General features: G+C 33.7%; 1 protein-coding gene and 1 pseudogene across 2 annotated transcripts; one reads left to right on the forward strand and one right to left on the reverse strand.

The window, feature by feature from the left end:
- Positions 1-6524: 6524 nt before the first annotated feature.
- LOC148071370 (sodium- and chloride-dependent GABA transporter 2-like) lies at positions 6525-26509 on the reverse strand (annotated as a pseudogene). The gene is made up of 10 exons (XR_015712915.1): positions 26262-26509; positions 25887-26013; positions 21187-21328; positions 20562-20695; positions 19382-19541; positions 19267-19338; positions 19104-19235; positions 18808-18942; positions 7052-7154; positions 6525-6982 (listed from the first exon to the last, which is right to left on the reverse strand). The product of XR_015712915.1 is annotated as a sodium- and chloride-dependent GABA transporter 2-like (transcript).
- A 2475-nt stretch (positions 26510-28984) lies between these two features.
- LOC148071371 (sodium- and chloride-dependent GABA transporter 2-like) lies at positions 28985-50248 on the forward strand. The gene is made up of 18 exons (XM_087801809.1): positions 28985-29006; positions 32327-32378; positions 32518-32598; positions 32754-32834; positions 38655-38845; positions 39762-39896; positions 40973-41113; positions 41185-41272; positions 41342-41474; positions 43564-43698; positions 44401-44504; positions 45524-45648; positions 45736-45848; positions 45908-46045; positions 46121-46223; positions 46306-46406; positions 47561-47731; positions 47803-50248. Exons 1-18 carry the CDS (start codon positions 28997-28999, stop codon positions 47911-47913), a joined length of 2013 nt encoding a protein of 670 aa, XP_087657935.1. The 5' UTR covers positions 28985-28996; the 3' UTR covers positions 47914-50248.
- The last annotated feature ends 21841 nt before the right edge of the window (positions 50249-72089 follow it).

The raw sequence follows: 72089 nt of genomic DNA on the forward strand, positions 1-72089 counted from the left end.
CCTTCTATAAAAATGTTGTCTCATTTCTTTACAAGTTTTTCTTCATTAAAACACAATTTTATACTAGCGTTTTCTTTTTTATTGTTTAGCCTGTATGATAAACTTCAAGTTTTGTTTTTTTATTTATTTTCTTTTTTCAAATATCATTGACTAAAATCCTAGTGGGAGAAAGTCAAGATGTCCTTGAGGGAAGTTAATCTTGTAAGTAGATTTGAAGGTGTTTCTTTTTTCACATGTAAAGCTTTAAAATAAAATGATTCAAACTCGCGCGTAAAGAAGAAGTTATGAACAAGTTCCGGTCTAAGTGTGTTAATGGGTTAGTGTGTTGCCGGGTAGCAACCGTTGAATAAGACTGTCTTTGAGATCTGACGTAACCCAAGGTGATTCTTGACCCTTATTATCTCCGATGCCCAGACTCCCCCTCCTTCCTTCAAGGTTTTTAATATCCTTTAAACTGTCGTATTTTAAATTCAATTTTACACTCAATTTTAAACTCAACAAATGGCTGCTCACGGTATCAATACATATATTTATTTAAAAAAATGTTCTCCCCTTCTTTACCTACGATTACGAGAAAGTTGTCTATGTTACCAGTGAAATACAGTCTGATGGTTATACCTTTAAATCCCATAATGCACTTTAGCTATTGAATCCTGTAGGAAAGAAACTTATGAAGTAACTTTGATGTTGTTATTTAGTAAAAAAAAACTAATTTTTGCTCATTAAAGCTAATTTCCGAGCACTTTGTTGTGTTCCAAACACTAGCAGTAAAAGTTTCTGATTCTATATTGTTTGATTGTGTGAAACAGAATCATAATCAGAAAACTTCCCTTGTATTGCTAGCGTTGTAAACACAAGATTCATAAAATAAAAAACAATAAATTCAATTAAAATAAGAGACATTAACTATGAAATGGCATATACATACTGAATTAAAAAATATAAAACTTGAAAAGCACATTTATGTATGTATGTTTACATATGAAGTCAATTTGATGTTTTCATTTGGAAGTATAGGAACATTTCCGGGTTAATCTTTTTTTTGTAATACTATGCACAATACTTAATATGATTGTATTATTGTATTTGTGTGTATCAGATAAGAAAACCTTTTATTCAAACAAGATTTTTTTGTTACAGAATATAAAAATGAAATGAAACAAAAATAGATTCAAAATTATTCAAAATGCAATAAATTAAAATAAAATAAGAGACATTGCCATAAAATGGCCTATGAATATCGATTAATAAAAATGATATGTATGTATGTTAATATAAAGTATATAAGATTTTATAAAGTCATAGCAGTATAAAAACATTTTTACATAAAATAGGACAGCATTATCTGTTTTATGTATAAAAATGTGAATTTCTACTGCTAAGACTTGTTACAATTTATGATGAATTTACATGATTCTCTTATCTTATCTTAAATACTCACAAATGCACACGATCTTTCTGTTTTTTTTTTATTTCGATACAACTTTAAAAAAAATATGTTGACCCTGGAATATTTACTCCACATATGTCTCCTCGAAATTATCTAAAATAATTTAGAGATTTCTCTTTCCTTCTTGTGCTTTTGAAGCATACATGACCATTAAAATCCAAACATTCCAGGTCAGTTTAACTGATTTACAAAAAGAAAGAGAGGGATAAAAGGAAAGAAACAGAGACAGTCCGGACAGTCTAATAAGTATAAGGTGTGAGTCTGAGGGCATCTGCTGGTTGGTTTAGGGATTACATTGATTAAATTAAGTAAGTAAGTAAGTAAGTAAGTAATATTTATTTATATAGCGCTTTTCGAGACCAGGGTCACAAAGCGCTTTAACAATCAAAACAATACTCAAAACAGTACATACTTCAAAGATCAAAGACAACACCGAGAACAACACAGGAGTTCGAGAAATTCAAGGAAAAGCCTGAACAAATAGAAACGTCTTAAGATGTTTCTTAAAGGAGTCAGTAGACTCCATCAAGCAAGTAAGTAACCAGTCGTTTGTAGCTATATGTTCATTTTCAAACGTGATTCTTCCAGGATATATCCTTCAGATCCTTCTTCTTCTCCAATTCCTTGAGCGTGCACAAACTAGTGAAACTGGCGAACGCTTTGCTGTTCAGGATTAAAGGTCCGCTCGGTAGATCTTTGGCAGGAGTGCAGAGGATTTTCACTCTCTGTGTGAAGAGAAAGAAAACACGATGTGAAGCACTATGGTCTTTTTTGTTCACGCATCAGTTTCAAAACTATTTATATTGTTAATCTTCTTGAACGTTTGCAGTGCAGCAGATTTGTTTCTGGCTCCCCCCACTGTTTGAACTGTGCCAATGCAACCGTCGTCGAGTTTCCTGAAAGTCTATATTTTTAATATAATTAAAAATTACGCAAAAATGAAAAATTCTGATGGTCATTTAATATAATAAATTATCTTTTATAATATAATAATAATATTCTAATGTAAATGTATTTGTCAGAAAATAGTTTAATTTAACTCAATTGTTGGTTTCTACAAAATGTATATGTTAAATAAAAAAAAAATTATTTAAATTACGCAGAAATGTATTTCTTTGAGATAATAATGGTCGTTTAAAACATTATATTTAATAATAATATAATAATATTCTAATGTGAATAAATTCTGTCAGAAAATTATTTAATTTAATTCAACTGTTAGTTTCCGGAAAATGTATATTTTAAATTTAATATTAAAATAACAAAAAAAAATTAATTAATTAATTTCGTTGATATAATGACGGTCGTTTTATACATTATATTTAATATTATAATAATATTATTGTAATGTAAATACATTTTGTCAGAAAATAATTAAATTTAATTCAATTTTTAGTTTCCGGAAAATGTATATTTTAAATTTAAATTTAGTAATAAAGTTACAGAAAAATGTAAGTAATTATGGTAGTTTAATAAATTATATTTAATAATATTAAAATAATAATTTAATATATATACATTTTATCAGAAAATTTTTCAATTGATTTCAATTGTTAGTTTCCAGAAAATGTATATTTTAAATTTAGTATTAAAATTACGTAAAAATGTATTTCTTATAAATAATGATGGTTGTTTAATAAATTATCTCTAATAATATTATAACAATATTAGATTAGCTTTGATAAAAAGCTTCCGGTGAGCCTTTGATCGGCTGCTTGAAACGTGAGCTCCTGCAATAATTGCCAAAAACAGTCGTTTTAACGACTACTTGTCCGGATATTATGCTCATATCACTTAAGATATGTCTCAAGCATCTCGGATCTATGATCGTGATGCTCTTTTCAACATCAGAGAGTCGATGGAGGACTTCACTCGCGACCGTTACCAACGTCCGGTGAACGTGTTTCCGGCTCCGCTTCTCATCGACTCGGACTCTGTGGAATATCGTTTGATCTCTCGAGTACCGGGCGATTTCCACAAGGGATCGAGTCGGGCTGGAGTACAGGTCAGGATGAGACGTGCAGTTGCGATCGCTCGGAACAACTCTGACGTCATCGAACGTCATCGGTGTTTGATCGACATCCCTCTCACTGTGTGTGACGACACATCAGTGCTGCCGTCTGTCCAGACCTCAACGAAAGGTGGTAAGATTTTTTCATTTCCTCTCTTTAATTCGACTTTTACAACCGAGTTGAACTTCAGTGACAGCTGGTACCCACGTGACCGCTGTTCGCTTCCAAAGATCCCGCTCTGCGCGCCTGTCAGTGACGCGGCGTCGTCAGTGACGTCATCGGTGCTGAATGTGGGACTTCTTAATGTTCGCTCCATTACTAATAAATCCTTTATTCTTAATGATCTTTTCACAAGAGTTAATTTGGATTTATTATGTCTTTCTGAGACTTGGCAGAGAGAGGAAGAGTTTATTCATCTGAACGAACTCTGTCCAGTAGGGAGCGCTGTTCTGGGGAAGCCTCGCCTCTCTGGTCGTGGAGGAGGTCTTGCTACTGTTTTTAGGGAGAGTTGTTCTTGCAAAGTGATTCAGACACAGGAATTCACTTCTTTTGAGTCTCAGATGATCTTGGTTGGTTCTACAAGACCTTTCTATTGTGTGTCAATCTACCGTCCGCCTGGTCCTGCGGCGATGTTCTTGAAAGACTTTAGTGACTTCTTATCTTCCATTATTCAGATGGAATCTGTTCTTATTCTTGGAGACTTTAATCTTTATGTTGATGACGTCACATCTTGTTCTGCTAAAGAACTTTTAACTTTAACTGAAGCCTTTAATTTTGAGCAACATGTTTCTGAACCCACTCATCAAAAAGGCCACATTTTAGACTTAGTTTTTACTCTTGGCCTGAACATTTCTAATGTATCTGTACATGATGTCCATCTGAGTGATCATTCTCTTGTCTTGTTCAACCTGGACTTCATCCCTGAACCTAAGCCTTTGAAAGTTAGGTCTCAGAGGCGTGTCATCTCAGCCGATACTGCAGACAGTTTTTCTGCTATGTTTGACCGTCTTTCCTTTGATGACTGTCCAGATGTGGACAGTTTGAGTCACTGTTTTACTGATCATTGTGTTGAAATACTAGATCAAGTGGCACCTGTTAAATCGAACTTGAAAATTCAGAAAAAACGGTGCCCTTGGACAAATGAAGATCTCCTGAGTCTGAAGAGACTTTGTCGAAAGACTGAGCGTCTCTGGAAGTCTACTAAACTTGAGGTGCACAGACTTCACCTCAGGGATCTGTTGACTTCTTACAATGAGATGGTAGAAACTGCTAGATCTGATTACATCAGAAAACTGGTAGCAGCAAATAGGAAAAACCCCAAAGTTTTGTTTGACACGATTAATTCTCTCGTGTCTCCTGCTCCTCAAATCACGCCGGTCTTCTGTGAAGCTGACAGCAATGCATTGTTGAGATTTTTCATTGACAAAATTAAATTGATCAAAGAGAAAATCTCTCCCCCTTTGTTGGGAACCCCTACTGTCTCTGAGCCCATCTCCTCCTCTTGGTCATCCTTCTCTGCTGTATCTTTGGGTGATATTTCAGCACTAGTGAACAAGATGAAACCCTCCTCTTGCTCAGATGACGTCCTTCCTTGTAGGCTTTTTATCAAAGTATTTGATGTAATTGGCCCCTGGGTTACCAATATGGTGAACCTCTCCCTTTCCACAGGGGTTTTTCCCAATGCATTTAAACATGCCATTGTGGAGCCTCTGCTCAAAAAACCAGGCTTAGACCCAACTGACCTCAGTCATTTCAGGCCTATTTCTAAGCTCCCTTTCTTGTCCAAGATCTTGGAGAAGGTGGTGTCCGAGCAGCTGTCTTTGTTCTTGGATCAGAGCGACATCCATGAGAAGTTTCAGTCTGGCTTCCGTAAACATCACTCTACGGAGACAGCTTTACTGAAAGTGTCCAGTGACATCATGATGTCGGCTGACTCTGGTAAATTCACTGTTCTGGTTCTCTTGGATCTGTCGTCAGCCTTTGACACAGTTGATCACCAGATCCTGCTGAGAAGACTAAGGGATGAAGTGGGACTGTCTGGGTCTGTGTTAGAATGGTTCTCATCTTACCTTTCTGGGCGCAGTTTTAGTGTATCTGCCAATCAAATGAGGTCTGAATCGGCAGATCTGTTGTGTGGAGTCCCTCAAGGTTCTGTTCTGGGTCCTTTATTGTTTTTGCTGTACTTGATTCCCCTTGGTAAAATCATTCAGAGATTTCCAGATGTTTCTTATCACATTTTTGCTGATGACATCCAGCTCTACTGCTCTTTTGACCCAACTGAGCCCCAAAGGCTGAACAGCTTAGTCAATTGTTTGCTAGAAATCAAACAATGGCTGAGTGAAAACACTTTACAGCTTAATGTGGACAAAACTGAAACTCTGGTGATTGCTCCTGATGATACGATTCCAGGGTTGAGTCAGTACTTGGGTGACTTAGGTCAGTCTGTCAAACTGAGCCTGAGAAACCTGGGTGTTGTATTTGATAAAGACATGTCTCTTGTTCAACACTGTAGAAAACTGACCAGAAACTGTTTCCTTCAACTGAGAAAAATCTCTAAACTTAGGAAAATGCTGTCACAACATGATCTGGAGCTTGTAATCCATGCGTTTGTTTCTTCTCGTCTGGACTATTGTAACAGTTTGTTTTCATGTCTTAACAAGAAGGAGCTGTCTCGCCTGCAGTTGATTCAGAACTCTGCAGCGAGAATTCTGACCCGCTCTAGTAGAAGAACTCACATTTCTCCGGTCCTTAAAACTCTTCACTGGCTTCCAGTTTCTTTCAGGATCAACTTTAAAATTCTGGTTCTTACTTTCAGAGCTATTCATGGTCAGGCTCCTCCTTACATCACTGATCTGATCCAGCCTTACACCCCAGCTCGGGCTCTGAGGTCTGTGGATCAGAATCTACTTATGGTTCCACGCACACGGCTCAGGACCAGAGGAGAGAAATCTTTTCAGGCTGTTGCTCCTAAGCTTTGGAACAATCTTCCTCTCTCTTTGCGCTTGATGGAGTCTACTGACTCCTTTAAGAAACATCTTAAGACGTTTCTATTTGTTCAGGCTTTTCCTTGAATTTCTCGAACTCCTGTGTTGTTCTCGGTGTTGTCTTGATCTTTGAAGTATGTACTGTTTTGAGTATTGTTTTGATTGTTAAAGCGCTTTGTGACCCTGGTCTCGAAAAGCGCTATATAAATATATATTACTTACTTACTTACTTACTTAGATAGACTTTATTAATTAGGTTCTAATGTAAATAAATGGTGTCAATAATTTAACTTATTTCAATTCTAAGTTTCCTGAAGTTAAAATAACAATTTAGCAATTAAAAAAAAACACCATAAAATGTTATAATAACTACGGGTGAAATTGTGGAAAAATATGTAGAAGTACTGGACCGAGAGTCTGCCCCCTTTTCCTGTTTGTCCCCACTTCCTGCTTCAGTGTCAAGTCAAAATATTTCATTTAGGACACCGGCCTGGATCCGATCATGTCCCGGATGTTGTCGTACAGACGATCAGCACCTTCAGAATAAAAACATACAAGACGATCACTATTTGCCGGATTCATTTCTCAAACTTACGTCAACTCACCGTAGATCCATCCTATCCCGACACACTGGATCACAGCAAACAGCAGGAGGGTCATCCCACTGCAGGCGTAGTAGTCGAACAGCTGGAAGATGTACAGCCCCCCCTGCAGGCCACAATTGTCATCATTTATCCAAACGGATCCTTGTGAATTAAAATGACATTCGTTTCATTTATCGAAGAGTGTCGTTAGCATTTCAACTGTTAGCATTTTGTGGCTAACTTGTTGTATACTTGTGTTGATTCAAAATACAGACAATGTTTCGATACAGAAATATAAAATATCTTGAAATCTTGAAAATAAATAAATTTAAAAGATTTTTACTGGGGGGGTTGAATGAAATGTCATCCTCTAAATGCTATATATTCAAATATATATACTTTTGTATTTAGAATTGACATTCAAATAATAACAGCGTTTGTTGTTTTTTTGTGTAACGATTAAACCTCCAGCCGCTAGTCTTTACATCATGAAATCCAGCGGGATCCTGGCGATGACTGAGTATAAGAGGATACAGTCGACTCCAGCAGCTTTTAAAGCTCATGGTTGGACATTTTCTGTCTTTCAGTCTTTCAGTTCTATAAATTCAACCAAAGGAGTGTGTAAAGATGTCACTAAAATGACCCCTGAAAGAGTTACGAAAATGATTTCAAAAATGTATCGAAATATGTTTTATCAAATTGGATCGTGAGCTGAATATGTCGTATAAAATTGTTTTGTGAGCTAAATATATCAATTCGTATCGTAAGATAATTGTATATTGTATATACACATTAGCTTTACCTGCTAACAAGCTAGGAATATGCCAAATTGTATTAACATGAAAGAGAAATCTTTAAATCTCAAAAGTATTTAAAAAAAATGTTTAAACTGGTAATGAGATATATTCTTGTTCACACAAGCATGGGTTTCCATTACACCTATACTGATAAATCTTAAGTGAATTTAACTGTTACTGAAAAACCTGGATTTCAAAGAACATTTTTTAAATACCTACTTTCAAGTTTTTTCAGAGGTTTCAATATTAAATGATGAATAGTAAAAGTGAGATGTATATACGGCTGTAGCCCTCTGTAACAAGACAGTCGCAACAAGAGGCGTTAGTGCCCAAAACTACCCTTAATGTTGTTACCAAGTATTCCTGATGTGCTGTAAAATCTCAAGACAGGCAGTTGTAAAAGAAAAAGAAAAGGTTGGGAGCTGCTTTTATTAAAGCACCAACATGTGAGGTTGAATATGATGTTTCTGGCTCCCCCAATGCCAGAACCGTGTACCTGCAATGTAACGTAGCTCTATACATGTTGATTTAAAAAAAAAAATCAGTATGTCTCTTGTTGTGTTAGGGTCTATCTTTTTTGGTATTTAAAAAAAAAGTCTGTCAGTATTTTACTTTACTTCTCTGATTGAACACTCAATCATATTTAGGGTCATTAAGAAATCTTGTTGTGTAGAGAGAAGTATCATCAAACAACAGCTAAAAAAGTTCTACTGAGTCAAAATAAAACCAATCATTCCAGAAAATATGAAAACAAATAATTTAAAAAATACGATTTTTCGTTGACACGGTCTTTGGAAGGTAGCATACAGGTCTTGGAAGGTAGCATACAGGTCAGAGATGGTCGTGACCAGAGCCTCTTGATATACAAAGCTGCCTAGAGATGTTAGCACACCAGTGCAAACACCATAGGAGAGGAGATCTGGCTGCCAGCGTCCATCCACACCTGGAGCAGATGCAGAGAGAGGAATTCGAAACTTTTGAACTGGTTAAATGCAACACATGGTGCAGATGAAGCCTCGTGAAACACAGATCTCATGCATAAGTGTGAAATAACGTTAAACTAGTAGCTTCATAAAAAAAGTGGCTCAGACAATGAGGACAATGCTTCGTGGAGCTTTATCAGCACAGCATAAGTTTCAAGGTAAGTGTAGCACCCGAACTTATACTTTTGTACACATAATCTTTTCACAATTTTTCCCTACAGTTTTTTTTACTTTTGTGGTTTCAGTGAAATCTTCTTCATTCCTGATGGTAAGAGCTTGCTCATGTACTGTATATCCTGTGACAATAAGGGAAGTGACATAAGTGAAGAGCTTTAAGGATCGGAGAAATGTGAGTTCTTCTACTAGAGTTGGTCAGAATTCTAGTTTTGTTTTGACTGCTGGTGAGACAGCTCCTTCTTGTTTAGACACCAAAATAAACTGTTACAATAGTCTAAACGAGAAGACACAAACACATGGATTACAAGCTCCAGAGCATGTTTGTGAAAGAAATATTGCTTTATTACAATATTAATGTGTTTTAAACTGCTTACTACGTTATCACAATATTAATTTGTTCACTTCTTTACCACAAATGCATATGTGTTCGAAACCACTGATTGCCTTAAGCACAATGTGTATGTGTTTTGAAACTCCTCACAAGATATATCCCATCAGGGGTCAGCAAGGGCAAGTGAAGGAACAGGGAACGAGTTGGGAGGGGGCAGGTGAGAAAGAGCAGATAACTGTGGGATGCTCCCTAACCTTGAGTGTTATCTGTAAGACTGTTTTGAACTGCTGATGCCAATGCTGTGATGTAACCTGCACAATGAATCTTACTAAGGACAAACTAAGTTGGGAAGGGGGATGAGCAGAGGAGACTGCTTTTGGTGTAACCCCTCCAAAATGTGTTTTGCTTTGAACAAACTGAATAAAAAGGGAGGGACGCTGGAACTTCGTCGGACAGTCGGTGTGAACTAACTTCCGCGTTGGTTCTGGCTGTCTCCTCTCGAGTGAAGAACAATCTCTTACTGGTGTGCGTCTGAATCTTTTGCTATTGAACTGATTTGTCTGTGAAACATTGTGAACAGTTTTTCTGACATTTAACTTGGTCCTTCGAGCCGGATGCCAACGCCCTTTCTTCGGTGGATGATCGACGACGCCTGAACCACACGGTGCACCGGCCAGTGGGTCTTACAAACCCCTGGAAGACCTCCTTTCCACGAGGCCAGGAGTCGGACATCATCTACCGGGGAGAACGCCGACGGCATCCAAGACCAGATCAACTCCACCAGCGAAGAGATTGAGGTCAGTTAAGATTTTCTGACCAAGTTGTGTCATTGTGATATAAAGCATCATTGTATCAAATGAACGGGCCGTGGAAATAAGGGGACAACGTAAAAGTCCGTCCACGAGATCACTGAGTGATCTAAGGCCATTGTGACGCAAGGTACAAGTAAATAGAAAAGGGTAAACTCTTCTCTGTTTAAGGCCGTATTATTGCAATACGGGGTGTTACTGTAACACCAGGGCCATTTTCTCACTGAGAGGTTGTTGGGATTCTTGTCGGTCAAAACTGGTGACAACGTAAAACTGACCAAGAGTTTACAAAACCATCATAGAAATTGGATTTCTTGAGTAAAAGAAAGAATCTAACAGACATGACAGAGCAAGGGAAAAGAATCAGAAAATAAAAAATAAAAAACAAATGAAAGTGTGTTTAGTATCAATAAATTGTGCTACAAAAAATAAATAAAGATTTAAAGTGAAATTTCTGATCCAATAACAAAACCATCATGAACATAGTTGCTTTTAGAATCATGCAGTGGTCAGTACCTGACATGAATGAAGTGAGCATAAGTGACTGATACAGGAAAGTGTTTTAGGCTACAATAACTACACACCTGATAAGTAATAATGATACAGCTAAGGTTAAACTAACTGTTTAAGATGAAAATGAATTTGAACAAATTAATGATTCAGGAGCAAGTTTAACTGTGTCTCCGATCGCTGATAATGTGCAAAGGGGAAATGCCCCTAGAGCAGAAAAGTTGGAATTCCCTCCCTCCGATTTGCACGGGCGGGGGCCAATTCCAACTCCAACACCGCGGGTTCACCAAGTGGGAGGGGCCGGAGTGAGGGAAATACCTAAGATATATCCGTGCCTGCCTGAGACACCTCCATTGTACACACCAACAATGACGACATCAAACTCATCAGCGGCAATCCCCCCTGAAAAGAGAGTTTTGCCAGCCGTGACTCCATCTCAGGGAGACGCAATCACAACTCAGTAGCAGCCTCCTCTACAAGTTGGATCTGGAACTTTTGAGAAACGGGTGACAAGAAGTATGGGGGGGGGTCGGTGATTGGGAAAAACAAATGAATCCACAGCATCCACTACGAGAAAAATCAGAGCTGAAGCTACATGATATTAACGAACAGACTACAGGAGCATTCCCTATGATTCAAATGCCGAGTAATGATGCAAATGTACCATTCTATGTTTTTAGACCATGGACACCCGTAGAACTTAAAGACATAGTTAAATCTATTGCAACACCTGCTGCAGACATAAAACAGTTTGTCAAAGAAATCAGAGACCTTGTCACTGGTCACAGGTTGAACGGTCACGAGATAGCTAAATTAATGGCACTATCTACAGGAAGTAGATACGGGATTGTAATGGAGGGGTGGACGGGATTGAATGATCAAGGTAACGTCATACCATATGCACAAGTCATGTTACCCCTGAATGACATTTTGGAAAGATGTGAACGGATCTATGCACAGAGACCTGATCCTAATCAAATAGCAGCCTGCAGACAGAATGAAGACGAAAACATAGACGACTTTAAAATCAGATTAATGGATGTTTTTAACAAACATGGTAGGACTCCGGAAGATCATCCAGCTCTATGGGAATCACATTTAAAAATTATTTATTGAACGGGACATCTTGCCAGAGATTGTTCTGAGAAAAGCAAGCGCAGAGATAAACCCAGACGAAAACACTACTCTGATGATTCGTCTGAGGATGAAGAATGACTAGGCCTACAACAGGTGGCGGCACCAAGGTCACAACCGAATGCACCGTCATGTGAAACTGATGAATCAGAAGAAGAAATTAACCTCTCACATACAAGATTGTGTTGAAGAAATTTGTCGAATTGAAGCATGTCATACTTAAGGAAATATATTTTATATAGTTACGACGCAAATGCATCGTGAATCTTTATTAAAAGGATGTTGTTTTCTTAGTAAAACAAACATAAATATGGAGCATTTAAACATTAATTTAATGTTAAGTCTTTTTGTGATCAAGTTGTTCATCAGCAGGTGGTTTTCAAATTGTTGAAACAAATTTGGGTTAAGTTGTAATAAATACAAATGTTTTCTTTTCCAATAAAACCTTTTAGCAGAAAATTGTTTTCCTGATTCAAACATGTGACGTATGTTTGTGAACGAAATAAAGGATGATAAACAGAAACCGGCTGTTTCTAAAGCACCGAAACCACAGACAAAGAAACAAATGCTATGATGGAAAAGGTAAAATCTTAGGAAACCAATTTTTCATTTTTTTAATAAGTATTATAGACTTTATTGAGGTTAATTCCATGTAAAAGAAGAATATGTTGTTTGAGTTGATAAGTTTTAATTTGAAATTAATTTGTCTTTGTCGGAATAATGATACTGAAATTGGTCGAAGAATTTCTAACTACTAGTTTTTCAATCTAGGTGGTTTTATAGTTGTTGTGTGAATTAATGTTGTTTGACTATATTTTGGACTATGGAAGTATTTGTCTTGGCGGATAAGAGTAATTGTCCCATCTTTGAGCAAACAGTAACAGCAAAAGGAGGATTCATGACATCGATCCTGATGCAGAAACATGGTAGCAAGATGAGACCAGTTGCATATTATTCACAACAGTTGGATCCAGTGGCACGAGCAACGCCAGAATGTGTACAAGCCGTGCTCTCTGCGGCGCTCGCTGTGCAAGCATCCGCCGAGGTCGTCCTGTTTCACGCGTTGACTCTGAAAGTACCACACGCAGTATCAGTCTTACTGTTGGAAACGAAAATGCAGTTCTTATCACCTGCTCGACATCTACATTGCACTGCTGTATTGTTATCTCAGGGACACATTAACATTGTCAGGTGTGGAGCACTCAATCCAGCGTCATTAGTACCCACACCACTAGATGGCAATCCACATGACTGTGGAAGCCAAGTCCAAATTTTAACTAAACCACGACCAGACTTGACGGATACACCTTTAACGACAGGAACCGTAGTGTTTGTTGACGGTTCAGCGAGTAAAGATGAAAAAGGAAAAAACTAAGTGGGGTACGCGGTGACGACCGCAGATAAAGTACTTAATCAAGGGAAATTAAAATCAACTAGTTCAGCTCAGGCAGCTGAGCTGGCAGCCCTCATAAAGGCATGTGAAATTTTTGAAGGTGATGATGTAACTATCTGGACAGATAGTCAATAATATGGATATGGTTCTGTGCACGTGTTTTGTCAACAGTGGGCGAGAAAAGGGTTTAAAACAACAACAGGAAAAGAAGTAGCTCACAAAGAGTTACTCGTAAAATTGTTGCATGCCATCCACCTACCAAAGTTGGCAATATGTAAATGTGAAGCACATTTAACAGGAAATGATCCAGTCACTATTGGAAATAGACTGGCTGATCAGGCTGCAAAAGATGCAGCACATAAAAGCCCACAAGTTGGAACAATGATTGCACAGAAGACCACATCCTCACAAGAAACACCTGTGAAAGAAAATGAAGTGTTAATAAGCAGACAACAAAACGCACCTCACACAGAGAAGACATATTGGGGAAAACAAGGTGCTGAAACAAACTCAAAAGGTCTGAGTACACTATCAGATGGGAAACCGTGGTTACCAAAATCTATGTTTGAATGGGCAGCAAAATTGAGTCATGGTTTGAGCCATGTCTCAACAGGAGTGATGGTAGCCCAAGTAAAACAGCATTACCACGTTCAAGGGTTCACTCTATATTCAAAATTTTTTTTGTCACAAGTGCCTTATTTGCATAAAGAACAATGCACAAGGCTATTTAAGACCCAAACGAGGAAAGTTCCCAGAACCACCAGAACCATTTCACACCATACGCATGGATTACATTGAATTGAACAAAGCACAAGGTAAACAATATTGTTTGGTAATCATTGATGTGTTTTCAAGATGGGTAGAAATTTTTCCAACAGCACATGCTGATGCAAAGACAGTTGTTAAAGCACTGTGCGGTCGAATTATTCCTACATTTGGTATTCCATCGCTCATTCGAAGCGACAATGGTTCACATTTTCTTAACAAAGCTGTAACCAAAGTTGGTGAACTCCTGAACATTGATTTGAAACAACATTGTGTATACCACCCCCAGTCCGCAGGACTGGTTGAAAGAACCAATGGTACTGTGAAATCGAGACTTGTGAAAACAATGAGAGAAACAAAAAGACAATGGCCAGATTGTGTTGGTCTCGTTGAAATTGGTATGAGAATTGTACCCGCTGAAGGGAAAACATTGTCTCCATTTGAAATCATACACGGTAGACCTTATACCCTACCTGATCTTGCACCCAAAGGTCAGAGTATAACAGGAGGGTCAATTCCAGCACACATGAAAAGACTGTATGAACAGAGAGACATTCGTAAGCACAATGATCTGCCAGTTTGTCCTGACCCACAGACTTTCCAGGTGCAAATTGGAGACTTGGTGTTTCTAAAAGTGCTGCGACGACCCAAGTGGGACAGTGAACGGTGGGACGGTCCTCACAAGGTGGTGGCTGTCAGTCCAGCGGTAAAGGTCGACGGCCGGACCGGTTGGATTCATCAATCCCAGTGCAAACTTCGACGACTGCCTCCTGGTCCTGACGGTTCCGGAGCCCCTACCACGTTTCAACAAGCCAAAAAGACAGAGTGATAAAGGTCCTCTGCTGAGCCCGGCAGCCTTGTCACTCCGATGAAAGACCACAGCGCCCCATCCTCAATTTCACGTGTCAAAAAGACCACAGCGCCCTTCACTCCAACGCATCGGACGAGAGTTTATCCGCGGTAAACGCACGCTCTCGAGGGTTCAGAAGAAACCCCAACGAATGGAACGAGAGTTCTTCCGCGGCAAACGCACACTCTCGAGAAGAATGATGAACCAACCACAAAGACTTCTCCGTTCCGGATGGGTGAGAAACTTTGGACAATGTATGATTGTATGTACTATGATTATGGGAACGGTACTAGTCTTTTTGTGGGCATTGTACATCTTAGAGTGGGGTCCACCTAATTCTAAGGTAGTAGAACGAAACTTCAATTAAACTAAGAACCTTACTAGAAGCAAACGAGACAAGGAATTTGATGACAGATGTCTTTGCGGAGGGTCAAGCCTTTGTCTAGCCCAATGCAATGAAGGTGTTTACTTAGGGAGGGGACCACTAGGTTATGTCACACACAAAGACATAGGAGATAATAGTCGGCTACAACAATATACAGGCACCTTTTTCAATCTCACACAACTAGCAAATGACATGGTTTTGACAATTCCATTAGCTAACTTCCACACTGAATCAACCGGTAAAAAACTCAAGGCTGTACGGTTTAATGAATGGTCAAAATATTGGTTCTATCTCATGTCCCAAGAAACCTCGGCTAAGAGAGATGCATGGTGGGGATGGGATAATTATGTAACAACAGAAAGCGGTGATTATTGGCCAAAAGCCAAACGAAATAATGGCGCAAAAAATTGGAAAGATAAAGTGTACATGACGCACAGCGGAATGAATCTGATATTCACTTTTAAAGCCATGACAGAACTCCCAAACAAAGATAAAACAGATTGTAGCGTTTTGACACTATGGGCCTGGTATGCAAATGGTGCAGATCCATTCGTCCTAATAAAAGTATGCTACAGACCAATCTTAGAAACCAAGACACACCTCCTCCCAACGGAGAAACCATCAAAGAATTGTTGGCAGTTGACATTGTAAACATTGCCAGATCCATCAGAAAGGATTGTGCAGTTTGCATGAGACCGAGGGCAGCAGTAACACTGGTTGAGCCGATTGGAAACTCGTCATGCGTGATGAACATGACACAGGGTTTCAAAGTGACAAGTTACTGCATGCCATATGCTCAAAGGTACCCCATAATCGGAGCAACGTCCAAACCCTTCTTGTTCCATCCACCGACAGGGGGCAAATTTGTTTGTTACTCCCGAACATCCTGTGGTAAAGACGTCTGCAGGGATTATGGGAAGTTGAATGCATCGTTCTGTGATCAAACTGTTAACTTGTCAAAGAATGCCTTGAAACACGTCATTCGATCTCAGTTGTGGTGGTGGTGTGGAGGTGGGGTTTTGAGAAACAGATTGGTGGAAGAATGGACGGGTAAATGTGCTTATGTAACAGGAGTACAAGAGAAAAAGACTTATGTGTTGAATGATGATTATGTGTTGGATGATGATGACCAAATTGTAGACATGAATTTAACCGACGCGAGAGCGAAAAGAAGCATTCCTGATTCACCAATGGTTAGTAATACACCTGTGTACTTTGATGCCAAACTCAAAGCATGGAAGGTGTGGTCCCCAATCCAGTCTTACAATGGTTAAACGACACGTTCGTAGCTGGAAAAATGTAATCCTAACTATTGCCGGTATAATTATGGCTATTATCTCATTTTTAATTTTAATAGTAGTAGTGGTAGTATTCCTTGTTTGCGTATAATGATGGCTAAAATGATGGACGCAGTTAGCGTCAAGGTAGCCGCTCATGTCACTATAGCCATGGCACAATACGAGTTGGTGCCAGTTGAAGATGACTCAGAATGCGAAGTCTAAAATGTATAGATGATATTCCAGTTTATTTTGACGCTGTAACTGAAAAGTCTACCAAGGCAGAGGTTATGAGCCGAGTGTTTTACAAATTGGAAATGTCGGGAAATGTTGTATATATATGTAATGAAATGTTGGCTTCTTGCTGGGAAAGGGTTTCTATCTTCTTTTTGCCCCCAGGAAGGGTTTTTGGGGATAGTTTTCTTCCCATTTCAGCAATAAGTCTTTTAAAACACTGTTTAATATTGATAAACAGGAGGGAAATGTGAAAGAAATATTGCTTTATTACAATATTAATGTGTTTTAAACTGCTTACTACGTTATCACAATATTAATGTGTTCACTTCTTTACCACAAATGCATATGTGTTCGAAACCAGTGATTGCCTTAAGCACAATGTGTATGTGTTTTGAAACTCCTCACAAGATATATCCCATCAGGGGTCAGCAAGGGCAAGTGAAGGAACAGGGAATGAGTTGGGAGGGGGCAGGTGAGAAAGAGCAGATAACTGTGGGATGCTCCCTAACCTTGAGTGTTATCTGTAAGACTGTTTTGAACTGCTGATGCCAATGCTGTGATGTAACCTGCACAATGAATCTTACTAAGGACAAACTAAGTTGGGAGGGGGGATGAGCAGAAGAGACTGCTTTTGATGTAAACCCAAAATGTGTTTTGCTTTGAACAAACTGAATAAAAAGGGAGGGACGCTGGAACTTCGTCGGACAGTCGGTGTGAACTAACTTCCGCGTTGGTTCTGGCTGTCTCCTCTCGAGTGAAGAACAATCTCGTACTGGTGTGAGTGTGAATCTTTTGCTATTGAACTGATTTGTCTGTGAAACATTGTGAACAGTTTTTCTGACAATGTTGTGACATAATTTTCCTAAGTTTAGAGATTTTTCTCAATTGAAGGAAACAGTATCTGGTCAGTTTTCTGCAGTGTTGCACTAGAGACATGTCTTTGTCAAATACAACACCCAGGTTTCTCAGGCTCAATTTGAAGGACTGGCCTAAGTCACCCAAGTACTGACTCAACCCTGGAACCTTGTCATCAGGAGCAATTACCAGAGTTTCAGTTTTGTACACATTAAGCTGTAAAGTGTTTTCACTCAGCCATTGTTTGATTTCCAGCAAACAATTGACTAAGCTGTTCAGCCTCTGGGGCTCAGTTGGATCAAATGAACAGTAAAGCTGGATGTCATCAGCAAAATGTGGTAAGAAACATCAGAAAATCTCTGAATGATTTTACCCAGGGGATTCAAGTATAGCAAAAAAAAAGAAAGGACCCGAAACAGAACCTTGAGGGACTCCACAGAACAGATCCGCTGATTCAGACCTTATTTGATTGGCAGATACACTGTAATTGCGCCCAAAAAGGTATGGCGAGAACCACTGTAACACAGACCCAGACAGTCCCACTTCATCCCTCAGTCTTCTTAGCAGGATCTGGTGATTAACTGTGTCAAAGGCTGAGGAAGCCAGACTGGTCCAGGAACAATGACAGCTGCTCAGAAACCACCTTCCCCAAGATCTTGGACAAGAATTGGTGCATAGAAATAGGCCTACAATTACTGAGGTTGGTAAGGTCTAAGCCTGGCTTGTGAGTAAAGGGGATGCTTAAATGCATCAGGAAAAACCCCTGGGGACAGGGAGAGGTTTACCATTTTGGTAACCCAGGGGCCAATTACATCAAATACTTTAATAAAGAACCTACATGGAAGGACGTCTGACGAGCAAGAGGAGGGTTTCATCTTGTTCACTAGTGCCGAAATATCGGCCAGAGTTAAAATGTTAAAAGAAGACCACAACGTAGAGACAGGCTCACTGGTTCCACATAAAAGGGGAACGATTTTCTCTTTGATTAATTTAGTTTAGTGAGTGAAAAATATCAACAAAGCATTGCTATCAGCTTCACAGAAGACAGGACCCTCTAGGCTTATATACAGTACATAGATATGTTTATATATCTATATCTATATCTATATCTATATATAAACTATAAACTATATACAGTATATATATATATACAGTATATATATATACACTGTATATATATATATATATATAATATCTCAGTTAACAGGTAGATGTATCTCCAAATCTAGAAGATCAAGGGATGAACTTAAAACGTTAAAAAGAAAGATCTTCACCTGAGGGTCACTGAGGCGGGACGGGTCAGGGTACAGGTAGTATATTATTCCTTCTTTGGCTCCCGGTAAAGTCACCCCACGAACAAGCAACACGATCAGCATGAGGTATGGAAAAGTGGCAGTGAAGTAAACCACCTGGAAAAGACAGTTATAATGGATGGATTATCATTGACACAACACAGAATTTAATACCTACATATATAGAGGTGGATGATATTTTGGCAACAAGTAACTAGAATGAATGAAATTATCTCTATAGTTTATACTGAAATAAATTGTAAAGATGTTGTGCATACCTTCCCTGTGGACTTGATGCCGTTCCAGATACAGAAGTAACACAACACCCAGACAGAAAGTAGACAACTCCACAATCCCATCGCACGGTGCCTAATTTGTCAATCCCGTTCGACAATCCCAGAATCCGGACTCAACAAAAACAGGTTTATGCTTCAAACTCACTCCCATCACTCCGCAACTGATGACGTTCCGCTTCCGTTCGTGAACATCAAACCGGATTGGTTGTTGAACTCACTTGAAATGTGTGACAGAGAAGTGAGTATCACATCTGCAACACAACTGTCAAGGGGGGTTACCGCTGTTCCAGCTGATGCCACAGTTCGCCCACGAAAGCTCGGAGCTGAAGGATGAGAGGAGGTAGAGGACCGACCACGCCAAGATGATGATGTAATACGATCCTGAGTACAACACCACGACTTGGCTGCCGTGACCTAAACCTGAGGTTTGAATCAAGTCTTCATTATCACAAGATCCCTTTTCACATTTGAAGATCGGAAAAGGTTCAACTGGGTTTAGAGCTTTTTCATATCACCAGAAATAATATAAATAAATTAATCATCATATGATCAGTCTAACTCAGGGGTGGGCAAACTCGGTCATCAAGGGCCGCAGTGGGTGCGTGTTTTTGTTCCAACCGATCGAGCATGCACATTTTAACCATTGAAGTTTCAGCTAAAAAAAGCAACACCAGACTGACAATCAACTGATTACACTCCTAAGACACCTGATTGGTCAAAATGTGTCGTCTTGTAATAATTATTATTATTGTCACAGTTCATAAGACTTTTCGTTTGTTTTTTATAGTTTATTTTTGCATAATATTCCCAACAAAAGCTTGAAAAATAATAACTTCTGGAAACAAAAAGAAAATACTGAAGAAAGAGATACATAGTTTTAATTAAGACTGATTTTAGGCAGTTTAGTATAAGATTTTGTTTTCTTTTTATGAATCAAAATTTAAAAATTAAATAGAATATTATGATGTAGTAGTATTAGTATTATAGTAAAGTAGTATTGTAATTATAGTATAGGTCAAAACAGTGTAATGTTCTTTATCTGGTAATTATTATTGTTATTGTCACAAATCAAAACGTTCAAGAGAGGGTTTTTTTGGGAGGGTTTTTTTCATAATATTCGCAACAAACAGAAAATACTAAGAGGTAAAATTTTACATTAAGTTAAGAAAAAGTTTTTTCTTTTCTTTTGGATCAATAAATGACTTGCAACGATGCTGAGAAGATTCACCATTTTTATTTACAGGAATCCATGAATTTAGTGTTGAAGTATAAACTTTAAGTTTAATAAACCTTAATAAACCCAAAAATGTAAGATTTAAAACAATCGTTTTTTAGAAATTATTTTATTTTGATATTCTTCTGGCGATCGAATATCATTTAATGAGTGGTAAGAGTTGATGGAGGATCCTGTCTGGATAATACATTTAGGAGGACACTTACCTTCGAAGAGAGGACCGATCTTTCTCCAACCAGGATTCCACCCTGACTGGTGAACTGACCCAGCGACGTCTCCAGTAAGAAGACCGGGATGCCACAGGTGACCATGAATATGACATAAGGTATGAAGAAGACTCCTTGAAAACACGAAGAAAACAGACTACAACAATTCGAATAATCATCTATAATTTATATGTGATCAGCAGGAGGACTTAATTCAAATGTGATAACTTCAACAAAGAATCCAGCATTTTTAACTTCTAACCAAGAAAAGTTTTTTTTCAGATGTTAAGTGATGAAAAAATTCAAATATTCGTAACAACTTTTGTGAGATGCCAACAGGAATAATGCAGAAAAATTTAACTTTTATGAACTTCACGTCAGTTCATCTTCCCCTGTTTGTATTACATTATTATTATTATTACAGCCATTTACAATGTTTCTTCTTGTCAATCATAGGAACTATTGCTTTATAACTATTTGTCTTTTCTTGATACCTTTGCTCTTAATAATACTTGTAAATTTAAGTACAAATAGGCCAATGATCCAAATCACGATGGACTTGAATCTGGACAATGAAACGGGTGTCGACTGAATCTAAATCAACTGGATTCAAACTTGATGTTACCTCCTCCATTTTTGTAGCAAAGGTACGGAAACCTCGAGACGTTGCCCAGACCGACAATGTGTCCCGCGACTGCGAGTACAAACTCCGCTTTGCTGCCCCACTGCTCCCTCGCCGCATTTTCAGCAGTCGTCTTTTTACCCATCTGGAGAAACGAACGATGAACATTAGACATGTTGCTGTGCATGATGTCAGGTTGTTTGACGTGGTTATAAATATGGCATCATGAAATCACACGTGATGCGCTTCCGAGCGCTTCCCACGGCTTTTGACAGTGACGGGAAGCGTTTGAGGCTTGTCGACCCACGCCGCCTCAGAGATCATGATTATGATCAAGACAGGTTAATGCCATGTTGTTTAAGAAAAACAAACAACATGGCAGTCTTGTGCGGTGCACTCGACAAGCTCACGTTCCAACGTGTTGGACCCTGATGAGTCGAGCTGAGTCGTTCCTCGATCATGAACAGACGTCGACGAGGAGGACGACTGGCTCGCTGCATGGAGTCGACCATGAAGTATGCGAGAGTGATCAGGTAAGTATCTCTTGCAGGCCACATGGCCCTCCTGCAGCACTCGACGGGTTCACTTGAGAGAGGTGTTAGTGTGCATGTGTTTCCGCCTGTGAGTGTGACGTATTCACAGGCGTCATTAGAAACTTTCGCCGCTAATGCTAAGCTAACATGCTCCTCCGTTCATAGACGGCGAGAGTTTCCTCTCAGAACACAGTTCGGAGGAGGTTTTAAACCCCTTCGTCCGGGTCATGCCGAGACTGTAATAACGGATGAAGGGCAGACTCAACCGTCTGTGTGTTTGTTTCCAGATAAGCAAATGTCCACGAGACCGGCTTGATCAGCTGTGTTTACTCCACTTCCGTGTTGACATGCGCTGACGGGGTTTGACCGCCGATGAGCGTTGTCAAAAAAATCCCGGCGCCATGGATGACGTCACGTTTTGCGGAGAAAATGCCATAGATGGCGTCACGTTTGGCGGAGAAACACCATGGAACGGACGCACCATGGAGAGGAATGGCCCGGCAGGAGGCAGCGCAGCTCCGCCATCACCTGCATCGGCGTGATGACGAGGCGCGACGGGGATATGGCGCTCGGAGATGGAGATCCCGTTCGTAGGCCTCATCATCTGGTGCTGGGGGAAGCGTCACCAGAGACCAGCCACCCCAGCAGCACCAACAACATCGGCGGCGGGCGACGAGTGAGCGTCGCCAAGATCCGCAGCGTGAGCTGGGGAGCCAGCAGCCGCAGCGGAGTCGTCGGCCGAGGGCTCCTCCCCCCTATTCATTCAAAGGCATGTGTAGGGAATAAAACAAGAGAACGTATGACGTTTCTGTGGTTCGTTCTGAGAGATGTTAGTAGTGCGCATGTGTTTCCGCCTGTGAGTGTGACGTATTCACAGGCGTCATTAGAAACTTTCGCCGCTAATGCTAAGCTAACATGCTCCGCCGTTCATAGACGGCGTGAGTTTCCTCTCAGAACACAGTTCGAAGGAGGTTTTAAACCCCTTCGTCCGGGTCATGCCGAGACTGTAATAACGGAGTCTGTCCACACGAATGAGGGGCAGACTCCAACCACATGTGTTTTGTTTACAGACGAGCAGAGGTCCGCGAGACCTGCTTAGTCAGCTGTGTTTACTTCCGCGTTGACCAGCGCTCGTGCCCGACAGAGCTTGACAGCTGAGGTGAGTGGAACTAGTCCAGACATGTCTATGTTGACCGGAGGTTGTTCCTTCCCCCACAGCGTTGTCAACAAGCACTGGCACCAGGACGTCACGTTTGGCGGCGGAAAAGAGGAAACGCCATGGAACTGACGGAACATGGTGCTTTTACGCGCGAGTTTTCTCGCCGTCCTGAGACCAGGCGAGGGCGAGGAACTTCCGCCCCTTCTGGTCAACTGGAGAGGTACGTGGCGGTCGGATCTCACGAGTGATGAGCAGGTCAGGACCGCCAGCGGAGCTTGAGAATGTACGGGACCTGGTGAATGATTGCGGTGCCGACGCACGCGCGACCTATTCTGAACTCACATCAGCTCCGGTTTAATTCTCCAGCACATTCCTCGACATCGCAGGTTTTGTCAGCTCCGGTGACACTAAGAAGTGCTCAGGGAGTTGGGAAGACTTCCGGGGGGGAAAGGGAACACGCACGACGCGCATCTGAGGTTTCTCACGCGCACTTGCACGTTTCTCCCACAGAGCCGGATTTTATGTATGAGAGTGGGGGTTCTAGTGAATCCAACTCGAGTACATGCTCTGTTGATTCAAGAGATAGAGACGCGGCTTGTGTGATGCCCTTTCGTCTACGGCCCGCTCTTGGACGTTCGCGGGGGCGGGCCGGAGGACAACCCAAAGTTCGCCAGGGCTGCGGTTCTGACAGAACATTATTCGGCTTGGAGTCGCCTGGTTTTACTTCATTCCACTTGGCTGGGGGGAGTAATCAGGCGGGGCTATGCGCTACAATTTGCCCGTCAACCCCCGCGTTTTTCAGAGATTCTCTGGACTCGTCTGGCGGAGCAGGAGAAATTATCCTGTTTGAGAAACGAGGTGTCTACTCTGCTGCAGAAGGAGGTTGTAGAACTGGTTCCTGCAGCCGAGATGATGACAGGGTTTTACTCCCGGTACTTCCTCGTGCCGAAGAAGACCGGGGGTTGGAGGCCCATTCTGGACCTCAGCTATTTGAACAAGTTCATAGCTACCCGCCCGTTTCGCATGTTGACGGTCAAGAAACTGCTATCAGGTGTAAGTCCAGGAGATTGGATGACATCTATCGACCTGACCGACGCGTACTTTCACATACCGATAGTCAAGAGACTTCGAAAGTACTTGCGTTTCGCCCTCGAGGATTGTGTGTTTCAATACACTCGACTTCCGTTCGGCTACTCTCTGGCACCCAGGACCTTCACCAAGTGTGTGGAAGCGGCAGTGGAGCCATTGAGAGTGAGTGGGGTAAGGATCTTGACCTATCTGGACGACTGGTTGATCCTTGCCAGAGGCAGAAAGTTACGCTCACACACAGAAGGTGTTGAGCCATATTGCCAACCTGGGGTTCACGGTGAACTTCAGCAAGGGCGTTCTCCACACGCTGGAGAACGCCCGGGCCCCATCAACACGCAGGCTTTATGCCTCAAAGTGGGGGATTTTCTCCTGCTGGTGTTCAGACAAGTCCTTGGACCCCAGCTCCTGTTGGTCTCCGCTATCCTGTCTTTCCTGCAACATTTGCTGGATAACGGACGGACTGTGGCGACGCTGAGTGTTCGCATCAGCCATAGCGACGAGGCATGTCGGGTTTGAGGGTGCTTCGGCTCGCACCCACCCTCTGGTGGCACGTTTCTTGCGGGGTGCCTGAAGGCTTCGACCTCCTGCAAGGCCTTCCAGCCCTCAGTGGGATCTCCAGTTGGTACTGGACTCTCTCACAGGCCCGACCTTCGAGCCTCTTGACCAAGTCCCACTGGATATCTCGTCTTTCAAGGTATCGCTCCTTCTGGCACTAACAACCACGAAGAGAGCGAGTGAGCTTGTGCCCTCTCCATTAGCCCTGAGTGTCTTCCTTTGGCGTCGAGGAGTCTTCGGTGTCTTTGCGTCCTAACCCAGCGTTCCGCCCAAAGATTCTGAGTTCCTTGTTCTAGGCGACGACCTTCACGCTGCGGGCCTTTCATCCGCCGCCCCACTCGGACCCGGGTCAGGAACGTCTCCACCTGTTGTGTCCAGTGAGGGCGTTGGCCTGTTACTTGCGGCGGGTGGCCGTGTTTAGGCGCTCTGATGCCCTTTTTGTCTGCCACGGTAGATGCCGACGGGGAGAGGCGATCTCCCCCCAGAGGTTCTCTCATTGGGTGAGATCGGCCATTATCCGGGCCTACCAAGCAGCGGGTGGATCCGCTCCTAGCTGTCTGAGGGCACATTCCACCCGTGGTGTGGCAGCCTCAGTGGCTCTTTTGCGGGGTGTGGCAGCAGAGGATATCTGCTCAGCTGCCTCTTGGGCGTCCACGTCTACCTTTGCTAAGGCCTATCTCCTCGACGTGACAGCGGGATCAGTAGCTCATACGGTTTTGAGCGCTGCTGTGCCCCCCTCAAGGCCCACGGCTCCAGTGGACTTGGATCCTGGGCCGGTGGGGCCCTAGCGATGCTGCTTCAGGAGCGGCGTCCAGCTGGGGGTACATTTATCCCGTCAGGCTTCGCCTTTGGGTTAAACCAATAGCGAAGCCGTTAGAGGGCGGAGCACCAATGACGTAGAACCCCTGAGTTATCTATCATAACCTCAGGTTCTACGAGTTGGTGCGAAGCCCTCTAACCTCGTCGCCCAGCGGCCGCCCTTCTCGCTGAGTTTTCAGTTGGAGGAAGTGCGGCGGGTGCTTCCCGCCTTTATAGGAAGTGGACTGCCCCCTGCTGGGTGGCGAGTTCATTAAGCATTCTCAGAGACGAGGCGGTGCCTCGGGGTAAACCAATAGCGAAGCCGTTAGAGGGCTTCGCACCAACTCGTAGAACCTGAGGTTATGATAGATAACTCAGGGGTTATTGCGCCTGATGATAAGGTTCCAGGGTTGAGTCAGTACTTAGGTGACTTATGTAAGTCTGTCAAACTGAGCCTGAGAAACCTGGTTGTTGTATTGGACAAAGACATGCCTCTAGTTCAACACTGCAGAAAACTGACCAGAAACTGTTTCACACATCATGCCAGAGATTCCAGTTCTCAACCATACTTTGAATCCCCATGGGTTTGGCTTGCCTCGCATATATTGCTTGATGCTGCTGAATTTCCCCTTGAAAGGAATCATCATCTCATCCACAGAGTTGTGCTCTTCTGGTACCACCTGTAGGCATTTCTCTCTGAATGAATCAAGCCACAGTCTGAGTTTCCATAGTTTGTCTTTCTTTGCCGTCTCAGATACTGTCATGTTGTTTACAAAATGTAATGACGTCAACAGGGATTGGAATCTGTTGCGTGGCATCACATCAGCAACAGGGGAGTACCGCGTCTCTGTCTCCCAATACATACGGGTTCCAGCCATTTGTACCAGGCCCATCTTCAGGTACATGCCAAGCATTTCTTCGATTTCCTTTGCAGTGGTGTTTACAGATGTTCCACGCCAGAAAAATCAGTGTTGGGACTGATGAAGTCTTTTTTCAGCCAGCGATACCTGTCACGGGACATGGTGTGTTTATTTGTTTTTGGCTCGATGTCCACGTAATTATCAGCTGGACAGTCCATGGGTGGTTGGTTTTCTTTGTCCACTTCTTTGAAGACATCTTTATCAGAGTCTTCACCGCTTTCATCTGTGTCACTGCTTTCCATTTCCACCTCACTATCTCCATTTTGGACCATTTCAATGACATCCCGCACACTGTATCGTGGCTCTCTCCTTGCAGGTTGCATTCTGAAAATAAAATAAAAATTAATTAACATGTGTGACTAGGTGCTCAGGGTAGAAATGCCTGGTAAGTTGCTTTGGACAAAAGCGTCTGCTAAACCCCTGAATGTGAACGTAAATGGGTTAATGGTTCTAATTATCATACTAAAAGGAAAACATGCATACCCCCACTTACATCCACACCACACATTCAGCAACATTCCTTTCCCCAGAGTTGAATTGACTTCTGATATCCTCTTTGTGGACAAAGTCATGGAATTTTAGGTCAGGCTGATCAAATTAACTACATTTATTAGAAATAAAACTTTTAAATCAGTCAAATTTGACCATAACACAACAGAAGGGTAGAATGTATACTATCCATGTATAAAGAAAATACTCTCTTTCAGGCAGTGGTGTAGTGGAGGCAATACAACCTGTTTGTGCCCACTGCAACAAGCCAGCTATTTTGACTACCACATTCACCCAGTGTTGTATAATTGCAACAATTATATATCAAGCTCTAAATAAAATTTGATGCATCTATTCCACAATAACTACATATGTACATGCTCTAGACATTGTAATAACAACCAAAAAAAATATAAAAGACATATTACTTACTTGAATCTGATGAATCCAGTCCAATGAAGCAATTGGTTGTTGTTCGAAGGAAACCTTGAGTGGTTGTGTGAGTTCATGGCCAGAAGGCGTGACTTATAAACAAATGTAAGATCCAATAGCATTGTGGGACTGAACAATAGGACCCAATGACTATGTAAATGTGGTAAAAAATCAGATAAAATATAACAGATTGTTTTTTAGGATGGTTAAAGGTAACGTTGTAATTTTACAACAAGGGGTGTTACAGGGTTAACTGAGAAAAATCTCTAAACCCAGGAAAATGTTGTCACAACATGATCTGGAGCTTTTAATCCATGCGTTTTTGTCTTCTCGCCTGGACTATTGTAACAGTTTGTTTTCATGTCTTAACAAGAAGGAGCTGTCTCGCCTGCAGTCGATTCAGAACTCTGCAGTGAGAATTCTGACCCACTCAAGCAGAAGAACTCACATTTCTCCGATCCTTCACACACATTGGCTTCCAGTTTCTTTCAAGATCAACTTTAAAATTCTGGTTCTTACTTTCAGAGCTATTCATGGTCAGGCTCCTCCTTACATCAGTGATCTGATCCAGCCTTACACCCCAGCTCGGGCTCGAGGTGGATCAGAATCTACTGATGGTTCCTCGCAAGGTTCAGGACCAGAGGAGAGAAATCCTTCCAGGCTGTTGCTACTGTGTTGTTCTCAGTTTTATCTTGACCTTTAAAGTATATATTTTAGCGAGTATTATTTTGATTGTTTAAGTGCTTTGTGACACTGGTCTGGAAAAGCGCTATATAAATACAAATTACTTACTTACTTACTTAATTGTGTGAATGCTGGGAAGCAATCACACAACAAGATGCATTAGATATAATTCCAACCTTAAATGATTGGATTGATCGATGGTCGAATTATTTCTGATTTACCTTCTTCTTCGGATAAAAGTAGTCTTCATTATGATTGATCATGTCATGTGTTTTTGCACTTATACTTTTTGGTGACACCATGTGGTCCCGATTCTTCATTTGTTTAAAAAACAGCTTCAGCATCCAAAACAATCCCAAAGTGACAGTGCTGTCAGAATAGCCGTCACATCCCTCACTTTAAAGACTTATAAGACCACCTTCTGACGACCTACCTCCATCGTATTGGAGATTCCAAATCTTTGGTAACCCCCAACTTTTCCAGCATCAGAACGTCGGTTGACATTGAGATCAGTATCCTGCAATTCCTTGTTTCACCTGGACAGGGCTTGAGCTTCAGCCACACACAAGGAGCCACATTTTAAGCCGAAATGTTTTTGGGGCCACATGCAGATGGAGATATAGGGCTTTATTGATACCTTGGGGGAAATCCTTCAGGAATTTAGGGATGTGGCTATTTCTCTGTACTCGATACATGGATCATGTAGAGTTTACATTATGTTACATTATATTTACAAATTCTAAATAAATCTTAATTTTTTGCCTATTTTGAATCTATCAAAATTTGCCTACAGTTTTAACAGTTTAATCAAATACAATTGTCCCATAATTTAATTTAATATTACATCAAATATAGTCATTATTTTTTAAAGTTTTTAAAGTTAGTGACGCAGAACTCAATACAATGCAATTTCAATACCAAGTACAGTAAAGTTCAATGTTTTGCAGGGTCCTATACAGGTGTCATTGAGTTACGGGTTTGTGTGTAGATAATTACTCAACAAACGGAGTAATGATTTGTCAATGTACAATGTTACCTCCTCTGTACTCTTGAGCCACTAGTTAAAGCAAAGCGGGACTGGTCTTTTTCGGACAAGCACAATATAGAAGCAATGTCGAAAACGAACGGACATCAATGCCAGACTTCTCCTGAAAATGACAGTTGGTGAGTTGGTATTTTATTTTCCATCTTAATTATCGACACTCGTTATATATAGAAGACATTGGTTTGTGGAATGACTAATTGTATATAAAATGATTAGAAAATAGTCTTGTTTTAAGACCTTTATAATGGTATATTGAATGCAAGTGTCTCAAACTTGATAGTTTAAATGATTGATTTTGATATTTGTACAATGGCAGATGGTAAAGGAATAAAAATCATGATTGTTTGGTTAAGATTGAACACAAATAAAAAATGTAAAAAAAAAAAAACTTCAATTCAATTCAATTCAACTAGTCAATATTCTAATAGCACTGATAGTACATGAATAGCACATACTTCCTTAGAATAATGTATTTCATTAGGACCACAAGATCTATGAACCATAAATCGAAAACTAAAAGACCGCACAGCCTGTGGCCCAGTCTCTACAACTATTTTCCTCTGGTGGGCCCCGGGCCAGTTGAACTTGAGACCCCTGATTCACATGCTTTGTGAAAGTAGAATGTGTGATGCAACATAATTTTTCTGTTTCTAAGCTCTTTTTTTTTCTTACTAATGTCTAGTAACTATTAAATATGATACAAATTCCAAAAAATATTTTTTAATCAAGTTAAACACTATTTACGGTGATGTCAATGTTCGAGAGTTTTAGTCCATCACTAATATATATGTTCTGGTCCAACATCATTGGCAATGACTTGTTATGACTGTCAGTTTAAATTACTTTGTGGTCAAACCTTGGCACCCATACTTCTACTTGATCACCTGTTTGAGGTAAACCTCTCTACATTCAACTGAGAAAAATCTCTAAACTTAACTCTTAACAAGAAGGATCTGTCTCGTCTGCAGTTGATTCAGAACTCTGCAGCGAGAATTCTGACCCGCTCAAGTAGGAGAACTCACATTTCTCCGATCCTTAAAACTCTTCACTGGCTTCCAGTTTCTTTCAGGATCAACTTTAAAATTCTGGTTCTTACTTTCAGAGCTATTCATGGTCAGGCTCCTCCTTACATCACTGATCTGATCCAGCCTTACACCCCAGCTCGGGCTCTGAGGTCTGTGGATCAGAATCTACTTATGGTTCCACGCACACGGCTCAGGACCAGAGGAGAGAAATCTTTTCAGGCTGTTGCTCCTAAGCTTTGGAACGATCTTCCTCTCTCTTTGCGCTTGATGGAGTCTACTGACTCCTTTAAGAAACACCTTAAGACGTTTCTATTTGTTCAGGCTTTTCCTTGAATTTCTCGAACTCCTGTGTTGTTCTCAGTATTATCTTTATCTTTAAAGTATGTACTTTTTTGAGTATTGTTTTGATTGTCTAAGCGCTTTGTGACCCTGGTCTCGAAAAGCGCTATATAAATAAATATTACTTACTTACTTACTTACTTACATGATATTCCATACAAAAACATCATTGCAAAGAATTACAGCACAAAACGTCGTTTTTTCGCCTTACACGTAAAGCTTGTGTGACTTTGAACCATCTCTCATGTCTGTTTTTCTTGACTGTGCAAAGCCTACCTCGTACTTCTAACCTGACCTGAAAGATGCTGTAAACTGTTCATTTTCCCCCTAAAAAAGTATCTGAACTGTACTTGTACTTTATCAATTAATCTCAAATATGCTGTCATTGATAAATGTATTTTATCAGCCTTGTTTTCTTCATTGCGTGATTGTAAAGGCTGGTACAACTTAAATATAACAATAAGACGTAACATACCTCATAAGAGTATAATTATTTATTTCTTGATATAACCTATTACATCAATAAGTAATGACAAGAATGGCTTTTGTGTATTCTATGTTTTCTGTTCTGATACTCAATTACTTTTACAGTTAAACACCATAACCCAGAGGCTCCGTCCCAGAAGACTAGTAGTTTCTTAACTTAACTTGAATCATTGACCGGAGTCAACGTCACAGTGTCCTAAATGATTAAAATATGACACTATATATACACACAGTATATGTTAGCATGATGAAAACATGTTTACAAATCAATTATGAGCCATGTTTTGTTGTGTCCATGAGAGGAAGGGAAATGGTTTCTGACAAACAAGTACGAATGCATCTGTATTAATCATCTTTCAATTATTGCAAGAAAGACAGATGGATGTGCCAAAACAAAAAGTTTCCCTAGTACAGGAATGTTATCTCCACCTCAGTATCTTCAACAGAGATGGAAAAGTACTGTGAGATTTCCTGTTACTCTCTCTTGGCCGGCATGTCAAGTCTCTAACTGGTCCAGAACACCTCTGTTCAGAATGATCCATGAAACGTCACGGTGCTTTCAATGAGTACTAAGAGAGGAGCGTGTACATTCCACACTAAATGTTCTGTCAATCGGCTCAGTCGGGTTTTAAAGGGATTATAAGCAATAAAGGGAACAGTCATTTATGATAATATGTTTGATTTTCTACCACATTTACTGCCACTTGTATCTAACTTTATCCTCTTGTTTTTTTTTGCCATGATCGCGGCACAGCTCCATGTATCAAAGAGTAATAAAGTTTATTGTTATTACTCAATTGCAATTACGCAATAGAGTCTGACTGTCAGCAAAATAACTAAACAGTTGATGAAAAGATATAAATACAAATGAAGAGAAGGAAACAAGTACAATGTGAACAAATTTGGTGGGTCGTCTCTCTGTCGATGGATAACAGGAACGAAAATGCAAACAATTCTTCTTCGCCTACTTAGGGTTGTGCAAGAGAATTCATGAACGTTGCTGGCACATGCCGTCAGATTAAAATTCAACAAATGTGTTGATTTAAGTCGTCTCTATTATATCATCAGTGTGTGTCTGTTTGTAAAAAAACCCTCTCTTTTCGTTGAAATATTTACACTACAAAAATGATCTTAAGCCCCACCCACTTTATTTTCTAAATACTTAATCTTGTTGACCATAACCGCACCCACTCTGCTGTGATTGGTCAAACATTGAGGTTTGTCACTGTGTGTCATCAATCCCGTTTAAGTCTCCACCTGCAAAGGACTCGTTGTATAAACAAAGCGGCTCGTGATTACAGCTGGCTGGTAGTTATAAGTTCAAAACATGGTCATGATGAGAGACTTCATATTGGAGAGGAAGACTTCAACATTAGAAACATGTGAGTGAGTCAGGAGAGATGGGTTTTCACATTAGTTGACCTTTAAGGTGTTTTTTCTGAATTAGGGATTAACAACTGTCTTGAAGCACAATAACACAAAGCCTACTGTCTCTTATCCACAAAACAAGACAAATATAAACATTGAAATGTGCCAAAGTTTCTGACTTTTTACCATAAACACATGTAAACAACTATTTCTTCTACCAGGCTGTCAGGAGACTCAACTTCCTCCCTGTCCTCTATGTTCCTTATCTAGAAAGTGAGTGAAATTATAGTGAAATTATCCCTTTAATTTTGATTTTGCACATCTATTACCATTAACACTGTTGACACTTCTCTTTTTTTATGTTTATTGCCATGAAGATAAGAACTGATTCTTTTGTTTTACTACACTCAAGTGTATGTTTGTGTAGTGGACTCTGTGACCCAGGCTGTCAACACACACGCACGTTTCTCCTCCACGCCAGTCCCCGCCTCAGGTACCAGCTCATTCATAAACACAGCAGACAACCCCTCACCCACTCCTCCCTCTCTCCCTCTCTCCCTCTCTCCCTCATTGTCACTCGTGCACGGCTCTCTTGAACGACCACGCGTGTCCCACTGACACAGCCGTTTGTCTCGCCGGGAATTCTAGAATCTTCTCGCGGATGAATCCCGACTACATGGAGGCGAAACAAAACCCAACCGACTACTTGCGTCTCGCGGTCTTCTCCAGGTACGCCTCTTTTTTTTTGTCCGCGTTCGGGAAGTACATGAAGTTTACTCCACCAGAGGAAGTAAACGTAGCAAGTGTGTTTTTTTCTCTTTCGGTTCTGACGCGCTTTCCTGGTGCTGTAAAGTGGGTGAAAGGTCACCGGCTGTACAGCTCCAGGAACAGCTTTAGCCTTGTTTAGGCTACTCTGACGTCATCGCGACTAACGCTATTTTACAAATAGAACAATTCAAGTTTGAATTTATATTTAATTTAATCTATTGAAGCTTGAACACCGAATGAAAATTTGTATATTTTTTTTAAATGTCCTTCAAATATGAAAACTTTTCCAAACCTTTTAAGAGCATGAACTATCATTTGTACACATGTTCGCTTCACTGTGTTTACTTCCATTCATTGTTCGACTGTTTGACTGTTCTTCATTGTTTTCTTAGAAAAAAAATCTTGAATATATATTTTTTATTCTAGAAATTATGAAACCATTTTTAAGTGCAACATTTTCAATAAGTTAGCATTAACATTAATTATTATATTCTGTTTAGTTTTCAGTTAATCATTTAAGTATTGTTGATTATTTATTTCATTTTTTTGGTTATTTATTTTTTATTTACTTTCTTGAACGTCTAACTAATGTCCATAATCGTGGGTCAGAGAGGACCACACTTTCAATTATGCTGTATGTCTCGATACATGCATATTTGACAATAAAAGAACTTGAACTTGAACTTAATGTGGCTGTATTTGTGTAAAATGTTAAAGATTAATTGATTCATATGTAACCAGAGCAGGTCTTGTATATATGATTCCATATATAAGTATAATTTTCCTGTGATAAATATTAAGATGGAATATTTTAACAGGTTGCATGCACTAGTTTCTCCTTAATAGTAAGTCAATGTAGGTTTAATATTTTAGGCGTGACAATGTTGTTCAATCCAACTTTCAAAATGTCATAACTTGCCTAATTGCCATTTTTAAAAAGGTTTGTCTCATTGGAACGATTGCTAAACGAATTATGTAATGATTGATGTTATCATTTTGAATCAAGTCTCAATCTAAGTAACGTTGAATTAGAAAGTTTGTCTCTTAAAATATGCATAGAAAAAAAGCAAATGAATAGACCAGATTGAACAAACACACCATAAGTAATGGAAACATAAATCTCAATGACAGTGTATTTTTAATTGATTATATTAATGACATTACCATTGAAAGTGATGGAAGATTTCAGTAAACATTGCTGATCAGACTCGATCAGACAATCTGTGGGTCCAAAGAAATAATGTGCGAATCGATCAATTTAAAAGATATTTGGCAGACTCACAGATAAATATTTAACTTATTATATTACAGGGATTCCAAATAATATTTAACTTTTTTTTTCATGAAAACTGTTTTCATGGATTTAAAAAAGAAATATATATAGTACTTTTGTCGTACTTGCGTTATTATTGTTTTTGACTGGTTGTGTATCAAGCCATTGAAATTAAAAAACAGTCAAATTGTTACAATAATAAGACAAAGGAACACTTTTTGAATTCTAGATGAATTTCATATTAATGGCCCAAGGCAAGTAAAGCAAACACACTATTATGCATAGTTAGTAAAAAAACTTTTGTAATGACTCCCATAATGCACCACTACAATTAAATATTTTTTTAGCAGTTATCATTAAAGGAGCCAAATATTGACATCTCCAGGGACCTCATGTTGATAAGAATTGTGTGGATTTCCTACTAAAAAACATTATATATCGTTTTAAATTAACCAGAACCTGGGATTCCAATCAGCATGATCATCAAAAAAACAAGATCCAAATATGATTATAAACAGTTTAACCGGCTTTTGCTGCTGCTTGTGCTTTATTTTGAACCTGTTCAGCCGCAATTTTACACAAGTGGATGACGTGTGGGTGATCCAGTCTCACAGGACTGGCATTGATCGACTCACTGTCCCGATCACACCTTCTGGAATGCCGCCGTTGCACTTAGCATTTTGTTTTGAAGCTTACCGTGTCTACTTTGATTATAATCCTTGCTAAAAATCTGTTTGCCTGTTCATTTTCCTGTTTTTGTTTTACTCTTTCCATAAGCTTAAAACAAAAGCTTTTCATTTCTTCAGCCATGATAGAAATTAATGCAACCGTCGTCTCCTGACACAAAAGCAGTGTGCTGCTGACGCCGGAAGCAACTGCACATTGCAGAAAATAAAAGTAAATAATGTCGCACTTGTGTGCAAGCATTAATTTTAAAATTGCCAACCATCGTTGTTTGTTTCCTAAGGGCTTGTCTAGACGAGTGCTATTTGTTATGAAACCACTAATAACAAATGAGGCTGTAACAAGTTTTAAAATGAAGTATATTGACTGTAATTGATGTTGGTGTTACCTGATCTGTCATTACAAAATAGACTTGGCAAATAGACTTGGCAAAAATCGCAAAAACGCCCTGGGTTTGACGTCTCTTTAGTGACACTTCTGAATATAAAGTCGTCACAGAAAAAAAGTGGAGCGACGGTTGAGAAAGAGAAATAAGAACCTGGTTGTTTATTTATTTTATAAAGATACGAGAAGTTGTGGTAAGCCGTTATGTGTTTACTCAAAATAAAACAAACACAGGAATTATTCTTCGATATTTTGAGAAAAGAGAGTCTAAAGATGGAAGTGTGGAGGTGAGAGGTGAAGTGGACAGTTTGTGGTCATGGTGAAGGAGGTAATAGAAAGTGTGGGAGAGAAAGATATGACAGACGGTTTAAGAAGTAAACTGACTGTCGGGTGGAAAAAGTCAGAATAGAAAGAAATGTCAATCATCATACTTTTGAAATACAAATAGATGTAGTGACATTCTTTTATTGTTTTCTTTTTAAACAACTAGTTCTATCGAAAGAAAATCTGTTTAAACTATTGATTTAAGTGTGTTATACATTCATTAGTTGGAATTCTGATTGTGTCAGCAGTTGTTTTGTATCCATTCTAGTAATCAGAGTGACTAATTTTTAAATAATTATAAGTAACAGTTTTTAGTTTTTCTCCCGTCTCTGTATTCTATCAAGATCTATTATAAATATGCATTGAATAATGTTGGTCTATGTTTAAACATATACAATCGTTTTTAATATTTCTATTTAAAAATGTTCACTGTATTTTGACACATTTCGACACTGGCTACACAAGGGTGTGTATTTTAACACTGGATTGTGGAATTTCAACTGAGAAGGCCATATTTATTTAAAAACACGAGGGTGAAAGGTGATGATGAACAAAGGACAAGGGACAAAACATATCAATTTCTCCCAACTCTTGCAAAAGAAAAAATGTGTTGACAAGTTGGGACAGTAGTAGCCGTCGGGGGGACATTAAGCCTGCGTTTAGTTAATTTCCTTCAATAAATATATTGATTCAATTGTATTATATTGAAATTCATCAGTTATATGAAGAATATTTTTTTGACATATATTTACATTTTATTGGCTACTAACTTTTAACTAAGTTTTATCTTCCTGGTCATTTGGAAATTCAAGGTTATTAATACCTTTAAAAGGCCGTCTGTTTTTAACATTTATATTTGCAACGATAAGAAGGACAAATGTCATCTTGTAAGGAGCACAGGCGGCCAACTGTGACGGCTGTCCGGCCGGAACAGTTTGAACTTTGAACTACCTGCATGAGCGTCTGGTCGTATATTTACGAGCTTCGTGTGGGAACGAAGAGACCTCCTGACAAGCAGCCAGTGGCAATGTCAACCAGTATGCTCCTAGGTGACGTCCTTTCTGGAGAGAAAACAAACGTCGACTTATCGTCGTGTACGACACGGAATCCAATTATTTGCTCGCCATTACAAAGTACTTTTTATGATCGTTCCAACAACAATAGCAACATAACATGTCTCCACTTTAAGATGAACCAAGGTCTTTACTCTTGTCTTCATTTTTTTTTGTCTTTTAACATTTTTAATTGATGTTGAAAATGTTTACCTCAACTTTTTCCAAGGTCAGAATAAGGTTTTAGGTTGTTTTAGGGTTGTTAAAAAGGTTGCTTGCAAAATCGGGAACTTTTTAGATGCAGTTTTTACTTAAATGTGAATGGTTTTCCTAAATGTATCTTATTGGAAACCCACAGTCTGTTGAATAATGAGCTTAAACAATGACTACTAGTGGAAACAAGATGCTTGGCAGAGTGCTTTTGTAAATCTTTTAGTTTTTCAGCCTAGACCACAATATACCAAGTCTTGTTTTTGTTTACATTAAAAGACAAAACAATAACGAAATGTGATTTACAATATTGTTGTCCTTAATTCAACTTAAATAAACACTACTTTATCTTCTTACAGTGAGGACTCAGAGTCATGTCGGCTAACAACTATTGAGCCTTCATCACTAACAGTTCATTTTAAGCATCTGTTGATGTATTTTTGAATTATTCACACAAAACTCCCACATGAAGAGTCCTTCAACAAAAGCGTCATTTGTGAAAGAATCATTCTGATGCCAAGCAGAACTGACCGACATTTAACCCCACGGAGAAATAGAGACACTTTTGTTGACCCGACTTGATGTCGTCTTGTGTCACGATTTCGGTGCAAAGTTATATTGTCTAATTAAAAACTGCATAATGTTGCATTATACATCCTTTGCACTCCTAACTCTCCACTCTTGTTCTTCATTTTTGGATGAACTTACGGTTAAGTTCAGTGGCCCCCACCATGTCTCTAGTTCACCCAAGAATTTTTTCACGCCACAGTTACGACATCGTTTTTGTTTGATTGTTTCCTGGTGGTTCATTTGGATTCTGTGTGAGCAGGACTGCTACTGACCAAGTCAAACGTCTTTGTGATTCTCTAATAGGAGATGTGGGCTTTATTTTATTTTTATTGTATTTATTTTTAGTTCTTTTATTTATTTCATCCACTGCCAAGAAGGTTATGTTTTCCGTTTTTTTACCCAAAAAGTGCTGAACGCCTCTAAACTAAATCTTCAGGGAACGTCATCAATGACTGAAGGAACATGTGATTAAAACATGGCACTATTCTCTAGTTCCATTTGTGTTTAGGAATTTATGTAACAATTCAGAGTCAAAATAAAAACATTAAAATCAGAAGACTTAAGATTAGGGTCGTCATGATAATAAAATGTTCAACTTTATACTGATACTCGGGGAAAATATGCAATATTTCAATTTTTACGAAATATAAACAGATAAGCTTAATAGCAATAATAAATAGAACCACACGTTAAATTAAAAAAAAAAAAAAAAACTGTCGACAAATACAAATACAAAGCTTTAGTTAGTACAAAATGTGAATTAATAAAAAAAATTACAATTAGGACAATATTTTGTGGTTGTATGTTGTGTGTGTTGGATATTTTGAGAGTGAGAGATGGAAAGATTTAAGTGGGGGCACGGGGTGTGGGAAGGTGGTATCAATACTTATTCTGGATACGATGATGTGAGTGAATCACTCTGTAACACTAGAGATTTGAATTGTCAAGAATGTTGCAATGAAGCAATGGCTGTGTTGTCAGACCTTCGTAGGTGGCGCTATTGCCTTAAAGGCTGTATGAAAGTTTCATTAAAATAGTACCTTAATGCCAAAATTATACAGAAAATAGTCAAACTCTTGTGGGTTGGAATCCTGGTGAGGAAACCTTTGCATACAATATACATGAATTCCATTCAACCATTGTCTACTTGTAAAACAAGCGCCCTGACCAGGAATTTATTAACTTGTGGCACAGCTGAGATACAGAAGAGCTAGAACTGACATTTCAAGCAACATTTTAATGTCAACACTAACATGGTGTGTTCCCTCTGCTCTCCGGTTTCAGCACAATGCCTCAGCATTTTGACCTGGAGCATAAGTTCAGGTTGGAAAAGGACACTCCACATCCCGCACCTGTCATCCAGAGTAGAGGACAGTGGTCCAGCAAAGTCGAGTTTCTCCTGGCGGTCGCCGGACAGATCATTGGGTTAGGGAATGTGTGGCGATTTCCTTACCTGTGCTACAAAAATGGCGGAGGTAAGTTCAGGGGCGAAAGTCTTCTGATTAATGTGAAGTTTTTATTTTTTCTTACTTTATATTTAATTATATATTGTATGATTTAGCCCTTAACCTTTTTTTTTATATCTAACGGATTGTTCGAACTATGAAGCTTTAAGTATTATAGGGCAAAATACGTATCACGATACAGGGACAACAATACGATATATTGTGATACTGTAGTAACAATGATATATTTGTAATATTGTCGAGTACTTGACTCTAGTGTTGCAGAATTTACAGACCACATGACTCTTGATGAAGTTGGAACTGTTTTAATTTGTTTTGAAACCAGAATATGTCCAAACATTAGCTTTAACAGCTGCTGAAGTCTACTGCATCCTCTTGTCCTCAGTCTTTGCCAGGATCTCACTGGATTTTATTGTTCCTTTAGCTGCAGAGTATTTAATAGAGTGGCCACAAGTGTAATTGCAACACAAAAAAATAATAAACACTGTTAATATTTGCATGATAATTGTAAATTTAAAAAATCTAATTATTTTATTTTAAGCCCACTTCATTGAAATTTTAACCATAAAATAACTTTTTTTAATTATTTTTTTATATATACAGTATTTTATATCCAAGTTTCTTTTTTCAAATGTCAAATATCGATTCAGCATCATGAAAAAAACAATATATTGGCGTATTGATAATTTATAACACCCTAGTTTCTTATATTCAGAAAAATACTGGAAAATATTTTTTAATAGCTTTTTTAATATCAAGTTCCAAACTAGTATTACTAGTTATCTACTAGTAAACTAGTTATTTACTTTTCACTGATCTATGAATATTTTATTTCTTTGCAATAATTTATGTTAACTTAAAGTAGCCTACAGGTTAAAGTACCAAAATACCATTCATGGTATTCATGAGAACATTTGTTTTTCAGGTGTGTTCTTCATTCCATATGTCATCTTCCTCTTCACCTGTGGTATTCCCCTCTTCTTGCTCGAGACCTCACTCGGACAGTACACCAAACAGGGAAGTATTACCTGCTGGAGGAAGATATGTCCTCTCTTTGAAGGTAAACATGATGAATGTGCTTTAAGTCATGACATTGGTGTTGGCTAAAGGAGATCAAAAATTCAACTGCTTTTTCTTCACAGTAATTTACGACTAGCTTCAGGGATGTTATGAATTATAAAGTTTCCTTGCCACGAATGCCCTCTTGTTCGTAAAATCACACAGTAAAGGTTGAAGTTCATTTTGTTAAATTTTTTGTGGATGTATTTTTTACCGACACAGCGTGTTGTGTATTTCTGTCTGCGGGGGAGTTGGGAACTTGGGTGTGTTAAAGTATCTTAAAATGAATTGATCTAAAAAAGAATGGATAAAATGGTTGCAATGGGAATCAATGGAGAAAGCTTGAGTTCTCGTACAAAACTATAACATTGAATTGGAAATAATTGGCCCTATTCTAACTGTCCGTCACATCCAGGTGTATTTTTTATTACTTTTTTTAAATCAAGGCATTTTATAAATGTTATGGGAGGATTTTGCTGGATAGGCGTGTATATTACTGAAATGAATTTATGAACAAGGTCACCCAGAAGCAGATGGTAACAAAAGTAACAGAAGCCAAGGTTGAATACAATACAAAAACAATTTAATAAATACAGGCTTTAAACCAAAACTATCCACAAGAGGAAGATAAATAACAAGGAGTCCACTTTCTCAGTCCATAATGAAGTAATTGTCCATAGAAAAAACAAAAAGCAGCCGACAAGGGGCAACAGGAGGCGAGATCTGCTAAAACACAAATGGCAAAAATTCGAGGAACAAAAAGCGCTTATTAAAAGCCATCATGATTTGGGATACAGTGTCTAAGAACAAACAAACGAAGCAGGCAGTATTCAGGAGATTACCAGGATGAAGAGAAGCAGCGTACTGACACCGACAAAATGCCCACATTCCCACTTTAGACTGCAGACCTTGATTGACGAATTGTCGGCAGCTGTGGTCTCGCCAAGGGACTGCCCCTTGCCGACTGTTAACACAGGGCAGGAGAGGGAACAGGAAGGGACAAAAAATAAAAATTCTCAGGAAGGGTACCATGACAATTCCATCCTTTTTTATAATTTTTATCACTTCATTTGTCAGGTCTGGGTTACGGAGCTCAGGTGGTGGTCTTATACTCCAGCATCTATTATATCATCATCCTGGCCTGGGCGTTCTTCTACCTCTTCTCCTCCTTTAACTATGAACTTCCCTGGTCAAGTTGCAGGAACGCCTGGAACACAGGTTTGCTACTGCTGACACTATTATGTAGAGTTGTAATCAAAACTAAGCTCAATTTGTTGTCTTTTGCTCAGAGATGTGTGTGGAGTTTCAGCGGAATAATGTTCTTTTAAATGGAACTGTACCAGTCAATGCAACATCGCCCGTGAGAGAATTCTGGGAGTAAGTATGAATGTGAAAACACAGAATCCTTTAAGACATTTTTTCAAACAATTCAACTGTCATTTACAGGCGACGAGTTTTGAATGTGACCGGAAGCGTGGAGGAAATAGGAGAGATTCGATGGGAGTTGGCCTTGTGTCTTCTCCTCTCCTGGATCATCTGTTACTTCTGTGTCTGGAAGGGAGTCAAGTCAACTGGAAAGGTGCTTTGATACAAGTCACAATGTGGTGTCAACTGTTAAGTACTAACTTAGAGCTGAAACTCAAACAATAGACACTAAATTTAGTTTAAAGTCACAATTAATTACTCACAAGTGAGAAAGAACACAGGTCTTACACGTCTCAATGGTTGCATATGAAGGTATATAAAGAGTGAAAAGGATTTGATGTAACAGAGGAAGGTGCCCATGTATTTGAACAATAACTGCCAATCGGTACGGGCACTACATCTTGACCACGCCCCCTCTTTCGCTTCTTAACAATGCCCGCGCCCCCCTACACATGCTGAATGAGAGACAAATGAAACTAAAAATATGATGTACAACAGTTTTGAGTAAGCCCCAAGTATGGATTTCTTTCGCGATTAGTTCTAGTAAAAGATCCCCTTAATAATAATACTTGGCTACTAACATTACTTATACAGCGTATAGTATGCATTTTTACTATTTTAACAGAAGTACATTCGTTTTTTCTTAAGATTAAGTCATTTGTTGCTCGCAGTGCTCTTAAGGCTGACTCGCAGCGGTGGATTTGCGCACTCGCAAAATATATTTCTGAGAACCGGTAGCTTTTATTTTTTAATTTTCAGGAAAGAAATCAGCAAGTGACATCCGTTTTGCTCCTTGTATACCTTCATAGTTGCATGTCTGAATTCTTTCTGAGGCACCAAGGCACTTATCTTAACTTATCTTGACCATTAAAGTATATCTTTTATTGAGTATTGTTTTGAGCGCTTTGTGACCCTGGTCTGGAAAAGCGCTTTATAAATACAAATTACTTACTTACTTACTTAAGGGTTGAGGCTGGCGTGATATCTCCATCCCACTTTCACAAGCCCTAAATTATTTTACTCCAAAGGTTCCATGCAATCGCACGCTTGGATAATTTATTGCATCAAGGTCACAGGTGGCGTTTACTCCTTAGAGCAGGGGTGGCCAACCCGGTCCTCAAAGAGCCGCAGTGGCTGCAGGTTTATGTTCCAACCAATCCAGCATGCCCAGTTTAACCAATGAGGTTTTAGCTGAAACAAGCAACACCAGACTGACATTCAACTGATTACACTCCTAAGACACCTGATTGGTGAAAAGGTGTCTTCTTGATTGGTTGGAACAAAAACCTGCACCGGCTCTTTGAGGACCAGGTTGGCCACCCCTGCCTTAGAGTCAAGTTCCTGGCACAGATAAATATCCCCAAACTCCTTTACCCACACATGAAGCAGACAGACAAGACCTTTCTAGACCAGGGTCACAAAGCGCTTTAATAATCAAAAACAATATACAGTTAAAATACATGCTTTAAAAGGCCAAGACACATTAGAAAAACACAGAAGTCCCAGAAAATCAGGGAAAAACATAAATAAGAATGTCTTAAGATGTTTCTTGAAGGAGTCAGTGGATCCATACACAGAGGGAGAGGAAAATGGTTCCAAAGCTTAGGAGCAACAGTCTGGAAGGATTTCTCTCCTCTGGTCCTAAACCGTATTCAGGAACCATCAGTAGATTCTGATCCATGGATCTCAGAGCCTGAGCTTGGGTGTAAGGCTGGATCAAATCACTGATATAAGGAGGAGTCTGGCAATGAATAGCTCCGAAAGTATGAAAAATACATTTTAAATTGATCCTGAAAGAAACTGGCAGCCAGTGAAGAGTTTTAAGGATCAGAGAAATGTGAGTTCTTCTACTAGAGCGGGTCAGAATTCTTGCTGCAGAGTTTGTATTAACTGCGAGCGAGACAGCTCCTTCTTGTTTAGACATGAAAATAAACTGTTGCAATAGTCTAAATGAAAAGACACAAACACATGGATTACATTATCGTGTTATGAAATAATTTTCCTAAGTTTAGAGATTTTTCTCAGTTGAAGGGAACCGTTTCTGGTCAGTTTTCTGCAGTGTAATTATGTGGTTAAGTACATTTGATAAACATACTTTTATTCACCACCTTTCCAACACAACACTTTCGGCAACTGCACGTCGACACATACCTCTGCCTAGCATATGTTTCGCTACTTTTTATTGGCCATTGTTGCAATTAACCTTGTAGTTTTGAGCGTGTTTTGTTTCTGCTCATGCTCAGGTGGTGTACATCACTGCCACGTTTCCGTATTTGATGTTGCTGGTGTTGCTCATCCGCGGACTCACGCTTCCCGGCGCCATAGACGGCATCAAGTTCTACCTGTATCCGGATCCAGATCGTCTAATGGACCCACAGGTACACTCTAAACTCAATACAATGACGCATTAGTATGAGGGTAATATGGGTGTTATTACTACATTTGTTTACTGGTGAAGGGAAATTACATTAATTGTATGTATTGTAATTGTGTTATTGGATTTTACACTTTTGTTACACATTTGTTACTGGGCTGCACAGGAAGAAACACTTTTTTTTTCTAGAAACAAAACTTCTGTTCCAGACTCCTCATTCCATATTAATAATTTTTAAACACAAACAATGAGTCACATGCATACAGAACATCATCGTCAGCATACAATCAAATTACAAAGTACATAGATGCATGTCACAGAAATGCATCTATGTACTTTTGCTATGCACTTAATAATAAAATTCTGACATTTGATTGCAGTTCAAAAAACACGATTTAAACCTTTACTATGATTTGTCAATTTAATGTATTCAAATGTTTTGAATCCAAATACTGGATGTTGCTTCTAAAGCAATGCGTCATTATTTCGATACATGTCCACACGTGACACTATTGGTTTAATGAATTCAAAACAAGGTCTTTAAACATTAGTACAAATAGAATCATTGACAGAAGATGACTTATTCCACTCTGTGTCTTGTTCCATCACATGTTCACTTGGCTGATTGTTTAATGTCAGGATCTGCGTAAATGTTTACTCATCGTGTCAAAGAGTTCTGACCACGGACTTAACCTTTTTTTTGTAGGTGTGGATGGATGCTGGGACACAGATATTCTACTCCTACGCCATCTGTATCGGGTGTCTGACTGCACTGGGCAGTTATAATAAATACAATAACAACTGTTACAGGTGTGTACGATGCAACACCATGACAAAGATTTTATATATTTTGTGTCTGCTTACATTTGTTATTTTTGACTGCTGTTCTTCTCCTCCATCTTTATTTATTTGTTGTGCTGTGTTGTGTCTTTTTATGTTCACAATTTTGTAATTATTATTTTTGTATATTGCTCTAAAATATGGTTTTAAAATATTTTGGTTTTTGCTCAAATCTTTTTGTTTTTAATTTCAGTAAGAGACTTGCTGATGAAGCTTCTGGAAGTTTCAATTTTAAGATTCCACTAGAGGGCACTCTTTGCTTATTATCTACGGCAAACTTAAATTTATGATTTTTTTCTTGGACCTCTATTGTATCATCACTGTGTGTCTGATCTTACAAAACTCTCTTTTCATTTAAATATTGACATTAGAAAGTGTTCTTTAGCCCCGCCCACTGATAACTTCCATACCATAACCACACCCACTCTGCTGTTATTGGTCAAACATCAGTTTGTCAGGCAGTGTCAATAATCCAAGTCTCCACCTGCAAAAGCTGGCTGGAAGAGGAGTGAAGCCATTATTGCGTCATAATAGACTCCTCTCTCATAACCTCTCGTTTGCCCAGATTTCAGACGGGGGAGAACTTTATAAAGTAATACCTTCAAAACATGGTCATGATGAAGGAATTACTTCAACTTTTGAATTATCTGAGTCAGGAGAGTTGGGTTAGTTGACCTTTACTAACCTCATAAAATTTGAAGCGCCATCTACTGAGCTCCGGAAAACTTTATTAAGTTCCATTGTGCCTATATATATATATATATATATATATATATATATTTATATTATATTATGATGAAAATTGTATATAGATAGCAAAATATTTTTTAAGATAAGGTTAAATTGTGTTCTAAATAGTTTTTACCTTTCCTCTTGTGGTCCGTCAAACTCAAAAAGACGCTCTGAGCCAGTTGAGTTGGATGTTTATTGACTGTTGAAGCTGCTTATAAGTACTGTGTGATTAAAATCTTTTCTTCTTTCTTCTTCAGGGATTGTGTGTACTTGTGCCTTCTGAACAGTGGGACCAGTTTTCTCGCGGGATTTGCTATTTTCTCCGCCCTAGGGTTTATGGCCTACGAGCAGCAGACGGACATTTCCAAAGTGGCAGAATCAGGTGAGGACGGCGAACGACCGTTGCCTTATTGTTTGTGATATTTGCTGAACAATCAAATATTAAAGTGTGTTGTTATTTCCATGGTAGGTCCCGGGTTGGCCTTTATCGCCTACCCTCGAGCCGTGGCCATGATGCCGTTCCCTCAGCTCTGGTCGGTGTTCTTCTTCGTCATGATCATCCTCCTGGGACTGGACAGCCAGGTTGAACCCACCTCCCCCTGACTCGTTCAAGTCTCCTGGTCTGACGTGTCTCTGTTCAGTTTGTAGGCCTGGAAGCTCTGGCCACTGCCATCTGTGACATGAATCCTTCCTTCTTTCACGTGGGCCATCGACGCAAACTGCTCCTGCTGCTCATCAGTTGTTTCTGCTTCCTGATCGGCCTCGTCATGGTGACGGAAGTATGAGTCCAATACTGTTTGTTGTGTAGTCCGGCAACTTGACGCTGACTCACAGAGCTCATGACTCGTCCACAGGGAGGACTCTACATTTTTCAGATCTTCGACTACTACAGCTGCAGTGGGATGACTCTTCTTCTCTTCGCCATCCTGCAATCGTTCACTATTGGTTGGGTCTACGGTGGGGGAATCTACAAATTGCTGAAAATGTTTTTAGCTTGTAATCATTGCTCATGGACGCCTTTTTTTGTTGTGGCCCGCAGGAGCCGATCGTTTCTACGACATGATTGAAGACATGATTGGATACAGACCTTTACCACTCATCAAGTACTGCTTAAAATATGTCACTCCAGTCGTCTGCATGGTGAGAAAAAGTTCGGTCTGAGAGCAACCTTGATGCTAACACTCATGTAGTTCATGCAACTACTAGCTGAGATATTGGTATAAACATTACATTGAAAACCAAATGAACCTAAGCGAGGGAGAGGAGAGAGTAATATAGAAGGATATAAGTGGCATTGGAATATTTTACTAATTTTATTGAAGTATTGTTGTTTTCTTAATATTATTATTACATTAAATTATTCTATGTTGAAAATGCTGAATTTAATTAAACTATTGAATACAATAATTTGTATATTAAAAGAGAAAAATGAATTGTTTTAAAATCATTGTTTTTTTTGTTGTTGTTTTTTTTTAATGATTTATTTGATTGCATACATAGTTCTAATAGATTCTAATTCCAATAATTCAAAACTACATTTTCAAAACCTTTTTATTTGTAACGTTTAACTCTTGGTTTTATTGTATTGTTTGATTTTATGTTTTTCTCGGTATCTATGGAAGTGACCTTAAGTTCTCTAAAAAAGGCGCTGTTCAATAAAAATATATCATTACTATTATTTACTTTATAAAAATAGTTCCACCAGAATAGAAGCGGTTTCATCATGTGATCGTCTGTCCATCGCACGATTGGCTGAAAGTTTAATCCAGTAGCTTGGTACTCTTTCGGTATTGATCGGTATGATGGCACTTTTATACCAACATTTTATATTGCATTTAAAAGTATATAAAATATATATTTTTGAATTAGAAATTTTAAAAACTGTGAATGAAAAAGTTTTGTTTATATATATATTTTTTCTTAAATTCTTTGATTAGGGATTGAGTATATTTAATTAGTTTTTTTTTAAATAATTAATGCAAATTTTAATTTGAAATGTTTAATTCAATTATTGAATTTTCCTGATAAACTTCCATAGAGTTGGTTCAGGTGGTCTAACAAAGCTTAAAAATGAGAGGAAATTATTAATACATTTAATTTATATTGCTCCTATTTTTTTATAATTATCAAAAGGATCTGAAATTCTTTGTTACTTAATCAAATTAAGCATAAATTAATTTTAGTGCGCGTACAAAAATACAACTTCTGTTTTATGTATATTTACTGTATATAGATAGTAGTAGACAGTAGATGTACAAGTCACCTGGTCATAACCCTTTATCTTCCTTTTGCAGGGAACGTTTGTTTTCTCGCTCATCAAGTTTACTCCACTGAAATTCAACAACACAATGGAGTATCCCTGGTGGGGGTATGCCCTCGGCTGGTGGTTCACACTCTCCTCCACACTCAATGTTCCTCTGTGGATGCTCTGCAACCTGTGGACGACACCGGGAACGTTACGAGAGGTGGCTTAATGTCAGAGCAGAACCATTTCTTGTTTCTTGTGTCGTCCCAACGATATCTTCTCTCTCATCAGAGGTTTACCACCCTGTGCACTCCATCTCACGACCTCCCTCTGAGCAAACCTGGCAAGAAAGCACTGGAAGTGGAGAGTCTGGCTTTGAAACATTCACCGGGAGCCTTTTGAGAAACACGACTGGCCTTCAAGCACAAAAAACTTTTGTTCCTCTCTAGTGCTTTACAAACTAATCAGTAAAGTTTCCTAGATGTTGATGATGAACTTTGTCTCACCTATAATGCAATGATGTGATCAATAACAATAGCACTCGTCGTTAATAATGAGGGTCATGGAGGTTTTAAAGAAGATCGTGAGTAAACTTCAACGCTATTTGAACTAGTTTGCTGGAGAAGCCATTAAGGTTTGGAGGACAAACTTTTGAGATCAACAAGATCAACAACAAGGTGATAGTATTCAATGATACAAAAACACTCAGCGTTGCACACTTGAGCTGCTAAGAAACCTTCATAAAGAAGATTAAAGTCGCATGTTTTCAGGTCTGGCTGATAAAACGATTTATCATGAAAGAAACACAAGGTCAATGGTTTGGAATTCCATCTGTATTTGGAAAACGACACAGAAAGGAAATGGAAATGAGACATTCAACTGGACATGAAACTACTTTTTGAAGAAATATCTTTCTTTAGAAGAGCCAAAATCCAAAAGCCATGAACCTGATTTTGTTATTTAATTGGACGTGCCTGATCTCTTCTTGTTATGAAAAATGAAAGTGAAAGGCACAATCTCTGAACTGCCAAAAACCCAAAGTCATAGATATGAACTGAAAGGATCTAGAATACAGCGACACAATATGCATCACTATAAAGGGGCAACAATACGATATATCGTAATACTGTAGTAACAACAATATATTTGCAGTATTGTCGAGTACTTGACTCTGATGTTGCACAACTTACAGGTCACATGACTAGACGAAGTCGTAACTGCTTTCATTCATTTTGAATCAAAATATATTAAAACATCAGCCTTAAAAGCTGCTGGAGTCGACTGTATCCTCTCGTTCTCAGTCATCGCCCAATCGCCAGCATTTTACAGGATTTCAATGTTCATGTTATAATGTTCGTGGAGGACATAATGACTGCTGCCCTCTAGCGACCAGAGTTTAATTAAAACCCCAAACAGTGGGGACTAATGTCGATACAATAACTCTTATTTTCTAACAACCTTTAACCCTAACCATTATCAATTCCAAGTATTATGTGGCTTACTCAAGAAAACCCACAATCCCAATTACTTGACATGTCTTAATTGTTTGATAATATGCTGACAACATCTCTGTTTTTTTTCTTCATATGTGTCTTGTGCCCCCTTGAAACGATTAAGTTGCCCCCCTTCCCTGAAACATTCACTAAGAGATCTACATGTTAATTTTCAAGGCCTTTTCTCAGGAGTTTTCTAGTCTGTCGGATTAATTTTTTATCAACCTGAGTCTAAAACGAGATCAACTGCAGTAAAAGGGTCCAAAACGAACCTAAATTGTGACACGAACTGGCAACATTGAGTATAAGACTCAACGTCAACATTTCAGAGCGAGATATTCAGGTTGATGAAAACAAAAGAATGCCGTGTTTCAAATTTTGAATTTTTTTTTTTAACCAAAAGGCTTTTGCCAAGACACCAAGTATTTATGTTATTTGAAACACTGCTTTGATGAAATGTACTTTTATCAGTCGGATATATATATTTATTATTGTTTATTAAATTTCATATTGTTCTGCTGTCGTACTGAATCACACAAAGGGCCAAATTTTTTAGGTACTTGCGGTCAAAGGCCGGAACTAATTTACCGTATGTTTACCAAATCAATATCATAATCATAATCAGTATCTAATTTGTATTCAATTTGTTTCCTTCCCTTTCACTTTAACTGCTCAGTAAACTGTTATTGATTTTAATAATCTTTGTGCCTTATCTTAATCACTGCCATTTTCATAGGTCACCGTATCAATGTGAACATTAATCTACTTCATTTTGAACCAACCATCCAGTGGGCAACATCAAATGATGTTCATTATGATACTATAACGGGGTATTTTATTTGAATCATTGGAGGCTCATTGTACACAATTAATTTCCATGGTCATTACTCTTACTCGCTGCCTTGCCTTCGATGATGCCTTTTTCAGAACCAAAATTGTAAAGTTGCAATTTAATTTTCAAAATTGTCTACAAATTCATTATAAATATTAAGCACCATTAGCACCAGGTCCAAGTGCTTTAACTGTAGCGGAATAGGTCCCATTACAAATGCTGCAAAGACGTTTTGGATCAGACCTTTAGTTCGACAATAGTGAGTGTAACAATGATCAGTCCATTTCTTGGAAAGGGTCCTAATGAAGATGAGTTCTAGTCCGTTGTCTCATTTGTAGCTTGATTTTGTTGGTCTGTTTTTTAAAAAGGTTTTAAAAGATTTTTCCATTAAAACAAATTTGTTCTGGTTATGCATTATTGTTGTGGCCTGAAACATGAGTGTGTATCTGTGGGGAGAGGGTGTGTAAGCATTGATATTGAATGCGTCAAATTTAGCTTAAGCTACTGAAGCTAGGGCTGTGAATTGGCAAGAATCTGGTGATACAATATCCTGATGCAGGGGCAACGATTCGATATATTATGATACTGTAGTAACAAGGATATATGTGTAGTATTGTTACTCTGGTGTTGCAGAATTTACAGACCATATGACTCTTAACAAAATCGTAACTACTTTCATTTGTTATGAAACCAAAATATTTCCAAACATCAGCTGCTGGAGTCAATTGTATCCCCTCGTCCTCAGTCATTGCCGGGATTTCATAGTTCCAAAAGCTGCAGGGCACGTAATGACTGCTGCCATGTACTCGCCGCGAGTTTAATTACGGCACAAAAATTAACACGGCGTGAATATTTACACGTTAACTGTACAAGTTTCCAAAATGTGCTACACTTAACTGAGTCCCTAATGTTAATAGAACCGTGACAACACAACGCACATGCACAAGAGTTGGCCACAACTTTTATCAGCGAATCATTTATCTAGTGATTCATCTTCTTACTTCAAAATTAAATGAAGCTCCGGAGGCCAAGAGATGCATTTCACGTTTCATTTCTGTAAATAACATGTTAAGAGAGAAAAGAGTATTTTTTTTTAACAATTTAATAGTCTTTAAACTTTATTAAGAGCAACATTTTGTTATTTTTCTTTCAGTCAGGATTTTACCGTTTGTTTGATGTAGCAATGGTCTGAACATTGTGACAGTTGTGTTGAAGGAGTGACCTAACCCCGTCCTGTTGGTTTAAATGCGTAACAGTTTTGTTACATTGTGATGCTTGCATGATTGACAGAATCGTCGTATTGATGTTGATGATTGTTTGTCTCTCATGTTTATCAGTCAAATAAATCTTGAGAAAATAAATGGATCTGTTTATTTGTCACAAGATTCACTCAACCCTTCGAGTAAAGATGGATTAGCCTGCATCAATAAACCATAAGATTATGATCATATGAGTCCTATTTTTATTCTTAACCTATTTTTTATTTTCCTCAAAAAATCGGAATATTTGCCAGTATTGTTAGAACGTACAGGAATGTTTTTAATGTTGGAGTTTTGAAGAGGTGAAATAAGAAAAAAAAAAGAACATTTTAACGTTGCAGTTTTTAAGAGGTTGAAAAAAAGAAAGATATATATATATATATTTTAATGTTGGAGTATTGAAAAGGTAAAAAAAAAAATACTTGAATGTTGGAGTTTTGAATAGGTAATAATAATAAAAAAAAAAATCAAATGATGGAGTTTTGAAAAGGTAAAAAAGAAAATGGATTTTTTTTTTGAATGTTGAAGTTTTGAAAAGGTAAAAAAAAAATATATATATATATATATACTTGAATGTTGGAGTTTTGAAAAGGTAAAAAAATAAATTGGAAAAAAAAAATACTTGAATGTTCGAGTTTTGAAGAGGTAAAAAAAAATAATATTAAAAATATATATATTTTAATGTTGAAGTTTTGAAAAGGTAAAAAAAAATAAAAAACATATATTTTAATGTTGGAGTTTTGAAAAGGTAAAATAAAAAATAAATAATTAAAAAAAATACTTTAATGTTGGAGTTTTGAAAAGCTAAAACAAAAAATGGATTTTTTTTTTAATGTTGAAGTTTTGAAAAGGTAAAAAAAAAAATATATATATATATATATATATATATACTTGAATGTTGGAGTTTTGAAAAGGTAAAAAAAAAAATTAGAAAAAAAAAAATACTTGAATGTTCGAGTTTTGAAGAGGTAAAAAAAAATAATGAAAAAAAAAAAATTATGTTGGAGTTTTGAAAAGGTAAAATAAAAAAAAAAAAATGAATAAAAAATAATAATGTTGGAGTTTTGAAAAGGTAAAAAATATATATATTAAAAAAACATATATTTTAATGTTGAAGTTTTGAAAAGGTAAAAAAAATAAAAATTATATATATTTTAATGTTGGAGTTTTGAAAAGGTAAAATAAAAAATCAAATGTTGGAGTTTTGAAAAGGTAAAAAATGGATTTTTTTTTAATGTTGAAGTTTTGAAAAGGTAAAAAAAATAAAAAATTATATATATTTTAATGTTGGAGTTTTGAAAAGGTAAAATAAAAAATCAAATGTTGGAATTTTGAAAAGGTAAAAAATGAAAATGGATTTTTTTTTAATGTTGGAGTTTTAAAAATGTAAAAAGAATAATATTAAAAATATATATATTTTAATGTTGAAGTTTTGAAAAGGTAAAAAAAAAATACTTGAATGTTGGTGTTTTGAATAGGTAATAAAAATAAAAATAAATCAAATGTTGGAGTTTTGAAAAGGTAAAAAAGAAAATGGAAATTTTTTTTGAATGTTTGAGTTTTGAAAAGGTAAAAAAATAAATTAGAAAAAAAAAAAATACTTGAATGTTCGAGTTTTGAAGAGGTAAAAAAAAATAATGAAAAAAAAATGAATGTTGGAGTTTTGAAGAGATAAAAAAAAAAAAATTAAAAATATATATATTTTAATGTTGAAGTTTTGAAAAGGTAATAAAAATAAAAAACATATATTTTAATGTTGGAGTTTTGAAAAGCTAAAAAAAAAAGGATTTTTTTTTTAATGTTGAAGTTTTGAAAAGGTAAAACAAATATATATATATATATATATATATATATATATATATATATATATATATATATATATACTTGAATGTTGGAGTTTTGAAAAGGTAAAAAAATAAATTAGAAAAAAAAAAATACTTGAATGTTCGAGTTTTGAATAGGTAAAAAAAAAACAACAACTAATGTTGGAGTTTTGAAAAGGTAAAAAAGAAAATGGAAATTTTTTTTGAATGTTGGAGTTTTGAAAAGGTAAAAAAATAAATTAGAAAAAAAAAAAATACTTGAATGTTCGAGTTTTGAAGAGGTAAAAAAAAATAATGAAAAAAAAATGAATGTTGGAGTTTTGAAGAGATAAAAAAAAAAAAAATTAAAAATATATATATTTTAATGTTGAAGTTTTGAAAAGGTAATAAAAATAAAAAACATATATTTTAATGTTGGAGTTTTGAAAAGGTAAAATAAAAAAAAGATAATTAAAAAAAATACTTTAATGTTGGAGTTTTGAAAAGCTAAAAAAAAAAGGATTTTTTTTTTAATGTTGAAGTTTTGAAAAGGTAAAACAAATATATATATATATATATATATATATATATATATATATATATATATATATATATATATATATACTTGAATGTTGGAGTTTTGAAAAGGTAAAAAAATAAATTAGAAAAAAAAAAATACTTGAATGTTCGAGTTTTGAATAGGTAAAAAAAAAACAACAACTAATGTTGGAGTTTTGAAAAGCTAAAAAAAAGTTTTTTTTTTTAATGTTGGAGTTTTTAAAAGGTAAAAATAACAATATTAAAAATATATATATTTTAATGTTGAAGTTTTGAATAAGTAAAAAAAAAAAAAAAAAATACTTGAATGTTGGTGTTTTGAAGAGGTAAAAAGAATAAATAAAATTAATGTTGGAGTTAAAAAAAAAATAAAAATCTTTTAATATTGGAGTTTTGAAGAGGTAAAAAAAAAATATATATATATTTTAATGTTGGAGTTTTGAAGAAGTAAAGAAAAATAAAAATAAAAAATGATGTTGGAGTTTTGAAGAGGTAAGAAAAAAAAAATGTTGGAGTTTTGAATAGGTAAAAAAAAGAAATATATTAATGTTGGAGTTTGAAAGAGGTAAAAATAATAATAATAATAATAATAATGTTGGAGTTTTGAACAAGTAAAAAAAAGATATAAAAAATAATGTTGAAGTTTTGAAGAGGTAAAACAAATAAAAATAAAATAATGTTGAAGTTTTGAAGAGGTAAAATATATATATATATATATATATATATATATATATACATATATATATATATACTTGAATGTTGGAGTTTTGAAAAGGTAAAAAAATAAATTAGAAAAAAAAAAAATACTTGAATGTTCGAGTTTTGAAGAGGTAAAAAAAAATAATGAATGTTGGAGTTTTGAAGAGGTAAAAAAAATAATATTAAAAAAATATATATTTTGATGTTGAAGTTTTGAAAAGGTAAAAAAAAAAACATATATTTTAATGTTGGAGTTTTGAAAAGGTAAAATTAAAAAAAAATAATTAAAAAAAATACTTGAATGTTGGAGTTTTGAAAAGCTAAAAAAAAAAAAAAAAAAAAAATTAATGTTGGAGTTTTGAAGAGGTAAAAAAAATAATATTAAAAAAATATATATTTTAATGTTGAAGTTTTGAAAAGGTAAAAAAAATAAAAAACATATATTTTAATGTTGGAGTTTTTAAAAGGTAAAAATAATAATATTAAAAATAAATATATTTTAATGCTGAAGTTTTGCATAAGTAAAAAAAAAATAAAAAAATACTTGAATGTTGGTGTTTTGAAGAGGTAAAAAAAAATAAAAATATATTTTAATGTTGGAGTTTTGAAGAAGTAAAGAAAAATAAAAATAAAAAATGATGTTGGAGTTTTGAAGAGGTAAGAAAAAAAAAATGTTGGAGTTTTGAATAGGTAAAAAAAAGAAATATATTAATGTTGGAGTTTGAAAGAGGTAAAAATAATAATAATAATAATAATAATAATGTTGGAGTTTTGAAGAGGTAAAAAAAACAAACTTTTAATGTTGGAGTTTTGAAGAGGTAAAAAAAAAAATGTTAAAAAAATATATATTTTAATGTTGAAGTTTTGAAAAGGTAAAAAAAATAAAAAACATATATTTTAATGTTGGAGTTTTTAAAAGGTCAAAATAATAATATTAAAAATATATATATTTTAATGCTGAAGTTTTGAATAAGTAAAAAAAAAAAAAAAAACTTAAATGTTGGTGTTTTGAAGAGGTAAAAAGAATAAATAAAATTAATGTTGGAGTTAAAAAAAAAAAAAAAACTTTAATGTTGGGGTTTTGAAGAGGTAAAAAAAATATATATATATTTTAATGTTGGAGTTTTGAAGAAGTAAAGAAAAATAAAAAATAAAAATGATGTTGGAGTTTTGAAGAGGTAAGAAAAAAAAAAATGTTGGAGTTTTGAATAGGTAAAAAAAAGAAATATATTAATGTTGGAGTTTGAAAGAGGTAAAAATAATAATAATAATAATAATAATAATAATAATAATAATGTTGGAGTTTTGAAGAGGTAAAAAAAACAAACTTTTAATGTTGGAGTTTTGAAGAGGTAAAAAAAATATTAATGTTGGAGTTTTGAATGAGTAAAAAAAAGATATATATTAATGTTGGAGTTTGAAAGAGGTAAAAAAATGAATAACAATAATAATAATGTTGAAGTTTTGAAGAGGTAAAACAAATAAAAATAAAATAATGTTGAAGTTTTGAAGAGGTAAAAAATATATATATATATATATATATATATATATATATATATATATATATATATATATATATACTTGAATGTTGGAGTTTTGAAAAGGTAAAAAAATAAATTAGAAAAAAAAAAAATACTTGAATGTTCGAGTTTTGAAAAGGTAAAAAAAAAAATAAGGTTGGAGTTTTGAAGAGGTAAAAAAAATAATATAAAAAAAATATATATTTTAATGTTGAAGTTTTGAAAAGGTAAAAAAAAATAAAAAACATATATTTTAATGTTGGAGTTTTGAACAGGTAAAATAAAAAAAAAAAAAAAAAAAATATTTTAATTTTGGAGTTTTGAAAAGCTAAAAAAAAAAAGAAAAAAAAAAAATTAATGTTGGAGTTTTGAAGAGGTAAAAAGAATAAATAAAATTAATGTTGGAGTTAAAAAAAAACAAAAAACTTTAATGTTGGAGTTTTGAAGAGGTAAAAAAAATATATATATATTTTAATGTTGGAGTTTTGAAGAAGTAAAGAAAAATAAAAAATAAAAATGATGTTGGAGTTTTGAAGAGGTAAGAAAAAAAAAAAATGTTGGAGTTTTGAATAGGTAAAAAAAAGAAATATATTAATGTTGGAGTTTGAAAGAGGTAAAAATAATAATAATAATAATAATAATAATAATAATAATAATGTTGGAGTTTTGAAGAGGTAAAAAAAACAAACTTTTAATGTTGGAGTTTTGAAGAGGTAAAAAAAATATTAATGTTGGAGTTTTGAATGAGTAAAAAAAAGATATATATTAATGTTGGAGTTTGAAAGAGGTAAAAAAATGAATAACAATAATAATAATGTTGAAGTTTTGAAGAGGTAAAAAAAAAAAAAAATATATATATATATATATATATATATATATATATATATATATATATATATATATATATATATATATATACTTGAATGTTGGAGTTTTGAAAAGGTAAAAAAATAAATTAGAAAAAAAAAAAATACTTGAATGTTCGAGTTTTGAAAAGGTAAAAAAAAAAAATAAGGTTGGAGTTTTGAAGAGGTAAAAAAAATAATATAAAAAAAATATATATTTTAATGTTGAAGTTTTGAACAGGTAAAATAAAAAAAAAAATAAAAAAAATAATTTAATTTTGGAGTTTTGAAAAGCTAAAAAAAAAAAGAAAAAAAAAAAATTAATGTTGGAGTTTTGAAGAGGTAAAAAAAATAATATTAAAAATATATATATTTTAATGTTAAAGTTTTGAAAAGGTAAAAAAAATAAAAAACATATATTTTAATGTTGGAGTTTTGAAAAGGTAAAATAAAATAAAAATAATTAAAAAAATACTTTAATGTTGGAGTTTTGAAAAGCTAAAAAAAAAATGGATTTTTTTTTTAATGTTGAAGTTTTGAAAAGGTAAAAAAAAAAAAAATATATATATATATATATACTTGAATGTTGGAGTTTTGAAAAGGTAAAAAAATAAATTAGAAAATAAAAAATACTTGAATGTTGGAGTTTTGAAAAGGTAAAATAAAAAAAAATAAAAATAAAAAAAATTAATGTTGGAGTTTTGAAAAGGTAAAAAAAAATTATATTAAAAAAACATATATTTTAATGTTGAAGTTTTGAAAAGGTAAAAAAAATAAAAATGATATATATTTTATTGTTGGAGTTTTGAAAAGGTAAAATAAAAAATCAAATGTTGGAGTTTTGAAAAGGTAAAAAGAATAATATTAAAAATATATATATTTTAATGTTGAAGTTTTGAAAAGGTAAAAAAAAATTATGAAAAAAAAATAATTAATGTTGGAGTTTTGAAAAGGTAAAAATAATAATATTAAAAATATATATATTTTAATGTAGAAGTTTTGAATAAGTAAAAAAAAATACTTGAATGTTGGTGTTTTGAAGAGGTAAAAAGAATAAATAAAATTAATGTTGGAGTTTAAAAAAAAAAAAAAAACTTTTAATGTTGGAGTTTTGAAGAGGTAAAAAAAAATATTAATGTTGGAGTTTTGAAGAAATAAAGAAAAATAAAAATAAAAAATAATGTTGGAGTTTTGAAGAGGTAAGAAAAAAAAAAGTTGGAGTTTTGAATAGGTAAAAAAAAGAAATATATTAATGTTGGAGTTTGAAAGAGGTAAAAATAATAATAATAATAATAATAATGTTGGAGTTTTGAAGAGGTAAAAAAAAACAACTTTTAATCTTGGAGTTTTGAAGAGGTAAAAAAAAGAAATCTTTTAATGTTAGACCTTTGAAGAGGTAAAAAAAAAAAAAGAAAAAAAATTAACGTTGGAGTTTTGAAGAGGTAAAAAAAAGATATATATTAATGTTGGAGTTTGAAAGAGGTAAAAAAATTAATAACAATAATAATAATGTTGAAGTTTTGAAGAGGTAAAAAAAAAAAAAAAAATTTAATGTTGGAGTTTTAAAGAGGTAAAAAAGAAATAAATCTTTTTATGTTGGAGTTTTAAAGAGGTTAAAAGAAAAAAAATAATTTAATGTTGGAGTTTTGAAGAGGTAAAAAAAAAGGAAATCTTGTAATGTTGGAGTTTTGAAGAGGTAGAAAAAAAGATATATATTAATGTTGGAGTTTGAAAGAGGTAAAAAAATTAATAACAATAATAATAATGTTGAAGTTTTGAAGAGGTAAAAAAAAGAAATACAATTAATGTTGGAGTTTTGAAGAGGTAAAAAAAAAAAAAAAAATTTAATGTTGGAGATTTGAAGAGGTAAAAAAAAAAGGAAATCTTGTAATGTTGGAGTTTTGAAGAGGTAAAAAAAAGCAAATCTTGTAATGTTGGAGTTTTGAAGAGGTAAAAAAAAAAAAAAAAAAATGTAGGAGTTTTGAAGAGGTAAAAAAAATAAATAATTAATGTTGGAGTTTTGAAGAGTTAATTTTTTTTATTTAATAATGTTGGAGTTTTGAAGAGGTAAAAAAAGAAATACAATTAATGTTGGAGTTTTGAAGAGGTTAAAAAAAATTAATAATGTTGGAGTTTTGAAGAGGTAAAAAATAATAATAATAATAATAATGATAATTATGTTGGAGGTAAAAAAAAAAAAATTATGTTGGAGTTTTGAAGAGGTAAAAAAAAGAAATATTTTAATGTTGGAGTTTTGAAGAAGTAAAAAAAAAAAAAAGTTTTAATTTTGGAGTTTTGAAGAGGTAAAAAAAAAAAAAATAAAAAAAAAATAATGTTGGAGTTTTGAAGAGGTAAAATAATAATAATAATAATAATAATAATAATGTTGGAGTTTTGAAGAGATAAAAAAAGAAATACAATTAATGTTGGAGTTTTGAAGAGGTAAAAAAAAAAAGAGATAATTTAATGTTGGAGATTTGAAGAGGTAAAAAAATAATAATAATAATAATAATGTTGGAGTTTTGAAGAGATAAAAAAAGAAATTCAATTAATCTTGGAGTTTTGAAAAGGTACAAAAAAAAAGATATAATTTAATGTTGGAGTTTTGAAGAGGTAAAAAAAAGCAAATCTTTTAATGTTGGAGATTTGAAGAGGTAAAAAAAAAAAGGGAATCTTTTAATGTTGGAGATTTGAAGAGGTAAAAAAAAAAGAAATCTTTTAATGTTGGAGTTTTGAAGAGGTAAAAAGAAAAAAAAAAAAAAAGAAGTAAAGAAAAAAAAAAAAAAATATGATGTTGGAGTTTTGAATAGGTAAAAAAGATATATATATTTATGTTGGAGTTTGAAAGAGGTAAACAAATAATAATAATAATAATAATAATGTTGGAGTTTTGAAGAGGTAAAAAAAAGAAATATTATAATCTTGGAGTTTTGAAGAAGTAAAAAAAAAAAAAAGTTTTAATTTTGGAGTTTTGAAGAGGTAAAAAAAAAAATAATAATAATAATAATAATGTTGGAGTTTTGAAGAGGTAAAATAATAATAATAATAATAATAATGTTGGAGTTTTGAAGAGATAAAAAAAGAAATACAATTAATGTTGGAGTTTTGAAGAGGTAAAAAAAAAAAGAGATAATTTAATGTTGGAGTTTTGAAGAGGTAAAAAAAAAAAAAAAAAAATAATAATGTTGGAGTTTTGAAGAGATAAAAAAAGAAATTCAATTAATCTTGGAGTTTTGAAAAGGTAAAAAAAAAAAGATATAATTTAATGTTGGAGTTTTGAAGAGGTAAAAAAAGCAAATCTTTTAATGTCGGAGTTTTGAAGAGGTAAAAAAAATAAATCTTTTAATGTTGGAGATTTGAAGATGTAAAAAAAAAGGGAATCTTTTAATGTTGGAGATTTGAAGAGGTAAAAAAAAAAGAAATCTTTTAATGTTGGAGTTTTGAAGAGGTAAAAAGAAAAAAAAAAAAAAGAAGTAAAGAAAAAAAAAAATAAAATATGATGTTGGAGTTTTGAATAGGTAAAAAAAAAATAATTAATTTAATGTTGGAGAATTGAAGAGTTAAAAAAAAAAGGAAATCTTGTAATGTTGGAGTTTTGAAGAGGTAAAAAAAAGGAAATCTTGTAATGTTGGAGTTTTGAAGAGGCAAAAAAAATAAATAATAATAATATAGGAGTTTTGAAGAGGTAAAAAAGAAATACAATTAATGTTGGAGTTTTGAAGAGGTAAAAAAAAAGAAATCTTTTAATGTTGGAGTTTTGAAGAGGTAAAAAAAAAGAAATATTTTAATGTTGGAGTTTTGAAGAGGTAAAAAAAAGGAAATCTTGTAATGTTGGAGTTTTGAAGAGGTAAAAAAAAAAAAAAATTAATGTTGGAGTTTTGAAGAGGTTAAAAAAAATTAATAATGTTGGAGTTTTGAAGAGGTAAAAAAAAATATTAATGTTGGAGTTTTGAAGAAGTAAAGAAAAATAAAAATAAAAAATGATGTTGGAGTTTTGAAGAGGTAAGAAAAAAGAAATATTTTAATGTTGGAGTTTTGAAGAGGTAAAAAAAAAGAAATCTTTTAATGTTGGAGTTTTGAAGAGGTAAAGAAAAATAAAAATAAAAAATGATGTTGGAGTTTTGAAGAGGTAAGAAAAAAATAATAATAATAATGTTGGAGTTTTGAATAGGGAAAAAAAGATATATATTAATGTTGGAGTTTGAAAGAGGTAAAAAAATAATAATAATAATAATAATGTTGAAGTTTTGAAGAGATAAAAAAAGAAATACAATTAATGTTGGAGTTTTGAAGAGGTAAAAAAAAAAATCTTTGAATGTTGGAGAATTGGAGAGGTAAAAAAAAAAGCAAATCTTTTAATGTCGGAGTTTTGAAGAGGTAAAAAAAAAAAAAAAAAAAAAATTAATGTTGGAGTTTTGAAGAGGTAAAAAAAAAAGATACAATTTAATGTTGGAGTTTTGAAGAGGTAAAAAAAAAAAAAAAAAAAATTAATGTTGGAGTTTTGAAGAGGTAAAAAAAAGAAATCTTTTAATGTTAGACCTTTGAAGAGGTAAAAAAAAAAAAAGAAAAAAAATTAACGTTGGAGTTTTGAAGAGGTAAAAAAAAGATATATATTAGTGTTGGAGTTTGAAAGAGGTAAAAAAATTAATAACAATAATAATAATGTTGAAGTTTTGAAGAGGTAAAAAAAAAAAAATTAATTTAATGTTGGAGTTTTAAAGAGGTAAAAAAGAAATAAATCTTTTTATGTTGGAGTTTTAAAGAGGTTAAAAGAAAAAAATAATTTAATGTTGGAGTTTTGAAGAGGTAAAAAAAAAGGAAATCTTGTAATGTTGGAGTTTTGAAGAGGTAGAAAAAAAGAAATCTTTTAATGTTGGACTTTTGAAGAGGTAAAAAAAAATATTAATGTTGGAGTTTTGAAGAAGTAAAGAAAAATAAAAATAAAAAATGATGTTGGAGTTTTGAAGAGGTAAGAAAAAAAAATAAATGTTGGAGTTTTGAATAGGTAAAAAAAAGAAATATATTAATGTTGGAGTTTGAAAGAGGTAAAAATAATAATAATAATAATAATAATGTTGGAGTTTTGAAGAGGTAAAAAAAATAATCTTTTAATGTTGGAGTTTTGAAGAGGTAAAAAAAAATATTAATGTTGGAGTTTTGAAGAGGTAAAAAAATTAATAACAATAATAATAATGTTGAAGTTTTGAAGAGGTAAAAAAAAGAAATACAATTAATGTTGGAGTTTTGAAGAGGTAAAAAAAAAAAAAAATTTAACGTTGGAGATTTGAAGAGGTAAAAAAAAAAGGAAATCTTGTAATGTTGGAGTTTTGAAGAGGTAAAAAAAAGCAAATCTTGTAATGTTGGAGTTTTGAAGAGGTAAAAAAAAAAAAAAAAAATGTAGGAGTTTTGAAGAGGTAAAAAAAATAAATAATTAATGTTGGAGTTTTGAAGAGTTAATTTTTTTTTTTTAATAATGTTGGAGTTTTGAAGAGGTAAAAAAAGAAATACAATTAATGTTGGAGTTTTGAAGAGGTTAAAAAAAATTAATAATGTTGGAGTTTTGAAGAGGTAAAAAATAATAATAATAATAATAATGATAATTATGTTGGAGGTAAAAAAAAAAATTATGTTGGAGTTTTGAAGAGGTAAAAAAAAGAAATATTTTAATGTTGGAGTTTTGAAGAAGTAAAAAAAAAAAAGTTTTAATTTTGGAGTTTTGAAGAGGTAAAAAAAAAAAAAAAAAAAAAAATAATGTTGGAGTTTTGAAGAGGTAAAATAATAATAATAATAATAATAATAATAATGTTGGAGTTTTGAAGAGATAAAAAAAGAAATACAATTAATGTTGGAGTTTTGAAAAGGTACAAAAAAAAAGATATAATTTAATGTTGGAGTTTTGAAGAGGTAAAAAAAAGCAAATCTTTTAATGTTGGAGATTTGAAGAGGTAAAAAAAAAAAGGGAATCTTTTAATGTTGGAGATTTGAAGAGGTAAAAAAAAAAGAAATCTTTTAATGTTGGAGTTTTGAAGAGGTAAAAAGAAAAAAAAAAAAAAAGAAGTAAAGAAAAAAAAAAAAAAATATGATGTTGGAGTTTTGAATAGGTAAAAAAGATATATATATTAATGTTGGAGTTTGAAAGAGGTAAACAAATAATAATAATAATAATAATAATGTTGGAGTTTTGAAGAGGTAAAAAAAAGAAATATTTTAATCTTGGAGTTTTGAAGAAGTAAAAAAAAAAAAAAAGTTTTAATTTTGGAGTTTTGAAGAGGTAAAAAAAAAAAAAATAATAATAATAATAATGTTGGAGTTTTGAAGAGGTAAAATAATAATAATAATAATAATAATAATGTTGGAGTTTTGAAGAGATAAAAAAAGAAATACAATTAATGTTGGAGTTTTGAAGAGGTAAAAAAAAAAAGAGATAATTTAATGTTGGAGTTTTGAAGAGGTAAAAAAAAAAAAATAATAATAATAATGTTGGAGTGTTGAAGAGATAAAAAAAGAAATTCAATTAATCTTGGAGTTTTGAAAAGGTAAAAAAAAAAAGATATAATTTAATGTTGGAGTTTTGAAGAGGTAAAAAAAGCAAATCTTTTAATGTCGGAGTTTTGAAGAGGTAAAAAAAATAAATCTTTTAATGTTGGAGATTTGAAGATGTAAAAAAAAAGGGAATCTTTTAATGTTGGAGATTTGAAGAGGTAAACAAAAAAGAAATCTTTTAATGTTGGAGTTTTGAAAAGGTAAAAAGAAAAAAAAAAAAAAAGAAGTAAAGAAAAAAAAAAAAAAAATATGATGTTGGAGTTTTGAATAGGTAAAAAAGATATATATATTAATGTTGGAGTTTGAAAGAGGTAAACAAATAATAATAATAATAATAATAATGTTGAAGTTTTGAAGAGGTAAAAAAAGAAATACAATTAATGTTGGAGTTTTGAAGAGGTAAAAAAAAAGAAGATATAATTTAATGTTGGAGTTTTGAAGAGGTAAAAAAAAAAGAAATCTTTGAATGTTGGAGTTTTGAAGAGGTAAAAAAAAAAAAAAAAAAAAATTAATGTTGGAGTTTTGAAGAGGTAAAAAAAAAGATATATATATTAATGTTGGAGTTTGAAAGAGGTAAACAAATAATAATAATAATAATAATAATGTTGAAGTTTTGAAGAGGTAAAAAAAGAAATACAATTAATGTTGGAGTTTTGAATAGGTAAAAAAAAAGAAGATATAATTTAATGTTGGAGTTTTGAAGAGGTAAAAAAAAAAAAAAATCTTTGAATGTTGGAGTTTTGAAGAGGTAAAAAAAAAAAAAAAATTAACGTTGGAGTTTTGAAGAGGTAAAAAAATTAATAACAATAATAATAATGTTGAAGTTTTGAAGAGGTAAAAAAAAGAAATACAATTAATGTTGGAGTTTTGAAGAGGTAAAAAAATTAATAACAATAATAATAATGTTGAAGTTTTGAAGAGGTAAAAAAAAGAAATACAATTAATGTTGGAGTTTTGAAGAGTTAAAAAAAAAAAAATTAATTTAATGTTGGAGAATTGAAGAGGTAAAAAAAAAAAGGAAATCTTGTAATGTTGGAGTTTTGAAGAGGTAAAAAAAAGGAAATCTTGTAATGTTGGAGTTTTGAAGAGACAAAAAAAAAAAATAATAATAATATAGGAGTTTTGAAGAGGTAAAAAAAAAATAATAATAATGTTGGAGTTTTGAAGAGTTAATTTTTTTTTAAATAATGTTGGAGTTTTGAAGAGGTAAAAAAGAAATACAATTAATGTTGGAGTTTTGAAGAGGTAAAAAAAAGAAATCTTTTAATGTTGGAGTTTTGAAGAGGTAAAAAAAAAAAAAAATTTAATGTTGGAGTTTTGAAGAGGTAAAAAAAAGGAAATCTTGTAATGTTGGAGTTTTGAAGAGGTAAAAAAAAAAAAATTAATGTTGGAGTTTTGAAGAGGTTAAAAAAAATTAATAATGTTGGAGTTTTGAAGAGGTAAAAAAAAATATTAATGTTGGAGTTTTGAAGAAGTAAAGAAAAATAAAAATAAAAAATGATGTTGGAGTTTTGAAGAGGTAAGAAAAAAGAAATATTTTAATGTTGGAGTTTTGAAGAGGTAAAAAAAAAGAAATCTTTTAATGTTGGAGTTTTGAAGAGGTAAAGAAAAATAAAAATAAAAAATGATGTTGGAGTTTTGAAGAGGTAAGAAAAAAATAATAATAATAATGTTGGAGTTTTGAATAGGGAAAAAAAGATATATATTAATGTTGGAGTTTGAAAGAGGTAAAAAAATAATAATAATAATAATAATGTTGAAGTTTTGAAGAGATAAAAAAAGAAATACAATTAATGTTGGAGTTTTGAAGAGGTAAAAAAAAAAATCTTTGAATGTTGGAGAATTGGAGAGGTAAAAAAAAAAAGCAAATCTTTTAATGTCGGAGTTTTGAAGAGGTAAAAAAAAAAAAAAAAAAAATTAATGTTGGAGTTTTGAAGAGGTAAAAAAAAAAAAAAAAAAAAAAATTAATGTTGGAGTTTTGAAGAGGTAAAACAAAGATATATATTGATGTTGGAGTTTTGAAGAGGTAAAAAAAAAAGATACAATTTAATGTTGGAGTTTTGAAGAGGTAAAAAAAAAATAAATAATAATAATAATGTTGGAGTTTGGAAGAGATAAAAAAAGAAATTCAATTAATGTTGGAGTTTTGAAAAGGTAAAAAAAAAAAGATATAATTTAATGTTGGAGTTTTGAAGAGGTAAACAAATAATAATAATAATAATAATAATAATAATAATAATAATAATAATAATAATGTTGAAGTTTTGAAGTGGTAAAAAAAGAAATACAATTAATGTTGGAGTTTTGAAGAGGTAAAAAAAATAAAATCTTTTAATGTTGGAGTTTTGAAGAGGTAAAAAAAAAGAAATATTTTAATGTTGGAGTTTTGAAGAGGTAAAAAAAAGAAATCTTGTAATGTTGGAGTTTTGAAGAGGTAAAAAAAAAAAAAATTAATGTTGGAGTTTTGAAGAGGTTAAAAAAAATTAATAATGTTGGAGTTTTGAAGAGGTAAAAAAAAATATTAATGTTGGAGTTTTGAAGAAGTAAAGAAAAATAAAAATAAAAAATGATGTTGGAGTTTTGAAGAGGTAAGAAAAAAGAAATATTTTAATGTTGGAGTTTTGAAGAGGTAAAAAAAAAAGAAATCTTTTAATGTTGGAGTTTTGAAGAGGTAAAGAAAAATAAAAATAAAAAATGATGTTGGAGTTTTGAAGAGGTAAGAAAAAAATAATAATAATAATGTTGGAGTTTTGAATAGGGAAAAAAAGATATATATTAATGTTGGAGTTTGAAAGAGGTAAAAAAATAATAATAATAATAATAATGTTGAAGTTTTGAAGAGATAAAAAAAGAAATACAATTAATGTTGGAGTTTTGAAGAGGTAAAAAAAAAAATCTTTGAATGTTGGAGAATTGGAGAGGTAAAAAAAAAAGCAAATCTTTTAATGTCGGAGTTTTGAAGAGGTAAAAAAAAAAAAAAAAAAAAAAATTAATGTTGGAGTTTTGAAGAGGTAAAAAAAAAAGATACAATTTAATGTTGGAGTTTTGAAGAGGTAAAAAACAAAAAACAAAAAAAAAATTAATGTTGGAGTTTTGAAGAGGTAAAAAAAAAAAAAAAAAAAAAATTAATGTTGGAGTTTTGAAGAGGTAAAACAAAGATATATATTGATGTTGGAGTTTTGAAGAGGTAAAAAAAAAAGATACAATTTAATGTTGGAGTTTTGAAGAGGTAAAAAAAAAAATAATAATAATAATAATGTTGGAGTTTGGAAGAGATAAAAAAAGAAATTCAATTAATGTTGGAGTTTTGAAAAGGTAAAAAAAAAAAGATATAATTTAATGTTGGAGTTTTGAAGAGGTAAACAAATAATAATAATAATAATAATAATAATAATAATAATAATGTTGAAGTTTTGAAGTGGTAAAAAAAGAAATACAATTAATGTTGGAGTTTTGAAGAGGTAAAAAAAAAAAATCTTTGAATGTTGGAGTTTTGAAGAGGTAAAAAAAAAGCAAATCTTTTAATGTCAGAGTTTTGAAGAGGTAAAAAAAAAATAAAATAATAATGTTGGAGTTTTGAAGAGGTAAAACAAAGATATTAATGTTGGAGTTTTGAAGAAGTAAAGAAAAAAAAAAAAAAATGATGTTGGAGTTTTGAAGAGGTAAGAAAAAAATAACAATAATAATGTTGGAGTTTTGAATAGGGAAAAATATATATATTTTAATGTTGGAGTTTGAAAGAGCTAAAATAATAATAATAATAATAATAATGTTGAAGTTTTGAAGAGATAAAAAAAAGAAATACAATTAATGTTGGAGTTTTGAAGAGGTAAAACAAAGATATATATTGATGTTGGAGTTTTGAAGAGGTAAAAAAAAAAGATACAATTTAATGTTGGAGTTTTGAAGAGGTAAAAAAAAAATAATAATAATAATAATGTTGGAGTTTTGAAGAGATAAAAAAAAGAAATTCAATTAATGTTGGAGTTTTGAAAAGGTAAAAAAAAAAAGATATAATTTAATGTTGGAGTTTTGAAGAGGTAAAAAAAAAATATATATTTTAATGTTGGAGTTTTGAAGAGGTAAAAAAAAAGCAAATCTTTTAATGTCGGAGTTTTGAACAGGTAAAAAAAAGAAATCTTTTAATGTTGGAGATTTGAAGAGGTAAAAAAAAGGGAATCTTTTAATGTTGGAGATTTGAAGAGGTAAAAAAAAAAAGAAATCTTTTAATGTTGGAGTTTTGAAGAGGTAAAACAAAGATATTAATGTTGGAGTTTTGAAGAAGTAAAGAAAAAAAAAAAAAAAAATGATGTTGGAGTTTTGAAGAGGTAAGAAAAAAATAATAATAATAATGTTGGAGTTTTGAATAGGGAAAAAAATATATATATTAATGTTGGAGTTTGAAAGAGGTAAAAAAATAATAATAATAATAATAATGTTGAAGTTTTGAAGAGATAAAAAAAAAGAAATACAATTAATGTTGGAGTTTTGAAGAGATAAAAAAAGAAATTCAATTAATGTTGGAGTTTTGAAAAGGTAAAAAAAAAAGATATAATTTAATGTTGGAGTTTTGAAGAGGTAAAAAAATATATATATTTTAATGTTGGAGTTTTGAAGAGGTAAAAAAAAAGCAAATCTTTTAATGTCGGAGTTTTGAAGAGGTAAAAAAAAGGGAATCTTTTAATGTTGGAGATTTTAAGAGGTAAAGAAAAAAAGAAATCTTTTAATGTTGGAGTTTTGAAAAGGTAAAAAGAAAAAAAAAAAAAAAGAAGTAAAGAAAAAAAAAAAAAAAATATGATGTTGGAGTTTTGAATAGGTAAAAAAGATATATATATTAATGTTGGAGTTTGAAAGAGGTAAACAAATAATAATAATAATAATAATAATGTTGAAGTTTTGAAGAGGTAAAAAAAGAAATACAATTAATGTTGGAGTTTTGAAGAGGTAAAAAAACAGAAGATATAATTTAATGTTGGAGTTTTGAAGAGGTAAAAAAAAAAGAAATCTTTGAATGTTGGAGTTTTGAAGAGGTAAAAAAAAAAAAAAAAAAAAAATTAATGTTGGAGTTTTGAAGAGGTAAAACAAAGATATATATTAATGTTGGAGTTTTGAAGAGGTAAAAAAAAAGATATAATTTAATGTTGGAGTTTGAAAGAGGTAAACAAATAATAATAATAATAATAATAATGTTGAAGTTTTGAAGAGGTAAAAAAAGAAATACAATTAATGTTTGAGTTTTGAATAGGTAAAAAAAAAGAGATATAATTTAACGTTGGAGTTTTGAAGAGGTAAAAAAAAAAAAAAATCTTTGAATGTTGGAGTTTTGAAGAGGTAAAAAAAAAAAAAAAATTAACGTTGGAGTTTTGAAGAGGTAAAAAAATTAATAACAATAATAATAATGTTGAAGTTTTGAAGAGGTAAAAAAAAGAAATACAATTAATGTTGGAGTTTTGAAGAGGTAAAAAAATTAATAACAATAATAATAATGTTGAAGTTTTGAAGAGGTAAAAAAAAGAAATACAATTAATGTTGGAGTTTTGAAGAGTTAAAAAAAAAAAAATTAATTTAATGTTGGAGAATTGAAGAGGTAAAAAAAAAAAGGAAATCTTGTAATGTTGGAGTTTTGAAGAGGTAAAAAAAAGGAAATCTTGTAATGTTGGAGTTTTGAAGAGGCAAAAAAAATAAATAATAATAATATAGGAGTTTTGAAGAGGTAAAAAAAAAATAATAATAATGTTGGAGTTTTGAAGAGTTAATTTTTTTTAAAATAATGTTGGAGTTTTGAAGAGGTAAAAAAGAAATACAATTAATGTTGGAGTTTTGAAGAGGTAAAAAAAAAGAAATCTTTTAATGTTGGAGTTTTGAAGAGGTAAAAAAAAAAAAAAATTTAATGTTGGAGTTTTGAAGAGGTAAAAAAAAGGAAATCTTGTAATGTTGGAGTTTTGAAGAGGTAAAAAAAAAAAAATTAATGTTGGAGTTTTGAAGAGGTTAAAAAAAATTAATAATGTTGGAGTTTTGAAGAGGTAAAAAAAAATATTAATGTTGGAGTTTTGAAGAAGTAAAGAAAAATAAAAATAAAAAATGATGTTGGAGTTTTGAAGAGGTAAGAAAAAAGAAATATTTTAATGTTGGAGTTTTGAAGAGGTAAAAAAAAAAGAAATCTTTTAATGTTGGAGTTTTGAAGAGGTAAAGAAAAATAAAAATAAAAAATGATGTTGGAGTTTTGAAGAGGTAAGAAAAAAATAATAATAATAATGTTGGAGTTTTGAATAGGGAAAAAAAGATATATATTAATGTTGGAGTTTGAAAGAGGTAAAAAAATAATAATAATAATAATAATGTTGAAGTTTTGAAGAGATAAAAAAAGAAATACAATTAATGTTGGAGTTTTGAAGAGGTAAAAAAAAAAATCTTTGAATGTTGGAGAATTGGAGAGGTAAAAAAAAAAGCAAATCTTTTAATGTCGGAGTTTTGAAGAGGTAAAAAAAAAAAAAAAAAAAAAAATTAATGTTGGAGTTTTGAAGAGGTAAAAAAAAAAGATACAATTTAATGTTGGAGTTTTGAAGAGGTAAAAAACAAAAAACAAAAAAAAAATTAATGTTGGAGTTTTGAAGAGGTAAAAAAAAAAAAAAAAAAAAAAATTAATGTTGGAGTTTTGAAGAGGTAAAACAAAGATATATATTGATGTTGGAGTTTTGAAGAGGTAAAAAAAAAAGATACAATTTAATGTTGGAGTTTTGAAGAGGTAAAAAAAAAAAAAATAATAATAATAATGTTGGAGTTTGGAAGAGATAAAAAAAGAAATTCAATTAATGTTGGAGTTTTGAAAAGGTAAAAAAAAAAAGATATAATTTAATGTTGGAGTTTTGAAGAGGTAAACAAATAATAATAATAATAATAATAATAATGTTGAAGTTTTGAAGTGGTAAAAAAAGAAATACAATTAATGTTGGAGTTTTGAAGAGGTAAAAAAAAAAAAATCTTTGAATGTTGGAGTTTTGAAGAGGTAAAAAAAAAGCAAATCTTTTAATGTCAGAGTTTTGAAGAGGTAAAAAAAAAAAAAAATAATAATGTTGGAGTTTTGAAGAAGTAAAGAAAAAAAAAAAAATGATGTTGGAGTTTTGAAGAGGTAAGAAAAAAATAACAATAATAATGTTGGAGTTTTGAATAGGGAAAAATATATATATTTTAATGTTGGAGTTTGAAAGAGCTAAAATAATAATAATAATAATAATAATGTTGAAGTTTTGAAGAGATAAAAAAAAGAAATACAATTAATGTTGGAGTTTTGAAGAGGTAAAACAAAGATATATATTGATGTTGGAGTTTTGAAGAGGTAAAAAAAAAAGATACAATTTAATGTTGGAGTTTTGAAGAGGTAAAAAAAAAAAAATAATAATAATAATGTTGGAGTTTTGAAGAGATAAAAAAAAGAAATTCAATTAATGTTGGAGTTTTGAAAAGGTAAAAAAAAAAAGATATAATTTAATGTTGGAGTTTTGAAGAGGTAAAAAAAAAAAATATATTTTAATGTTGGAGTTTTGAAGAGGTAAAAAAAAAGCAAATCTTTTAATGTCGGAGTTTTGAACAGGTAAAAAAAAGAAATCTTTTAATGTTGGAGATTTGAAGAGGTAAAAAAAAGGGAATCTTTTAATGTTGGAGATTTGAAGAGGTAAAAAAAAAAGAAATCTTTTAATGTTGGAGTTTTGAAGAGGTAAAACAAAGATATTAATGTTGGAGTTTTGAAGAAGTAAAGAAAAAAAAAAAAAAAAATGATGTTGGAGTTTTGAAGAGGTAAGAAAAAAATAATAATAATAATGTTGGAGTTTTGAATAGGGAAAAAAAAAAATATATTAATGTTGGAGTTTGAAAGAGGTAAAAAAATAATAATAATAATAATAATGTTGAAGTTTTGAAGAGATAAAAAAAAAGAAATACAATTAATGTTGGAGTTTTGAAGAGGTAAAAAAAAAAAAAAAAAAAAATTAATGTTGGAGTTTTGAAGAGGTAAAACAAAGATATATATTGATGTTGGAGTTTTGAAGAGATAAAAAAAGAAATTCAATTAATGTTGGAGTTTTGAAAAGGTAAAAAAAAAAGATATAATTTAATGTTGGAGTTTTGAAGAGGTAAAAAAATATATATATTTTAATGTTGGAGTTTTGAAGAGGTAAAAAAAAAGCAAATCTTTTAATGTCGGAGTTTTGAAGAGGTAAAAAAAAGAAATCTTTTAATGTTGGAGATTTGAAGAGGTAAAAAAAAGGGAATCTTTTAATGTTGGAGATTTGAAGAGGTAAAAAAAAAAGAAATCTTTTAATGTTGGAGTTTTGAAGAGGTTAAAAAAAAAAAAAAAAAAAAAGAAGAAGTAAAGAAAAACAAAAATAAAATATGATGTTGGAGTTTTGAATAGGTAAAAAAAAAATATATATATTAATGTTGGAGTTTGAAAGAGGTAAACAAATAATAATAATAATAATAATAATAATAATGTTGAAGTTTTGAAGAGGTAAAAAAAGAAATACAATTAATGTTGGAGTTTTGAAGAGGTAAAAAAAAAAAATTCTTTGAATGTTGGAGTTTTGAAGAGGTTAAAAAAAAAGCAAATCTTTTAATGTCGGAGTTTTGAAGAGGTAAAAAGAAAAAAAAAAAAATTAATGTTGGAGTTTTGAAGAGGTAAAACAAAGATATATATTAATGTTGGAGTTTTGAAGAGGTAAAAAAAAGATATAATTTAATGTTGGAGTTTTGAAGAGGTAAAAAAAAAATAATAATAATAATAATGTTGGAGTTTTGAAGAGATGAAAAAAGATATAATTTAATGTTGGAGTTTTGAAGAGGTAAAAAAAAATATATATTTTAATGTTGGAGTTTTGAAGAGGTAAAAAAAAAAGCAAATCTTTTAATGTCGGAGTTTTGAAGAGGTAAAAAAAAAAGCAAATATTTTAATGTCTGAGTTTTGAAGAGGTAAAACAAAGATATATATTAATGTTGGAGTTTTGAAGAGGTTAAAAAAAAATGATAATGTTG

The sequence above is a fragment of the Callionymus lyra genome, chromosome 10 (assembly GCF_982586985.1).
Source record: "Callionymus lyra chromosome 10, fCalLyr1.hap1.1, whole genome shotgun sequence".
Taxonomy (NCBI): Eukaryota; Metazoa; Chordata; class Actinopteri; order Syngnathiformes; family Callionymidae; genus Callionymus; species Callionymus lyra.

Coding starts and splice junctions, on each gene's coding strand:
- LOC148071371 (XM_087801809.1), top strand. Junction 46,046..46,120: donor GCCTCGTCATGGTGACGGAA/GTATGAGTCCAA, acceptor ACTCGTCCACAG/GGAGGACTCTACATTTTTCA. Junction 47,732..47,802: donor CACCGGGAACGTTACGAGAG/GTGGCTTAATGT, acceptor CTCTCTCATCAG/AGGTTTACCACCCTGTGCAC.